This window comes from Gastrolobium bilobum, unplaced genomic scaffold (genome assembly GCF_033153095.1).
Source record: "Gastrolobium bilobum isolate Gb01-03AN ecotype WA unplaced genomic scaffold, APGP_CSIRO_Gbil_v1 utg2182, whole genome shotgun sequence".
NCBI lineage: Eukaryota > Viridiplantae > Streptophyta > Magnoliopsida > Fabales > Fabaceae > Gastrolobium > Gastrolobium bilobum.
In genome coordinates this window covers 6,721-77,357 of record NW_026899651.1, presented here as the reverse complement: position 1 = coordinate 77,357, position 70,637 = coordinate 6,721, and the positions used below count along the sequence as shown (strand labels likewise).

General features: G+C 35.4%; 7 protein-coding genes and 1 pseudogene across 8 annotated transcripts; 5 read left to right on the top strand and 3 right to left on the bottom strand.

Annotated features, from left to right (window-relative positions):
- Positions 1–11,946: 11,946 nt before the first annotated feature.
- On the top strand, positions 11,947–21,377 carry LOC133292228 (uncharacterized). The gene is made up of 13 exons (XM_061490619.1): positions 11,947–13,043; positions 13,122–13,278; positions 13,724–13,836; positions 13,957–14,058; positions 14,721–14,790; positions 15,276–15,331; positions 15,962–16,012; positions 16,330–16,434; positions 16,558–16,602; positions 18,865–18,964; positions 19,787–19,989; positions 20,601–20,687; positions 20,999–21,377. Exons 1-13 carry the CDS (start codon positions 12,096–12,098, stop codon positions 21,161–21,163), a joined length of 2,202 nt encoding a protein of 733 aa, XP_061346603.1. The 5' UTR covers positions 11,947–12,095; the 3' UTR covers positions 21,164–21,377.
- A 464-nt stretch (positions 21,378–21,841) lies between these two features.
- LOC133292207 (pectate lyase-like) lies at positions 21,842–23,515 on the bottom strand (annotated as a pseudogene).
- A 1,582-nt stretch (positions 23,516–25,097) lies between these two features.
- On the top strand, positions 25,098–26,293 carry LOC133292293 (22.0 kDa heat shock protein-like). The gene is made up of 2 exons (XM_061490694.1): positions 25,098–25,344; positions 25,659–26,293. Exons 1-2 carry the CDS (start codon positions 25,209–25,211, stop codon positions 26,156–26,158), a joined length of 636 nt encoding a protein of 211 aa, XP_061346678.1. The 5' UTR covers positions 25,098–25,208; the 3' UTR covers positions 26,159–26,293.
- A 2,609-nt stretch (positions 26,294–28,902) lies between these two features.
- On the top strand, positions 28,903–32,445 carry LOC133292206 (protein QUIRKY). The gene has a single exon (XM_061490584.1). It carries the CDS (start codon positions 29,093–29,095, stop codon positions 32,093–32,095), a length of 3,003 nt encoding a protein of 1,000 aa, XP_061346568.1. The 5' UTR covers positions 28,903–29,092; the 3' UTR covers positions 32,096–32,445.
- Positions 32,446–36,276: 3,831 nt separating this feature from the next.
- Positions 36,277–38,711, top strand: LOC133292278 (mitochondrial outer membrane protein porin 1-like). Its single transcript, XM_061490678.1, has 5 exons — positions 36,277–36,372; positions 36,475–36,561; positions 37,694–37,755; positions 37,869–38,098; positions 38,271–38,711. The coding sequence occupies exons 1-5, from the start codon at positions 36,324–36,326 to the stop codon at positions 38,569–38,571; spliced, it is 729 nt and encodes a 242-aa protein (XP_061346662.1). The 5' UTR covers positions 36,277–36,323; the 3' UTR covers positions 38,572–38,711.
- A 465-nt stretch (positions 38,712–39,176) lies between these two features.
- Positions 39,177–43,158, bottom strand: LOC133292212 (hypersensitive-induced reaction 1 protein). 2 transcript variants are annotated; one of them, XM_061490591.1, is made up of 7 exons: positions 43,051–43,153; positions 42,901–42,974; positions 41,171–41,369; positions 40,754–40,874; positions 40,566–40,657; positions 40,394–40,490; positions 39,177–39,971 (listed from the first exon to the last, which is right to left on the bottom strand). In XM_061490591.1, exons 3-7 carry the CDS (start codon positions 41,357–41,359, stop codon positions 39,616–39,618), a joined length of 855 nt encoding a protein of 284 aa, XP_061346575.1. In that variant the 5' UTR covers positions 41,360–41,369; positions 42,901–42,974; positions 43,051–43,153; the 3' UTR covers positions 39,177–39,615. The 2 variants fall into 2 exon arrangements, with proteins under 2 accessions (XP_061346575.1, XP_061346576.1); XM_061490592.1 differs by lacking the exon at positions 42,901–42,974 and having other exon boundaries at positions 43,051–43,158.
- A 1,584-nt stretch (positions 43,159–44,742) lies between these two features.
- Positions 44,743–47,995, bottom strand: LOC133292247 (protein NRT1/ PTR FAMILY 4.6-like). Its single transcript, XM_061490643.1, has 4 exons — positions 47,893–47,995; positions 47,451–47,668; positions 45,792–46,232; positions 44,743–45,705 (listed from the first exon to the last, which is right to left on the bottom strand). Exons 1-4 carry the CDS (start codon positions 47,915–47,917, stop codon positions 44,743–44,745), a joined length of 1,647 nt encoding a protein of 548 aa, XP_061346627.1. The 5' UTR covers positions 47,918–47,995.
- Positions 47,996–62,367: 14,372 nt separating this feature from the next.
- Positions 62,368–64,746, top strand: LOC133292235 (homeobox-leucine zipper protein HAT5-like). The gene is made up of 3 exons (XM_061490626.1): positions 62,368–62,851; positions 62,963–63,366; positions 63,896–64,746. The coding sequence occupies exons 1-3, from the start codon at positions 62,710–62,712 to the stop codon at positions 64,343–64,345; spliced, it is 996 nt and encodes a 331-aa protein (XP_061346610.1). The 5' UTR covers positions 62,368–62,709; the 3' UTR covers positions 64,346–64,746.
- The last annotated feature ends 5,891 nt before the right edge of the window (positions 64,747–70,637 follow it).

Sequence of the window (70,637 nt, the reverse complement as noted above, 5' to 3'; positions counted from 1 at the left end):
TTGGAGGATTTCAGTTTGCGAATTTCTCAGAATCTCTTGCAATCCAAAATCTTCAACCCTTTCCTTTTTTTAAGGTACGTTCTTCTACGCTACCTTGCTCCCCATTTCACTTCAACCCATGATGTTCTGGTTTGGTCAGCTATGCTTGTTTTCCTGCTATGCATGTTTACTTATCTGATCATTCACCACTGGAATGCTTGCTTGCTTTTCGTATGAATTTTTCTTCCTTCGCATGTGATTGTTTACTTTTTACCGTTCCTCTAACTCAAGCTCTTCAGAAATATGAGTGGGGGGAATCTCAACGGTCAAGGGAGGTCCACCTGCCCTCAAACTTTGGCCGTAGTGATGAAATTATGGCGGAAAAGGAAGAATGGGCTGCCCAAGAGGAAGAAATGTTCATCCAAAGCTTTGGGGCTTGAGTTGCCCATGTTTGTGCTTTCTCCACCGTTGCGGGTGACTACCGCCACCGAAAAATATGTGATTCTATCACTGTTCACCGCGATGTAGCATTTCAGTGGGACAGCCGTGAGTTCTCGGTGAATCTGATAGGATTGCCGATGGCCAACTTGGAGATTATTCTGGGCATGGATTGGTTGTCTAGAAACTGTGCACTGATTGATTGTTGTGCAAAGCGCGTGGTGATGTCTCCGTGTGATTCCACAGCTAGTTCCTCGCCGTATATTTCGTTGCTGCAGGCTAGGAAGGCCTTGAGAGCAGGGGCATTTGGTTATGTCATGTTGGGAGGTTTGGTGAGTGGGACACAGGAGGATATCACTGGCATTCCTGTGGTGGGGGAGTTCCTCGAGGTGTTTCCTGAGGAGATTCCTGAGTTTCCGCCACAGCGGGAGATAGAGTTCTCCATTGATTTGTTGCCTGGTGTGGGGCCTATTTCTTTAGCTCTATATCGGATGTCGCCACCAGAGTTGGCTGAGCTGAAGAAGCGTATTGAGGATCTTTCAGCGAAAGATTTCATCCGGCCGAGTGTGTCTCCTTGGGGAGCACCGGTCATCTTTGTGAAGAAGAAGGACGGGACAATGCGATTGTGCACCGACTACCGGCAGTTGAATAAGGTGACGATCAAGAAGAAGTATTCCTTTCCTCGGATTGATGATCTGTTGGATCAGCTCAGGGACGCTTGTGTGTATTCCAAGATTGATCTCCGGTCCGGATACCATCAGATTCGGGTGAAGCCGGAGGACGTCCCTAAGATCGCGTTTCGTTCGAGATACGGTCACTTTGAGTATTTGGTGATCCCGTTTGGACTCACCAATGCGCCGGCAGTGTTCATGGATTACATGAACAGGATTTTCCAGCCGTATCTGGATCAATTTGTGATTGTCTTTATTGATGACATTCTGATTTACTCCAAGACTGAGGAGGAGCATGCGAAGCATCTGAGGATTGTTCTGCAAGTGCTGAAGGAGAAAAAGCTTTATGATAAGCCTTCTAAGTGTGAGTTTTGGCTCAAATCAGTCAAGTTTCTGGGGCATGTGATTTCAGCGGATGGAGTTGCAGTGGATCCCAACAAGATTGAGGCCGTGTTGGATTGGGATAGGCCCGAGACAGTTACGGAGGTGAGGAGCTTCTTAGGTTTGACAGGTTACTATCGGAGGTTCATCAAGGGTTTCTCCACGATGGTTCTCCCTTTGACTCGCCTTACCCGAAAGGAGACTCCATTTGTGTGGACTCACGAGTGTGAGGCGTGCTTTCAGGAGTTGAAGGAGAGATTGACTACTTCACCTGTGTTAGTCCTTCCTGATCCTGAGGAGCAGTTTGAGCTTTACTGTGATGCTTCTGGAAATGGGCTGGGCTGTGTGTTGATGTAGTCTGGTAGAGCTGTTGCTTTTGCTTCGAGGCAATTGAAGCCTCATGAGGAGAAATACCCTACTCATGATTTGGAGTTGGCTATGATTGTGTTTGCTTTCAAGATTTGGCTGTGATTGTGTTTGCTTTCAAGATTTGGAGGCATTACCTGTTCGGTATGCAGTTTGCGGTGTTCAGTGACCACAAGAGCTTGAAATATCTGTTTGATCAGAAGGAGCTGAACATGAGGCAGAGGAGATGGATGGAATTTTTGAAGGACTACGACTTTGAGTTGAAGTACCATCCTGGCAAGGCCAATGTGGTAGCTGATGCTTTGAGTCGGAAATCCGTGAGTCTATCCAGTTTGACTATGGGTGACTTCGACATCATAGAGAAGTTTCGAGACTTGAAGGTGACTTCCTTGTTTGGGGGTGCACTTCTCGAGATGGAGACTGTGAGAGTCAAGAATGAGCTTATCGAGAAGATTCACGAGGCGCAAGTGCAGAGAGAGTGTCTCGACTACGTGAAGAACCAATACGGTGTGTATTCGAATAAGGATGGACTTCTGTTGTTTCATAAGCGTGTTGTGATTCCTCGAGGTCCTTTGATCGAAGACGTTATGGCGGAGGCCCATAAGGGACAGTTTACTGTTCATCCTGGTGCTACAAAGATGTACCAAGACCTGAAGAGGAATTTCTGGTGGCCAGGAATGAAGGTGAGCTTCACTACTGAGCAGTTGGCCAAACTGTATGTTCGCGAGATCGTGAGGCTTCACGGGGTGCTCAAGAGTATCATCAGTGATAGGGACCTGAAGTTCACATCTCGGTTCTGGGAGGCGCTGCATGGAGCTTTTGGTACTCAGTTGAGATTGATGGACAGACTGAGTGGACTATCCAGACCTTGGAGGACATGTTGCGAGCTTGCACGTTGGAGCAGGGCTCGACATGGGATAGGTACTTTCCATTGGTGGAGTTTTCGTATAACAACAGCTTCCATGCTAGCCTGGGCATGGCACCCTACGAGGCGTTGTATGGTAGGAGGTGTAGGACTTCTACCTGCTGGTCTGAGGTTGGAGATGGTGAGTTTTTTGGCTTGGACTTTGTCCAAGATACCACTCTGCAGATCCAGATGATCAGGGAAAGGCTGAAGCAGGCGCAGAATCGCCAGAAGAGTTACTACGATGTCAAGCATCGTCCACTGGAGTTTAGTGAGGGTGAGCACGTGTTTTTGAGACTTTCACCTGTCACCGGTGTTGGACGGGAACTCGGAGTGAGGAAGCTGAGCCCGCGGTTTATTGGGCCATACCAGATTCTTGGTAGAGTAGGACCTGTTGCCTACCGGCTTGCCTTGCCTCCGAACTTGGCCAACATCCACGACGTGTTTCACATGTCTCAACTTCACAAGTATGTAGCGGATCCTTCGCACGTGGTGCAACCTGATGATGTGGAGGTTCGAGAGAACTTGAAAACTCTCGTCGGACCACTCAAGATTCTCGATCATGGCGAGAAGCAGCTGAGGAGCAAGATCATTCCAATGGTCAAAGTGCAATGGTCAGGAAGGACTCCTGAGGAGTGTACCTGGGAGCGAGAGGACGAGCTTCTCCGGTAGTATCCTGATTTTCGAGACAGGTATATTTTGATTTTGAGGACAAAATCCTAAAAAGGTGGGGTGAATGTAAGAACCTGCACCGTTAATTAAGGAAATTAATCAGTTAATTATGAGTTTAATGAGATAATTCCATAATTGACCATAATTATTATTAGGCTCTAATAATTATAGTAAGTGGGTAATAATGCTGAAAGTCGCTTTTCTGACGAAAAGTGCAGGTACCGGTTCTGCTAGTCGGTATAAATGTGTACCGAAAAAGTATCCTGGAAAATTATAATAAGTGCATGATAATTTCTAGAATAATATATAGGACTTGTAAAACGAGTTTTAAGTTAAAATAATGACAACTGGTGCCAGAAATTGATACTGGCTATGAAAAGCGCGTACCGAAAAGGTGCTCCGAAAAATATAAGAAAAATATGATAATTCTTGTAAAATTGAGTAGGTTAAGAATCCTGAGTTTGGGATTAAAATTCTAAGCGTAGCAATTAAAGTTAATATTGTGCGTTTATGATTTAAGTGACTATATATACTAAAGTATGGCCCAAAACTCTAGGCCATACATTTCTCCTACGTGAGTTTGCTGAAGGTGTGACACCAGCCACCCTACCACCTCCTTCTCCTTCCATTTGAGACATCAAGAGACCTCATTTTCTCTTGGGTTCTTCATGAAAACTTTATGAATGAGTGCATTCTAGCCTTGGGAAGTAAAAAATGGTTGTTTTCTGAGTTCTTGCTACTGCCTTGGTGAGGATAGGTGCTGACTTTGAGTTTATGGAGGGTGTGGTCCTTTGGCTTGGCATTTGTGGTGCCAAGGAGTCATTTTTGGTGCAAGAACCAACCTTTGGTGTGGCATTTTTCGTGCTCCATGCAAGTCAGTATATTTGGAGCTGTTTCGTGAGCTCCAAGAGCCTTCCATTTCTGAGTTTGAAGCTTCGGTGAGTTGCCTAACCTTGATCATGAGTTTAAATGGTTTAAAGGTGATGTCTTTGCATGTAAATAGGTTAAGCAAGTAACCAACTGATATGTGGACCTAAAACAGATTTAAAATGCATGCTTTGACTTTTTCAAGTGTTGAAAATGGTACCTTGGATGGATATCTTCGCGAATGCAGAAGCTGCTGTCTGTCGCGAAATATCCGGATATGTGTATCCGGATATTGATATCCGGATATGGTATCAGGATATGGGGTCTTTGATATCCGAATATGGATATCCGGATGTAATATCCGGATATTGATATCCGGATATGTCCCTGATGAATATCCGGATATTCTGAGATTTCGAAGAACAGTAGCTGTATTGTTCATACAGTATGCTATTGGGGGGGTTTGTGGACCCTAGATTGATGAAGTTGAACTTCTGTAATAATCGAACTAAGTCAGAATCAATGGATTAAGGGCTTATGACTTGGTGAGAAGCCTTAAGACGTAAAACGTAAGAAAGGCGTTGTCTTTATGATGTATGCTTGTAGTGCATGTTTATTGATTTATTATTGGTCCATATCAGATTGTGATTCTGCTGTGTTTGGACTTTGAGGATTGGTTGGACTCTTGGCTTAAAGTGTTAGCTTGCAAGGTAAGCTTTCGTGTCCTCAGTTTAGCCAAGTTGTGGTTCCACCATGCCCCACGAGGGTATGGTTATATGCATGTTGTGTTACATGCTTTGGATATTTTGAAATGCTTTTGAGCTAGTATGTGCAATGACTTATAATATGTATGTGTTGTTTCCACTTAGTCGGTAAGCCTGAGTATGTAGCGTCATACAAGATGGTGAGCCCGTGGGTGGGTGCAAGTAGCGTCTTGCATATTGTGTGGGTAATAGACGTATTCCTGCATTTCTCTGATCAGTAGAATAGTATTGACACACATGACATGATTATCTGCTGCATTGCACTATTTTAGAAATGATATTGTTGAACTGCTTTTGAACTTATATTGCACATGTAAGTGAGTTTGGGGTGGAAGATCCTTGAGGATCCCTTGTCTTACTGAGATTTCTTGTTTAGAGATCTCACCCCACGTTTGGGAAATGCTTATTTCAGGTTCAGGTAGTATGGGGACTGACGCCTCTGGCGGCAGGAGGCCAGAGCTTAGTTGATGTTTAGTGCTGTTCATATTATGCTGGCATGACTGGATTGGATGTTGTTTATGTTTTCTGTCATTTATGATTATTGAGTTGAGACTTATGTTGGGCTTTGTTGCCTTATTTGGGTGAACATGGGAGTTGTCCATGCCACTATGCTGATAGTACTTTGGGGTTGAGTTGTATAAACTGCTAGTTGGTCCGGTCTATGTGTGGTAGTTCCGTGACTAGAGACATACTTATGTTATTTAATTAATGAGGTATTTCAGTTAGCTGTTTATTGAAATATATATACATGGGATGTTTTGAAAATGGTTAAGTAATCAAGTTGGTAATGATTAATGACATCATAATTGAAAAGAAAAAGATATTCCGCATTTTTAATTAAGCGCAACTGAATACGTTAACATAATAACATTACCAGATATATACAGGGTGTTACATCGAGCTCCAAGTATTTCTTAGAGCGTGTGTTGAACTCAACTAAGGTATGGGGTGGCTCTTTGTATATCGACTTAGTTAGCCGAGATGTCTCGTGCAATCCAGCTATTACTAAATGTAAGTGAACATTTTCAGATAATCCGGGTACCTGCAAGGTAGCCAATTTGAACCGATCCAGGTACTTTTGCAGTGTCTCACCGGGTTGCTGCTTAATCTTTCCCAGTGCGAATTCTGACTTTGGCTGCTTCTTACTGGTGGCAAAGTTGAGCAAAAACCGTCCACCAAATTTCTCGAAGGATCTGATAGATCTTGCTGGTAATGATGAGAACCATGCCTGGGCCGGACCGGTTAACGTGGTTGCAAAAAGCCTCGTGATCAAGGGCTCCTCTATCCCCTTGATATACATAGTCGTGTCAAAGGCATCCAAATGTACCTGAGGGTCCTGCGTTCCGTCATATTTGATCAGCCCAGATAAATTCAAATTTTCCGGGTATGAAGCTTCCACAATCTCATCCGCGAAAGGACTATCGTTATATTGCCCCCTATTGTACTTCCTCCGATATAACCCGAACACGTCATCCAGGTTCCAGACTGCTGGTCCTTGACGGTGGGGGTGGGGGATCTTCGTACCTCATCCCGTATACCTCGGATTTCATCATGCCGTGGTTGTTGGTGAGGACCCGGGTTGACAACAGTTTGTATAGGTCGGCCAACGTTGGTTCTTGTTGGATGACAAAGTTTTTCCTGGTTGTTCTGCTGTGGATTTGCAATCCTTAGATCTGTCATGACCTGCGTGATGGCTCGTGCGGGGTCTGGGTTGGTAACCCGCCATAGCCGAGCTTCTAGTTCCCTGATCTGTCTTGCATCTGCACGCCGCTGAAGCTCATTTCGTTGTTCCATCTCCTCCATCCTTCGAAGAACTGCTGCAACGACCAACTCCGTTACCCGTGGATCGAGGGTTACCACATTTGGCTATTCGATGGGTTGCAACCCTTGCACGTATGGTGTATCTGGATTGACCGCCGGAGTTGATGCCGAATCTGAGTGCACATCACTAACATGCACAACATCTGGATTCGGGATCTGTGGTATCTGATGATCCTGTTCTTCTGGATCTTCCCTAATGGGAGGCGGAACCTGGAGGCTTCCAGGATTTGACGTTGAGGGTTGATGAAAACCACTCCTCGTAGCCCTCACCATCTCCTTAAACGGCTTTCTAGAACATTTTGTTACGGGGAAATCTTCCCCACAGACGGCGCCAATGTTCTGCCTGAGGCAGATGTGTCCAATTGAGATTGAAGGATCGGTCTTGGATTAGAGTGCTTCTCTCTAGATACCTATGAATTAGGTACCTTGGGGACAACAAATCACGGCACACTATTTGACGGCCTCAGCCTAAGGGGTGTGTGTGTGCACTGTTGTGATTGCATAAAAATAGGGTAAGAGAGATCAGTCATACCTGTGGTCTTTAGTTCCTATTTATAGTGCTTACCTGTGGTCTCGCGCGGTCTGGGCTAGCTGCGATTATGGGCCTTCCTCTGGTCCATAACAACTCACTTGATTTTTGTTTTGCTCTGTGATTTTGTTTGTCTCTGTGATTTTTGTTTAGCTCCACGATGTTTGTTTAGACTGAATAAATGTGTATGGAAATGAGAAATGTTTAGCTCTGTGATTTTTGTTTTCTTGGGACATTGTTGGTAAGGATACAAGACATTGAGGTTCTGGAAACATTTCTTAAAGGTGGAAGTACTGTGTTGTTCCATTCCTTTAAGAGTAGTTTTGTAAAATGATATACATGGCCAGCAATATTTTACAATCAACCAATTATATTATCAGGAAAATTGACCCAACATTCTCATGAAAATTTTGACCTACCAAACAGCTTGTTGGTAATATTCTCGGGAAATTTACTTTTTCAGCATATTCCTGAGAATAGTGATTCCCGAATAAGTAGCATTTTGACCTATGAAACAATATTTTGACCCAATGAATAATAATTTGGTGTGAACCTGATTCAAGGTTGATACGGTAGCTTGTAAGTATTAGGAACTTTGGGACTTTAAATAAGATGATATTTCGGGTTGGAGATGATATGGCATAAGTTGGACACATTAACTGGAAGTTTGGAACCATATGGGATGAGTAATTGCAAGACATTCCAATGCTGAATGTTTGCATTAGGAAGATGAATACACATAGTTCTTTGTCTCTATATTTGTAATGCTGAATGTTTGCATTAGGAAGATGAATACACATAGTTCTTTGTCTCTATATTTGTAATGTGCGTCATGACCTTCCTGTAGGTTAAATTGATCACCTTTGTACAACGGTTTGTTGATGTCTTCTGATTGGTTCATTTGCGTGATTTGTACAACTGATTTCTGATTTCGGGATACCTATGGTGAGTTACATGGACTTAGATGGAAATCTGACCATGTCATTTAATCATTGGTGGGATGAGATGATAACCAATTTTTAGCTACAAAAGGAATTCTGTGGGATAACGCATTTCTTTTTTGACAAATGTAGTTCTCCTTTCAATGGAGTAAAAAAATTTATGCAGCAACCGATTTTCACTATGTACCTCCGAGGTTACATAGTAAAAATATTAAAGCTGCAAAAAATTTCTCTCTCCTCAGAAGTTGTCTGTTAACATGGAGAGAGAGAGAAAAAAAAATGATTTTCATATTTTCACTGTGTACCCCGGAACTCCATAGTAAAAATCGTTTGTTGCATAAAATTTCTTCTCCATTGAAAGAAGAAAATTTGAACCCTTCTTATTTTTGGACAATATATCTTGATGAGCCTTTGTCTCATTTCGATAAACTTATAATGGTATTTGCAACTCATATTATTGGTGCAGATAAAATATCAAAAAGCTTAATGTTCTCTGATGAATTATTTTAGGGTTATATTTCTCGTGTTATAGGAGAAGAATTGTCTTATATAATAAACACAAAACATAAGTGAGGTCTATATATAAAGAGGATAGAGAAAAAAACATGTGGGGCCCACTTGTGTTTTATGTCCATATAAGATACAATTTTCTCCCTTTAGCAGGAAAAATATATAACCCATTATTTTATTAGATGAATTATAGTAAAGTTTTTCAAGTACTTTGAGTTGAGTTTGATCTAGTTCCAATCAACTACAATACCGTGATAAGAAGGCAAAGTAGAACAACCTAAACAAATATAAAAAATCTGTTCACTTATAAATAAATAAATAAAAATTGTAGGTTGCACAACTAGTCTATGAGTATACATAAGCAATTGATATAAAAACCAAGCAAACAATAGAGTATTATTGTAATCTATGATGCACGGACACGAGACACGATACGACACGACACGCTGATACGTTAATTCTAAAAAATGTCATATTTCGACACGTTGGGACACGTTTTAATATTAAATAAAATTTGCGATATATATAATATAATTTATATTTAATACATATAAGAGTCCATAATAAGTCATATAACCAATCAAATATTTAAATTTCATAACATAAATATAAATATAAATAAATTTCCGCACTTTGTTAATTTTTCATGTTAAATTTCATAACAGAAAAAAATTAATTTATAAATTATTTCTTTTATATTTAGTTAACAAAATAAATTTAAGATTTAAAAAAAAAAACATGTCCGAACGTTGACCGCGTGTCCGAAAAAATTGACCGCGTGTCGGACGCGTGTCAGAATGTGTCTGTGTCCGACACACAAATTTTTCTTCAAGGAGCGTGTCCGTGCTTTGAAGATTGTAATCACCACTTCAATATCTCAAATTATAACTAGCATAAATAAAAATGAATTTCCATCTCAAATTTTTGAATTAAACTAGCGAAAATTTGAAAGAGCCCCCATGATAACAAGTTAACAACACAAGACACTCATTCGGTGAATTTCATGAGTACCACTAACAGTGGCGGAGCCAGGCTCAAATTTGAGCTCGGGCCAAAAATTTATACGTGTATTTATTTATTTTTAGTTTTAATTAGTTCATATCATAATATAATATATATATATATATATTTGGTATGCTTATCATAATATATTTAAATGGGGAAATGATCTGTTTACAAATTTTTTTAAATTTTTTTTGCAAATTATACTATATACTTCCGGAAAACATAGTGTAACTTTTTTGGGAGTACATAGTGTAGTTTGTAAACAATTTTTTTTTTAAATATAACCCTCCCCATTTAAATTATATTAAATACATATAAGCAGGCAGTACTAAGAAGAATTATAATTTTTTTTATACAAATAGAAATTGAACACATAATCTAATATAACTTACCCAAATCTCTTACCAAAAATATTTTAAGGTTTAGATAGGGCCAAATTATAAATTTTAGTCCGGGCCAAATTATAATTTTAATCCGGACTAAATTATAATTAATTATATAACTATACATAATAAGTATAATTTGTTAAAATTTAGCCCGAGACGAGGCCACACCCGAAAGGTATGTGGCTCCGCCACTGACCACTAAATCATTTGGATTTTTGACCAGTTCTCTATTTATTGATACCCACATGACATTCAAATAATAATAAAGAATGAGAATTACTTTTCTTATGTTACATAAAAATATTATTGTTATCAAAAAAAAAAAAAAAATATTATTATCTCCTACACTCACATTTTTCAAATGGGTTCTACAAGATTTTTTTTCTCTCACCTTCAACTTTTTTTTCTCTCCTAATTATTGTTTGAGCATAAGATAATACTTCTCTTATACAACATAAGAGAAATATTACCCATAAAGAATATGCTGAAAAGCGTGTGTTATTAGCATTTTTCAATGGAAAAAGTGTTTGTCTTTTTAAATAACACAACTTATATTCTTTCACTCTCATAAAGAGATGAGACCCACACCTTTATATTTTTCTGTCCACACTTTCTCATCCTTTATCTATCTCATTTTCTCACTTAAAATGACACAATTTTATATTTTTTAAAATAATACACATTTTTCTCCTTTTCAATATAACAATTGATTTTGTTGGCGGGCTTTGACCCATTTTTTACTAATGCGTTATTAGTTTTTAAGGGCTGATTACATGTTAGGCTGGGTTAAGACAAAATTAAAAAAGTAAACTAATTAAATTTAATCAAGTCGAGTGGATAAAATAATTTGATTCTGCTGACTTTTTTTATTTTATTTTTTAAACAAAATTTATTAAAATATAGTCATTTTATATGAAGATTTTAAAAAATCTAATCAAAATAATATTTTTATATTAAATATATGAGCAGAGTTACATTTACAAAACTTTTATCTGAGTAAATACCTTTTTGGGTCTCTAACAAAAAATATGATTTCCACTTTAGTCCCTCACAAAAATAAATTAATCTCGAGGTACCTAAGAAATTTAAAATGGACCCATTTTAGTCCTTTTGAGGGACTAATGTAGGTATTTTTGAATTTATGAGGGACCACAATTTCAACTAAATGAGTCCACTTTGAATTTCATACGAACCTCGATAGTACTTTTTTTTATAAAGGACTAAAAAAGGATCGTATTTTTGGTGAAGGATCCAAAAAAATATTTACTCTGTTATCAAAAAAATAAAATAAAAAATTTACTCTTTTTGTTTACAAACATTTACAAATTATAATATATACGTACGCATAGTATATATTATAATTTGTAAAAATTTATATAAAAAATAATTTATAAATACAATCTATCCTTAAATATTTATGATATTTGGATTGGAAAAAGGAAAACCGATCCTCAAATCCATTGAAGGTGGGCATTATTGTCAGGTCTCAACCCAGAGTTATATTTGAGTAAGAGTAATTGTGCAATGTTATAGAGATTCGTTTTACGTGCCGTAATTTGTTTTTGCTTCAAAAAATATAAGTCCCACAAAATATTATGTGTGTAGAAAACTTTCTTATGTGATATGAAATGATAAATGTAAAACCTATTTTTATATCGATTTTGGTCGAATTATTGGGATCATTATGTGAAACCACATTCATAAATGATAATCAACCGTAGAGCTTGGACCGTTAAAACTCCACCATAATATTCATTATCTGGTTCACTGTTATTCCGGTCTGGTTCTGGTGGTCGTCGTAGTTGAAAATCACATAGAGAAGAGCTAGGGTTCCAAGAAAATCAATCGGTGAATCTCCGTAATGGATCGTCAATGGCGTCCTAGTCCAAGACCAGTGTGCCCTACTTGCTCAATCTCACACTTGCCCTTTTGTCCTCCTCCTCCACCCACCACCTATTACCCCCAACCATTCCAAGGGGATCACTCCTTTCACACGCGCCCTTTCCCTTTTCCTAATTGGCAACCCTATCAGCAACAACCTAACGGCAGTTACCTCGCCGACGGCGACAGAAACTTCAAGAGACCCAGAATCGACGATGACCTAAACCCTCCTCCTATCAATTTCTCCGACGACGAGCGTAGATTGAAGTTGATTCGGGATCACGGCGTTGCCCTTGCTAACCCACCTCAACCTCAAGACCTTCATCACAGTTATGTTGGACCCGTGCGGCCCAATCAAAACGGGTTTCGTTCAGATTCAGGACACGATGCCTTTCAGAATGGTCAACTCAAAACTTCTTCGTACCCTTACCATGGTTATGGAACCAGTAGTTTAGACCCATTGCAGCGTGTTCCTGACGTTTATCATGCTCACACTCCTCATAGGGAGATGAATGTACCTTACGAGCAGATACAACAACCCCATGATTTTGGTCCCTTTGCAAATGCGCATGAGGAAGGAAATCAGACCCAACATAAGTTGAATGGAAGAGTGGTTCATTATCCCTACCCTTACCCTACCAGTGGCAGCAACAGTTTTTCTGAGAGTATGGGTCAAATGGAGGCTTCAATGTTCTTCAGGGGCCAGCCTCCTCTTCCTTCTTCGCCGCCACCCCCTCTTCCCATGGATCCACCCATCAATCAATCTTCTTCACAGTTAAATACTTACTTTTCTCCACCCAAGAAATCACATTCTCTTTTTCCTGTTCCCATGAGTTCCTCTGCCGTGACTCCTGAAGCTCACCCTGTACCCCAGCAATATTTTCACAGTAAACCCCTTCCAGAATTTTCCGCTGGCTTTCCTCCAGAGGTATGCTTGTTAGATTTGTAATTTTGAGTCATTGCACTTTTCTCTGCATTTTTATATTTTCTTGTGAATTTTGAGCAGGAACATTTGAAGCAGTACTTGGGAGATGGCCAACCTTTTTCACTAAACCAATTTTCTGCTGAGAAACCTAAATTTATTGATGCTTCCCACTTATTTCGGCACCCACATCGAGCTTCCCGTCCTGATCATTTTGTGGTCATCTTTCGAGGTCTTCCAGGTGTGCTTTCTGTTGGTGTTTCTTTAATTGTTTATTATTTGCCATTGCTGGTTTAGAGTTCTTGAAAATCTGTTTTGTTAATGAATTGTTATTTTTATGCAAGTTGACTCTGTTTGAAGCTTGTTTACTAGGACATAGGCCATTTGTTTGTTTATATAAAGTGATTAGGATTAGTGTGGACTTTGGAAACAAATTCATCAATGGTATGCATGCAATTACAAGTTTTGGATTTTGTGTAAGGTGAAAGATGTCAGTGATTTCCAAAGTATTTGTGTTGCTCATCTTGAAGAAACACCTGCTTTTGTGTTTTCTTGGTCTTCGATTATGAGAAGACTTTTATGATTCTTTTGTTTGCGCTAGCAACAGCAATTTCTTGCCCATTTTGCGTGTGGTTTGATGATTTCTTTCTACTGAAAACTTTGTTGTATGTTTGTGTCCTTTTCAGGTAGTGGTAAGAGTTACTTAGCAAAGATGTTGCGTAATCTTGAGGTTGAAAATGGTGGCGATGCTCCACGAATTCATTCTATGGATGATTATTTTATGACTGAGGTTGAAAAGGTTCATGCTCTTGCTTTTTATTTTTGACTAAGCATTCTTATTCTGTCCTATATGTGGTTTTGATTAAATCCGTAAGTTCTGGTGGATGCTGTGTCAATAATTGTATTTCCTCTTGAGAAGGTTGAGGATAACGATGCATCAAAATCTTCAAGTTCAGGCCGAAACAAGAAGCCTGTAATGAAAAAGGTCATGGAGTATTGTTATGAACCTGAAATGGAGGAGGTAACTGTTACATATACTAGGCTATTTCATTTTTCCATGTGTTATTTCATCTAGATCCAAATGTCTACTGTCATTTGTTTAGAATTGCAGTACTAGATTTGTGTTTCCATGCAATTTTTCTGCTTAAAAATGAGTTATGGAAATGGCTGGAGAAAGAGAGAGAGGGAGAGCATTATAGGATTGAATGTGGCAAGTTTATTGTTTATCTTAGGACCTTTTTTTCGTTGAAAGATTTGAGCGAGGGAAGACTTCATGTTAACATGTACTATATGGGTTTGAGGTTTTTCTGTGTCCACAATTTTTTTAAATGCGTTTCGAATTTTTGTGACTGGGGACGTAGGGGAGTTGGACAGTGGAAGCTAATTTTTGTGACGCAGAGTGTTTGGGAGCTGGCTTACATGTTATATGGTTGTAAACTGGGAATTTGGCCATGGTAGCCTGGTTGCTAGGAATTTCTTTCTTTCCTTTATTTTGGATATTTGTCATCCATAAATATGTTTGTGCATGAGAAATATTGGAAAATTCCAATGTTGTATGCTCTATGTTCTACTCATGTATGCAATACGTTTGCTTCAAGTTCTTTGTTAATGCCGGTTAACTTGATATGCACTTAATTACTAGATCTGCTTATGCTTTTCTTTTTTATGTCCCCGCTATGGCAGGCTTATCGGTCAAGCATGTTGAAAGCATTCAAAAAAACGGTTGAGGAGGGAGTTTTCACATTCATTATCGGTATGCATCACAAAAAATATGTTAAAATATTCTTAAAACAGATGATTTCCAGGGTTTTAGCATAATTTGAGGTCATAGTTTTGCCCTGGATGGAGAATCTTGCATTTCGTCTTGAGTTCCATACTCATTATGTGATAATGTCTGTTGATTTGTTCTTGATATAATTGCAGAAGTACTGGTTCAGAGACTTAATCTCCTCTGGTAGATGTTTTGCGTGAAATTAACTAAATCATTGTTTATTCAGGAAACCAAAAGAAAAATTGTTTTCTTAGGTAAATTATAGTAGCTTAAGCATAGAAGTCAGAGATAGTGGTTGAGGGCTCTATGCTGTCTTGTTATAGAATAATAGGGGTTCAATGATGTAGTTTCGTTTTAGATTAAGTGGTGATGCAGTGCCCATGCACTGCCTATTTGTTCACTAACTACAGATGCAGTTTTGTTCGGCAATTGACTCTTTTCTTGGTGGTATTTGTGCCTCGTCTTAGTGGATGACCGCAATCTGCGGGTAGCTGATTTTGCTCAATTTTGGGCAACTGCAAAGGTATACCCTTAATTCTTTTTTCCTCGCAACCTCTGCCATGTGTGCTCAAGACGACTCAATATCTTTGTAATACTCTCTCCATTTGCCCTCAGAAATAGGTGCAGACATATGTTTCACGTCCCTTCTTTTTACCTAGTTTTGTAAAACTATTCATACATGGTTTCTTATCATATTTTATATGGAAAAGTAGAAAACAAAGTTTAGAGGTTAAGAGGTAATTTAACATTTAGTATTAATAATTGGAAATAACTAAGCTGAACCATTGAATATCCTCTATATTTTCTTATGCTTCGTGGTTGTTTGTCTTGTTTAACATGAAACTTTGTATATCCCATGTTATACACAAGTCTGTTAACGATAATGGATATCAAAGTGTTAACTTTAAGTGGGGAGGTCATTGCTACTTCCTGTACCATTTGCTTTATGTGAAATGAGCTGTATCCTGCTGAAGTTCCAGCCTTCTTATGTTGATTTCATTTGAAATGCATGCACAAATACTTGTGGCCTCTACTGTTATACTGATTAATACTTATTTCATGCCCTAATAAATCTATGAATTAAAGAACAGGTACATGAGATCTGTTTGTCCAATATGTTTCCTTTACTCATGGATATTCCTCTTCCTTTCAGAGATCGGGGTACGAAGTTTACATTTTAGAAGCTACTTACAAGGACCCTGTGGTGCGTTAATTGGTTCTTTGACCAAGCAACATTCAGTATTATCATTTTGTTTTTCTTTTAGCTTCACAGCCAGCTGATAATATTATAGTTCCTTACAAAAGTAAATATAACTTTCTTAATTGGCAATCTAAAATTTTCTAATGCATGATTATGTTAGAACTTTTCCATCTTTCTTTTCTGTTGCCCTTTCAGAATATGGGATTAGTTCTTTGGATATTGGATTTTTAGTTTTTGCTTGTTTTGATGCTGAATGATACTCCTTATCTGAGCAAATGTTCTTTTACTGTTATGTGGGTTTCATATTTTTCTTTATTCAGGGTTGTGCGGCAAGGAATGTCCATGGATTTACACAAGAAGACATAGAAAAGATGGCTGGGCAATGGGAAGAAGCTCCATCATTGTATCTGAAGCTTGATGTGAAGGTTTGCTATAAATTTGGTATTGTTTGGGTGAAAGTGCTGGCATTATTAGGCCAAAATAGAATAACTTGTATGGATTTAATGGCTTCTTGTAACTTAATTGTGTATCTTTTACTGAATTGACAGTCATTATTTCATGGAGATGATCTGAAGGAAAGCAGAATTAAGGAGGTGATGGAAGCTTTTGCATATATTTATCTTTTGAGATTTTATATGCCTTTTGAGTGTTAGGGACCAGCTTTAACATGGTCTTTTGTTTTTGGAGTGGGGGCTAAAGATGAAATTTTATAGGGAGAAAAGGGGAGAGGCCCAACTAAGGGAGGATAATATATCCTGCAAAACAAATTGAGAGAAAACATAGAGCTAAAGTGTCTGCAAAATTCAAGAAAGTGGTCCAACCTCCCGGTAAATCAGAATTAGCAACCCCCCTCTAAGCTGCCTCGATCAGAACAACAAACAGAAGCTATAAACACAATCCTTTAAAGATGCCATTGAGGATATGGGCATTATCCTCTAACCAAATACAATAGAGAAGTGCTTACACTTCTCGCAGACACCAAAATTTGATTTCTTTGTTCTTGCCAAAGACTTTAAATTGTTTCAAGATAAATTGTTTCAAAATGTAAGGACACACCCAATGTTACCGATATTTTCAAAAAGTAAAATAAAATTCTAAAGCAAAATACCCACTGAATAACTTAAAAATAAATGAGCTTCTGCTTTTCAGCTAAGTCTACCCAACACGCATACAAGGTTAAAGAGCTGTGTGAGGATTATGTAGATGCAACATGTCTTTTTAGTTTATTCTATTGAATGATGCTGTCTGAACTAAATATTAGACTTGGAAGAGATTTTTAGATTTCCCAATGGACTTGTCAAGAAGAAACCTCTCCGTAGTAGAAGGAGAATAATATAGCTGCACTATCTGGCGGATGCATGACTCTGAATAGTTACTAGAAGTGTTTTGAAAATCTGGACTGGTCGGTTGAACCATTAACTGGTCCAGGTGCCTCCCTAGTTGACCTTCATAAATTATTTTGATCAAAATCTGTGTTTGACCATGCATCCTGGCTGGTTTTTGGATGAACTGATCAACCAGAGCTAGATTTTGTGGTTGGGTTGTGTCGGGTCAATTTTGTGATAGAAAAGTGTTATGTTGAACTCAGCACCTTGCATGTGGATGACCCTTGCTGGGCATTCAGCAAGCATGCTTCTCTGTGTAATGGTTGTAAACAATTATTTTATTTCCTAGCATTCTAGTGACCATGGATTATATAGTAACTAATAAAATATTTTTGTTACTATTATATACTATTATATAACAACTTAACATGGTTCAAGGTATAAAATGAATGTCACATGTATTCATGGTTACTTAAAAATATGTTCAAAAAATTCGGGTTTATTTTTATTTTATTTTATTTTTTATGTTAAGGGGGGCGAACCGAAGCAGTGATAAAGCCTTTCTTTCATGATTGAAAGGTCATGGATTCGAGTCCAGGAAACAGCCTCTTTGCAATTATGCAAGGGTAAGGCTGTGTACAAGGATTGCCTCCACCCCACACTCGCTAGTCGGGTTTAACCGGGAGTGGTTTTTTCACCGACCACAATTAATTTGGGATAAAGGTGTTGTTGATGTTGATGTATGTTATTACTATTTACCATTCAGAAGGGGAGCCTTATTGTTGCCATGTGACCTGGAGGTCATAGGTTCAAATCTTGTAATCGGCCTCCTGTCGATACAAGGTAAGACAGCTTACTATTGACCCGCACAATGGGTTTGAGCCTTCCTTTAACTCTTAGCGAGAGATTTATAGCACCAGGTTGTCCGTTTATTATTATTTATCATCCAAAAATATTGGTAAGTTAATATACATCTTATAGAATTTTGGGTCCTCTGTCATATATGTTTTGTCAAACATGTATGTTTTTTCTGTAGTTTTGAATTGAATGATATGTGTAGTTGCCATTTGAATTACAAAACCATATAATATTGCTGGAGATAATTTATTTATTTCTTTTAATACTCCTCTTGATAAAGTTCAATAATCTGTCTGGTTTTCGGGATATTGATTATTGGTTCATCTATCTTAAGTTTCTCTGTCCTGATGTGTGGGCCGATAATTTTGTAATAGGAAAACAAAAGGAAAACCAATTGTTTAGGTGTCACTGGGTTTATTTGTGATTTTTTATTTGATCATCTGGCTATAGTAATGACTAGAATTGTTTTAATTTGTAGTATAACATATGGTTGGCGACTTGCTATCATGTTAGATATGGGATATGTTCTGGTCAAATACCGTTTGGCTGTTTATTTGATTTTATCACTGGAGATGCTGGAATATTTTAAAATGAGAAATTCAGTCTGTTTAATATACGAATTCTTGAGGTGGTGTCCCTGTTATGACTGGTTTCATATGACATATATTCCAGGTAGACATGGATATGGAAGATGATGTTAGCGATGCTTTACCTGCAGTGCAAGGAAGCGAAGATGAGAAAGTTGTTGACCCTCCTGTCAGGGATGATGCAAGTAGTGTGCTTTAACCCATTATTGTTTGTATGGCTGTATTTTTTATATGCTGCTAAAGTCATTTTTTTGGGTGCATCTGATCAGTGATGCCCAACCGATATGTAATTGGGTATCTTATTTTTCTTTATAATATTGGGGTGAGATCGGGCTGGCATAAGGTTATAAACGAGGCGCTTAACCTGGTTTAAGTTAGAAAAATAAGTAATCAGGATAATGTGGGAGTATATCTTGATATCTTATTATTCTCCCCTCCCCTCCCCTTACTCATGTTAATCCTTTTTCATCCCTTTATCTTTGTCTCTAGAACATGACAAAGTCATTATACTTTAGGGAGTAACGTACAATTTATACTGACTATTGACATGATAATTAAGGAAATTAAGACCTTTTTTTTTATTTTTTTCCCTTTTTGAATGAAGTAATCTATTTAGCTTTAATTCCTTGTGCTTTTGTCACTTGTTGTCCTTGGAGTGGTTTTTTATATGGGATTTATGGAGTGTTTCACTTCTTCGAATGCATATTCACCATACTCCTACTAGTGTTGCATATATTTTTTATATTGTAAGAGCTTTACCTTCTTGTTTTGAGTTAGCTCAGTTTCAAGTTATGCCCTTAGTAATGTGTTAAATTATGTTGTAATAAAGTATCAACCCTTCCCTCCCTTTAATTGTATTCAATATCTCGATTTCTATGTTGTCAATGAAAATGCATTCATTTTCAACTTTTTGTAGAAATTCAATGTTGCTTGGTACTTTTCATGCTATGCACTATCATCCCTGGATTATAATTTGATCAAAGTTTTCGGAGCCCTTTGAAATTTAGGTTCCTTAAAGGATGGGAAGAGATGGGATGCTGAAGGGGAACATCCAACGGAAGTCAGAGAATTGGGTAAAAGCAAATGGTCAGAAGATTTTGGTGAAGATGACATTGAAAAAACTGAAGGTATGAAGGGCAATATTAATGCTCTGTCTGGGTTAATTCATCAATATGGCAAGGAACGAAAAACTGTACATTGGGGTGATCAGGTATGATATGTGTTTGTTGCCACTGCCTGATAGCTTAGGAAGTATTATTTGAAGCCTGTTTCATTCTTGGTAGCAAAAGTTGAATTCTCGTTTAAATTCTTTTTGGGTTACATAGAAGGTCTTGTAAAGGGGGAAGGGAAAGGGAAAGGGGATGGTGTAGGGATTGAACCCATGACATCAAGTACACAATGGTAAAGACGGTGGTCAGTGCCATGTGATCTGAGCTGTCAGCTCATTGGTCTCTCTCTCTCTCTTTTTTTTTTTAATTCTAACAAATATATATTTCTAGGTGCATTTTTTCCATACTTTATGTACTTTTTTTTTTCTGTTTTTGTTTTTTTCCTCTTGCTTGCTTGAGGCCGTGAGGGTACTGAAATATAAGAAAAGGGATACTGAAATATAGAAAAAGGGAAATGAGTTAAACCGTTGTAGTTAAGTGTATTGCAATTACCTCACCCAAAAAAAAAAAGTGTATTACAATTATAGGTTTGTTGTTTATTGAACAGGGCTACAACAAAAACAGCGGTACAACCTGCTTTTTTGGCTTTCATTATAGGCATTTTCTTAATCTCAGCACCCCCGTCCCCCTTTCTTTGCAATTATCTTTTCAGGTTGGCAAGACAGGGTTTTCAATAGGCGCTGCAAGGAAGGTAAATGCTTTGTCTTTAGTGATTGGACCTGGTGCTGGATACAACCTGGTTAGTTGTTTGATACTTTGATTTCACGTTTCTTAAATTCAGGACCAAGATTTACTATTATTTAGTTGTCCTTTTTTTTTTGAGTTAATTATGCTAATCACATATGTGAGCGAGATGTTTGGTTTTAAGGTTGTGCTTCTTTTCTTTTCCATTTTTTGCGGAAGATATCTGTAGTGTGTTTAGCATTCTATTTACTAATTTTTGACCAAGTTGAAATCTTCTTTTGTTTTTCTACAAGGATGAAAAATCTAGTTCACTTTTTCATGGGGAAGATACCTTTATTAAACTATTTGTATTGTATTTATGTACAGAAGTCAAATCCATTACCTGAAGAGGAGAGTCCAACCCGTAATAATGTGGAGCCAAAGAAGCACAGCATATTTGAAGAACGAATCCGGGCCGAACGTGAATCTTTCAAAGCTGTTTTTGACAGGAGACGACAACGGATTGGTGGGCTTGATGTGGAGGAGGAGTGATTCAGAATTTTGGTTTACTTAATGTGATTCATACGGATAGATTGAATTCATTCCTTCATGTATTGGACTAGTTTATGTAAAAGAAGAAAGTTGAATTGTTTGGTTCGCTGTAAAATGAACATGATGTTCCCAGCCTCAGTTTTTTGTGAATGATGTAAAATTTTATTCGAAGATTGATATGAAATGTATATACCTGATATGATAAGGTGAAGTCCGCGTCTAAGTGAGGGTTTTCTTTCTTCCCACTTATATCGATATGTTATTTTGTATTTATAGATATTGAAAATATTTTTCTGATAAACAGACATCTGAAATGAAAATACACTCATGTTGCTATCCCTACATAAAGTGGAACATTCCTTGGAAATCGAGCACTCCTGCGTGATGATGATTTTATAAATACGAATCTACGGTGGAATTGATCTGTACCCATGCTTTCTGAGTAGTTGCTTGCCCTTTTACTTTATATTTACATCTCAGGTCCTCACTATTCTTTTGTCCCTTGATTTCTCAAATTATGATCAAGGGGAAAAGAAAAGGGAACAAAAAAAAAGGGGAAAGAAAGTGAGAGAAATACCACAGAAGTACGAGACTAAAGGCTTCGGGTCTGATGTCTGGCTTAATCAGACATAACCTCGGTCAGCCTCTGTTCCAGTGTTAAGTAGCTATATTTTGTTGTCAGCATGGTTTGTTTACTACACATTTTAGAGCATCTGCAAAGCGAGTGAGACTTGCTGCATATGTCCCAGGCTTTGCAGTGATGTCTGTCTTGGGAAAATTTGTGACCTTTTTCCCAGACTCAGTAAAGAAGGCTCCATTCATCAGTAAGTCACCCTCTGATCTCCAATCCCATGTTCTCCACACACTTTCTGATGCATTATCCCTCTTTGTCACCTAAATTATGAAGCACAATAGTGTCATATTTTTGTCATTCACAATTTGAAGAATTAGCAGGCACAATAACTTGTTAGAATATATTATTTTGACCATTAGTGAAAGGCATTGAGAATTCAGTGGGATAAAGTCATAGAAGAAAGATTAACTTAACTTTTGCCTTCATACCTCTTTTGCACTTGGGTTCGAAGGAGCAATAAATCGGTTGCCCTGGCTGATGATGGTGGGATTTTGGCTACCACCAATGGCATACATAAGCCAATGAGTGTAGTCATTGTTGACAACATGAAAGAAACCCCATCTGCACCTTGGCATCCTCTGCACCAGTCCTTGTCCAAAATGGTTGAAAGCAAGAGTTATTTGCATGACTTTATCCCCTGAGGAGCCATCACTCGCACCAGTAACATAACCTGCATGACAAAATAAATTCATATAACCAAAATAATTCTTCAAAGGTAGGAAGTAGAAGTGATGTTAATTACATCATTATGGTGTGTCATATGGCAGTTGGAGATGGTAATGGCTGTAGATCCCTCGATGGCATCAATGAGGCCATCATCGCAATTTGACAAAGAAATATGATCTATCCAAACATTAGTAGCTCCATACAATGAAATTCCATCACCATCACTCAGCGTGCGATATCTATCCATAGTGATTCACCGAGTCCCTGATTAGGCCACCACCACCTTTTTTAATATCATGGATATGCAGCCCATGAATGATAATGTTTTTCACAAACTGCAACGTAATTTGGGCACCATTGCTAATATGAACGGAGGCACCACGTGCATCTATTGTCTTATTATCAGTTAGTAGAAGCTCTGCACTCAGTTTGATGATCATATCACGAGCAAAAATGATCCATAGTGACTCGTTTTGAATGGCTGCATGTCTCAAAAGTCCCTGGTTTTGGGGTTCAGATGGATCAGTCACAACATAAATTTGACCATCTTTGCCTCCAGTGGTGCCGTGCCGTGACCAAAACCAATAACACAATCTGCTAGCTTCTTGCGGTTCTTTTCCCAATTTGGATCACATCTCCAGCAACTGTCAATGGGATTTTTGTGGCCATGCATGCACCACTGTATTTGGTGGATAAACCCCTTCTTGTGCCATTATAAAATTTATTAGTATCTTTCAGATTACATCATCAATGTTGTTGCATTATATTCTAACAAGCAAATGAAAGCTTGAGCTTGAACTCAATCATGAGCAATTTTTTTTTTTTTTTATATGATGGTGTAGAAAACAGACATACTTGTTGACGTGGTTATTGAAATCAACAGTTTCTTTCTCAGGGTTTGGCATGAAAGCTTGGAGTGCAGCTTTTTTGGCTTCCTGAGATCGCTTCTGCCAGACTTGGTCAAAGTGAGCTATGTTAGCCTTGAGGGTAGGGGATACAGCAAGATAATAAAATACACAAAAGAAGAGCAATCTAAGCTTATTAGCTTCCATTCCATTCCATCATTTTTTTTTTTTTTTTCTCCTGAAGTTCTTAGTGCCTTGCTTTTCTTTTATTAATTATATATTTAGCATTTTTAAGTTTTCTTCACTGACTTTGTGCTAGTCCCTATGTACGCGGTATTATTAGATTTTCTTAGCGTTATATCTCTCTCTGTGTGTAAATAAATATACATATGGAACAATACCAATTACCAACAGAAGCGGATGCGTAGATTCCGCTCCATATGCTACTATATATTCTCGGGATATTGCAAGCCTTTGTACAACATGGTTAAAATCGAGATTTTAAGTAAAATTGAGAAAGAATTAAAAAATCGTAAAACATAAATTTGTAAGGTAAAAAAATCATAAAAAATAATAAAAATATAAAAATGTTTGAAATATTGGTAAAATCATTTTGATAAAAAAAAAAATCATAAAAACATAAAATCGTAATGATAAATCGAAATTTTAACAACTATACTCTTAGATACGGTAGGAATTAAAAAGTTCAAATCCTTTAAAGATGGGGAAGATATATGCATTAACTATAACTCTAAATGAAGGGAAAATACAAAAATGAAGCATTGAGGAAAGAGAGCAGAGCCTTTCATTTGGACGGCTTGTTTTGTCTGTTTGCTTGAATATGTCGGGCTCGGGCAATTATTTGTATCTATGAAATTGAATTTAACATATTTTTTATATAACAATTAGTAGTTTGCACTACCAATTGACACAAATCAATACATAATATCTATCGGGACGGATCCTCTCATGTATTAATTAACATGATTATGTCATATTAAAAAACTAGATTAATAGTGATAAAGGAAAAGAGAGAAAAAAATATAAAAATGGATAATTACAAAATCATCACCATTAATTCATTTTTATATGGTTAAGATTCCTCCACAATGACATAGTCATATTAATTAAAATACAAGGATGTATTTCCAATATCTATTAGTAATTTGCACTTGTAGGATATGTAAAAGCAAATGAACAAGTTAAGGGTTAAATCGTCACGAACTTAGCTTGCTGCTATATAAGCACATAAGAATCTCTTTTCATTATTTAATTAAATACTTATTAATCCTTATAGTGTACTAAGTAGAGCAAACTATATAAATCTCCAAACTAAAGCTAACAATGTGTATCTTTTATAAAAAATATTTCGTTTAGGTATAATCAACAGATGATTATATAGGGAGGATATTTAAAAATGAAGAAATGTTTTTTATTTTTAAGAAAAAAAAAAAAAATACTTTACGTGGTCACCTTAAGATAAGAATAACCCAAAAAAAAAAATACTAAATCATGAAATATTGGTTCCAAAGACTCCGCCGAAAGAGGGGGTGCCTGGCATGGAAATAAGCAAAGAAAGGAATAGTCTGCTTTTGCACACGTTACAAAACTACACAGGTCGCCACCACATAAACTTTCACGTTCCTGCAGCTCAAGTTTGGAATAAGAATGTTCAAGCAAGGAAAGCAAGCCATGCCATAGAACTTGACCATCAGGGAAACATGGAAACCGGAGCACGCAATTATATAGCTCATCTAATCTAACGTTGTCCTATTATAGAAGCAAATATAAAGCTTCCGTAGGTTGCATACAAATTGTGCAAATTATAGCACATTTAACATTTCTTCTATACCAATTTCTTGCAATATTGAGGTTCATATCAGTTGTTAGTTCATCCTCAATGGCCACCAGTCCTAGAGTTACTGCAAGGGTTGGAGTAAGAACAAGCGCGCAAACTCCGGTTGTTGAAGAGATCGTACCTAATTCTGGATGGACAGAGGATTCTGCTGGCCATTATCTTCTAGTTGATCTTCCTGGTATTGCATTAAACACATAATTGACTTTCTGAACAGAGAAGAATAAGAATATGCAAATAAACTGAGAAGAATAAACCCCGTAGAGAGATCAATGCTTAGTTATATATATTTTGGCTTGCTTCTTTGATTCCTCTGAGAATCATCTAGCTGAAAAAATCTGTCTGCGTTTAAGGTGTTTGTGTGCCATTTATTTACCCAAGAATCATTTAGTTAGTATAACATTCACATGGACTTCTTGTACAGTTCTTAGCAAGGATTGATGTCATGAAAACAAGAATAACTCATGAAACTTTTTTTTCATCCTGTTTCTTCAGAATTCAGTAAGGAAGAGGTGAAGCTTCAGGTTGATAGCAATGGCCGTATAATTGTAACAGGAGAAAGGCAAGCAAATGAGCGGAAGCGTGTTCATTTTCAGCTGACATTTCCGGTACCAGTGGATTCAGATATGGATAAGATAGAAGGAAAATTTGATGGTGGAATCCTTTACGTGACTGTCCCCAAGAGAAATGCAAAAGAGAACAAAGAAAGTGAGACTGAGAAAGCTGAGAATGGTAGTGCTGTAAGAGCAAAAGAAAATGATAGCCATGAACCCAATACTGAAAATGAGGGGAGAGATCCCAGTCTACATGACAACCATACAGAGCAGGAAGAAAAAAGAAATGAAAATGCGCAAGGAACCATGTTAAGAAGTGCCATGTTAAGAAGTGCACTTGAGGTTTTGAGGAAAAACAAAGGAATTGTTATAACAGCTGTAGTAGCCTTTTCCTTGGGGCTTTTAGTATCTCATCAGTTTCAATCCTCAACAGCACCATAAGTCCTTTGGCCTGCATCCATAAATGTATGTCCCCCCCACTTCAGGTCAAGTGCCTCTTATATGTATATATAGAATAAAGTATCATGTAGATATTCAACCAAAAATAATTATATCTCTGCTTTCTCCTTCTTTCTTTCTAATCTTAATATCTGCATGCATAATTTGATTTGATTTGGCATGTCATAAATACTTTATCACGTGAGATGAATAGAGTGATTGAAGAGAACTTAAAAGAGGGCTAATTGGGATAGGTTCCTGCCTGTTGCACCTTTGTATTCTCCATCTCTAATGGAATATGAGATGGATAATATATTAAAGACTCAGAGTCAGAAGTCTTACCCTCATGATCATAAACTTGTGGATCTAAGAGATAAAAAATTGCTTAAATTGTCCTTGTCATAGAGCATACATAATTTTATCCTCAGTTTATGGCAATCTAATCAAAGTCAAGTACTTATCTTTTCAGTTTTAATCTAAACAAAGTATTTTAAAGCGAACCAAATTTCTTCTTCTTTGCATTCCCGGGGAGAATCGAAAGAAAGAGAGAGGTGATGCATATTACATACAGCAGGTGCATCTGATCAAGGCAGTCTTGAAAGAGATACTAATCATAAGGTCATCTTCCTAAAAAAACCTTCTTCCAAGTTCTTTCTTTTTCAAATGCTTAGTTCTTCTCTCTAACTTCTATCTCTCTAACTTCTATCCAACAATCTTATGTCTGCTTCTATCCTGTCACGAAACCGCCAAAAATAAAGCTACAAGCCAGATGACATCACCTCTTCTTTTTCAAGACCTCCTTTGCATATGATTCTTTAAACCACAGTGTTCTTCCCTGACCTCATCCAGTAACTTGATCCAAATTATGCAGAATCGGAAAAGCAACATATCAAAATTTACTTTTGATCCTACAGGATCAGATTCCACAAGTAGTCCACCAATTTAAAAAGCGCAAAAAACAGCATAATGCTGATGCGGGAAAGAGAAGCTTATTCGGCATCTGTACCATGAAGTTGTGAGCTAATGGTCCTAACTTCTATGTGTTTGGGTAATTTTGGCCTTTTGGATGATGTTGATTTTGCAAAATTAATTTTGATTAGAAGTGAAATTGAAGTGAAGTGATTCATATTCCTGTTTTTCTTTCAAGATATATTAATGTATAAACCTCCCAAAACATTTTCAAATTTCTTATTCAAAGGTAGAAGAAGGATAAGAAAGAACTATACAACACAATGCATCGTTGGCTAATTCCGAAATGCTGAAAATAGAAGAGCTTGTTGAACACAGTTGGGATATCATATAATGGAATTGTATCTCTCTAGGAGCTTCCGGAACACTAGATAGTATAACCAATAGACAATAGTTGCTTGAAATATAAAGGGAAAGGTACTTGGAGTTTTGAGATTTAGATGTTGACAAGTGAGGCATGAGAAAGAATAAGGGAACCAAAGGGGCGGGTTAAAGGTGATGCTTTGTCTTCGAACTTTATTCAAAACGTAGGTGCTTTTTGACAAAAAGGAAGGGCCCATGGGTGGGACACAGAATCATGTGCCTTCCTGCTGAGGCTTTTAGCTTTCGTCGATAATTTGATTCAGTTATAGACTACAAGTCCTAGATATGGCCATTTTTGTACTCATCTCAATCTCAAGTTCACTTCCTCTTACATAAAATATTTCATTGTTAAATATTATAGATAAATTAATAAGTTTTGTTTATCAAAACAATAACGCAAACTAGAGATCTAAAGTTGTAGGAAACAGCGTGCAAAAGTAAAGTTTCTCTACTGGTCTCTCCTACTTCTTGTTGAAGGGGAAGCGGAAGACCAAAAAGTGTTCCTGAAAATGATATTATGATACACAGAAGATATTAACAAATCCAAAATTCAATTTTTATTACAGAAAAAGATAACACTCTTCTCAAATCAAATCTTATAATCACAAAGTGGGAACAGTGACTAAAATGTCACTGTTCATCAATTTTTTTACCTAAATGTCATGCGAACAGTCTTATTTTTCAATCTGCCATGGGGACGAGTTTGTTACCCGGTGTAACGAACTCGATTTGCTGACGTGTCACATTTCTAGTGGACACCAAGTTCGCTACAAGGGGTAGAGAATTTGGTTTTAACCAAGTTCGCTACCCTATGTAGCAACCTTCATACTCTCTTTTTTTTAATTTGATATTTGTTATCCACTAGAAATGTGACACGTCAGCAAACTGAGTTCGCTACACCGGGTAACAAACTTGCCCCCGTGACAAATTAAAAAATAACACTGTTCGTATAGCAATTAAATAAAAAAATTGGTGAACACTAACACTTGACAAAGTGCACATGTGCATTTAGCACTTGAAGTCTTAAAACATACAATTCAGAATAAGGACTTTTTGTTTATGACTAGGACATTAGTGCAACACAGTGAAAGAGAAAGAGAAAGAGATAGAGAGAAATAAGAATGGAAAACAGGAAAAGTGAGGTGCTCAGTCATAGCCACAACAAGCGATTGAAATAAGCAACATAATAATAAACAAATATAAATTTATTCTTAAAAAAAATAATTAAGAAAAAGGGTGAGGTGGATAACGAACTCGCAGTGGAGGGAATTTGAAAAGCTGGAAAGAAATCCTTCGCGAGAGAGCATGGAATCTAATCTGCCCACTGTCATCACAACAAACTTCAAAAGCCATCCCAACAGAAAAATAAAATAAATAAAAAAGCAACCCACAAACAACACATTCACACAAAACGAACCTTTCTTTCTTTGTTATTTTTTTATTTCTCTGCTCAACGCACATCACATTCACCGCTATCAAAGGGGCACTGTGCTTGTCCAAAAAATCCCACATTCCTCGCTCGCTGTAGCTGCAATTCTAAGCTCAACGGAAAAAACAAATCAAAACGAAACAAGAAACTTGCAAAAGCCCAACCAAGATGAGAACATGACGACGCCGTTTCAGCAGCAACCACAAACCGTGAGAAGACTGGTGGTTGAAGTAGTCGACGCGCGCAACCTCCTCCCCAAAGATGGACAGGGAAGCTCCAGCGCTTACGTCGTTGCGGACTTCGACGGGCAGAGGAAACGAACCACCACCCGGTTCAAGGACCTGAACCCGGTCTGGAACGAGTCCCTTGAGTTCATCGTTTCCGACCCAGATAACATGGAGTACGAAGAGCTTGACATCGAGGTCTACAACGACAAGAAGTACGGCAACGGAAGCGGCAGAAAGAACCACTTCCTCGGCAGGGTCAAGCTCTACGGAACACAATTCTCCAAGAGAGGAGAAGAAGCTCTCGTTTACTTCACACTGGAGAAGAAGAGCGTGTTCAGTTGGATAAGAGGCGAAATTGGCCTCAAAATTTATTACTACGATGAGTTGATGGTTGAGGATCAAGGGCCACCGCCGCCGACGCCACCTCCGCAAAAGGAGGAGGGTCAAGAGCAAGAGCATAACCACCCACCGGAGGGTCCAGGACATATTGAGCATTGCGTTCCTCCTCCTTCGCCCTGTGTTGTGATTATGGAACCATCTCCGCCGCCGGTGGTTCAAGTTCAGCAGGATCATCCGCCGTTGCCGGAAATGTGTGATCCTCCGGCACCGGAAATGCAGTACCATCCGGAGATGAGGAAAATGCAGGCCAACAGAGGGGAGAGAGTGAGGATTTTGAAGAGGCCTAGCGGTGATTACTCTCCGAAAGATATTCCCAGCAAGCGTGCCGGCGTTGAATCTGAGAGGGTTCATCCTTTCGATCTGGTTGAGCCCATGCAGTATCTGTTCGTGAGAATCGTGAAAGCTCGCGGGCTTGCTCCTAACGATAGCCCTTTCGTGAAGGTTCGAACGTCCAGTCACTATGTGAGATCAAAGCCTGCGAGTTACCGTCCCAACGAGCCCAACGACTCGCCGGAGTGGAACCAGGTTTTTGCGCTGGGTCACAACAAGAACGATGCAAGTGGAGCTACACTGGAGATTTCGGTTTGGGAATCCCAAACGGAGCATTTTCTCGGCGGCGTTTGCTTCGATCTTTCCGACGTGCCTGTGCGAGACCCTCCAGACAGCCCCTTGGCGCCGCAATGGTACCGCCTCGAAGGAGGCGCCGCCGATGGAAGAGTTTCCGGCGATATTCAGCTCTCCGTGTGGATCGGCACGCAATCCGACGACGCCTTCCCGGAAGCATGGAGCTCCGATGCACCGTACGTGGCACACACGCGCTCTAAGGTTTACCAGTCACCGAAGCTATGGTACTTGCGCGTGACGATAATCGAAGCTCAAGACCTTAACATCACTCCGAATTTGCCGCCGTTGACAGCGCCCGAAATACGAGCGAAGGTGCAATTAGGGTTCCAATCGCAGCGAACAAGGCGAGGGTCGATGAACCACCGCAGCTTATCATTTCACTGGAACGAGGACCTTCTCTTCGTCGCCGGGGAGCCTCTAGAAGATTCCGTCATCCTTCTGATGGAAGATCGCACGACCAAGGAAGCGGTGCTCCTAGGCCACGTGGTGATTCCTCTGAGCTCAGTCGAGCAACGAATTGACGAACGACACGTGGTAGCTAAATGGTTCCCTCTGGAGGGCGGGTCCTACTGCGGCCGAATCCACCTGCGCCTCTGCCTGGAGGGCGGTTATCACGTGCTGGACGAAGCGGCGCACGTGTGCAGCGACTTCCGCCCCACGGCGAAACAATTGTGGAAACCAGCCATCGGAATTTTGGAACTGGGCATCCTCGGCGCTCGCGGCCTCCTCCCTATGAAATCCAAAGGCGGTGGAAAGACCAACACAGATGCTTACTGTGTTGCCAAATATGGTAAAAAGTGGGTCCGAACACGCACAGTAACAGACAGCTTCGATCCACGCTGGAACGAGCAGTACACGTGGCAGGTCTACGACCCCTGTACGGTCTTGACCATTGGAGTATTTGACAACTGGCGCATGTTCGCTGACGTGGCAGATGACCAACCCGATTGTCGTGTTGGTAAAGTACGCATACGTGTCTCCACTTTGGAGAGTAACAAGGTATACACCAATTCATATCCACTGCTAATGCTAATGCGAACCGGGTTGAAGAAGATGGGTGAAATCGAGTTGGCGGTTCGGTTCGCGTGTCCCTCGTTGTTGCTGGACACGTCAGCGGTTTATGGCCAGCCTCTGCTTCCACGAATGCATTATCTCCGCCCTCTCGGGGTGGCACAGCAGGAGGCTCTGCGCGGCGCTGCCACGAAGATGGTGGCACAGTGGCTGGCGCGGTCGGAGCCGCCGTTGGGACACGAGGTGGTTCGTTACATGTTGGATGCGGACTCACACGCTTGGAGCATGAGAAAGAGCAAGGCCAATTGGTTCAGAATTGTGGCGGTGTTGGCTTGGGCTGTAGGATTGGCAAAGTGGTTAGATGAAATCAGAAGGTGGAAGAATCCCATGACCACTGTACTGTTACATATTCTCTATTTAGTTCTTGTTTGGTATCCGGATTTGATTGTCCCCACTGGGTTCTTATACGTGGTTATGATTGGGATATGGTATTACCGGTTTAGACCCAAGATACCGGCTGGAATGGATACTCGGTTGTCGCAGGCCGAAGCAGTTGACCCGGATGAGTTAGATGAAGAATTTGATACAATGCCAAGTTCAAAGCCACCCGATGTAATTCGGGTTCGGTATGACAGGTTAAGGATGTTGGCTGCACGAGTTCAAACGGTGTTGGGTGATTTTGCAACACAGGGAGAAAGGGTTCAAGCTTTGGTGAGTTGGAGAGATCCCAGGGCCACCAAGTTGTTCATAGGAATATGTCTTGCAATCACTATAATATTGTATTCGGTGCCGCCAAAAATGGTGGCTGTGGCCTTAGGATTTTATTACCTGCGCCACCCAATGTTTCGGAATCCTATGCCGTCGGCCAGCTTGAATTTTTTCCGGCGACTTCCCAGCTTAACTGATCGTTTGATGTAGATTATTCAAATTCAAAGACTAGGTTTTTCTCTTCTTTTTTTTTGTTTTATATATATTTTTTTAAGTGATAATTCTTTAGGGATGAAAATATATTTTGCTCTATTATGGGAGAATAGGGATGATGGTGATGAATCAGTTTGGATGAGGAAAGGAACAAACAGTTGTTTTAGTGTTTGAAAAAGCTGTCATGAATAACATTGTAAGGAGTGAAAAAAGGACGGGAAAGTGGGTAGTTGTCATAATGTTCTTTTGTTGTAATCAAATTGATTGACAGTGGGTACTGCTCAAAACTCGAAATAAGAGAAAGGTGGAACGTAGGGGGTGAAGGTGGGAGGCAAGAGACAACAAACATGGTGGGAGAAATTTTGGGTACTGGCTCTTCCGTTGTGGGGAGACTTTTCTGCCAACATGTTTGGGTAGGCATGTTTTCTTACATTTAAAATTGGTTTAAAAAATACATTACGTCAACACGTCCTTAAATGTTTGTTTCTCTATGTTGTGCAATTTCAATTAGCTAGTTCTTGATTATGGAGTTGTATGACTTTCACTGTTATTACTTTATTTTGGCCTTTACCTAGTATGCGGTTTACAAAAAGAGCCCAAAAAAAGCACTTTATAGTGACATTGAAGGGAGGGTTAATTAATGCTGATTTTTAACACTTGCTAAAAAATGTCTTCTGCAACTTGAATCATATATGTCTTTTCTTTATTTGTGTGGAGATCGATCATATTAAAAGAAACTTTACAACGTTGCTAGGAAGTTGGGATTGCAAATTAGGAACTTTTTAAGACACCAAACTTACGTAATGTTTCCACAGACACGCACGAAAAAAGTGGGGGAGTGACCATTGCAAAAACTGGAGTAAGGAACAAATTTTAGATGTTGCGGATCTACCCACAACTTATCCAAAAAGAATTTTTTTTTGAGATTTAAATAAAAATACAAATTAAAAGATAAATTTAAATTAGATAAAACTTTTCACATTAAAAAAAAAAAAAAAAAGAGTACGACTTCGGTATTTTCGTTACACCAAATAAATTTTCGGTGGGAAGGTATGGTGATTGGCATGGGATGACTGTTTAATCTGAACGTACCTGCAGGGGGCACAAAAAAAGTGAATGCACAGTCACGTGACAACTGCAGTCGATCAGAAAATTCAAACGGAAGGTCTGCTTTCAGCAAGTTTTGAGGCATAAACATCGAAAAAATATTGACTTGATCAAATGATAGTAATTAAACAGGTGAGAGAATCTGTTTGATATTTTTCAATATTACTTTTGAAATAAATTTAAAATTTTAATTTTGAACTTTTAAATTAGTCTATAAAAAATTTATAGAATTATCGGAAGAATAATTTTTAAAAGAAAATAATAATATTATTATTATTATTGACTTAAGGTAGCCACTGCATGGAGTGGCTGACTAATTTAATTGGGTGACAAATTTCCAGAAGCACGTACCCCTCTCAATGTATGAACCCAGTGCTTGATAAAACTAAAACTCACTGTGATGTCACAAGCAATTTTTATGACAAGTATTCCACAACAGACATGTTAATGAGTGCGCCAAACGTGTAAAAAATGTGAGGCTCATATTGTTTACGGCAAATCCATTTGTCCTGCATGAGTAAGGAATAGTTTTCCTGCACACGGAGAATTATGGTGAGAAGTGAAATTACTTAAAAGAAAAAAGAAAAAAGAAAGAAAAATAAAAGAGTGGGAGGATTTTCAATGTATCAATAGAAAAAATTGTTCCTATTCGTGTAACATTATAGTTGCATTCCCCATTTTTTATAACTAGTACTCTCTCTCTGCGTAATATTACTTTAATCCCCTAAAAATAATTAAATTTGTAAAGTAATCTTATTTTTTCTTTTTTCCTTACTTTCCTTTTCTATTCTTTTCTCTCGAAATTTCCATCCAATTCTTCTTCATCTTCTCATCTTTTTAACTACATTGCATTTTTAATTATGAGAACCCTACAGAGAAAATCTAATTCATTTTATCTTTTACTTTTGGCTTTTCATATTTTAGTCTAAAAGCCACTGTTAACTTGGCTTTCTCTGTAGGTAGTATCAAGGTGGTTTCAGGTGGTAACTGGTGTGACAATGCATGGGGTGGCTAGTGGCTAGTGTCAAGGTGGTTGATTGGTGCATGTGGGCCACGTAGTTAAAATTTTAATTTATCATTACGATTTTATATTTTTATTTTTTTTTAATCAAAATGATTTTATTAAAATTCTAATTGTTTTTACATTTTTATAATTTTATATTTTATGATTTTTTTTTTATCCTTTTTGATTGAGTTCACGTAAAATCTCAATTTTAATTAGTATGGATTTTGCAAGGGCTAGTTGTTAGTTATGTTGTACGAAGGACACATCAATGGTGTGCCAGCTATCATTCCCACGACAAATGTAAGAGGCCAAGTTCAAGCATCTAAATAGTATACTCATTCAAACATAAATGCTCTCCTATTCCAACCTTCTCTCGGAGCCTTCCGTAGCACAATGTGTATGTTTTGCTATTCTGTATAAATATCATATTCTATTATTGACTCTAGTGTAATATTTATTTTACGTATAATTCCATTTAGACACTAGGACATCATAGAGAAAAATGACTCATAAAGATGTCACAATAATTTGAATGAGTGGATATCCGATGATAGTGTAATATTTAAGACTTGTTTAAGCATTTTTAAGGTAACACCCCGAGGGCAAAGACTGTGGCCTCTTACTGATACAAAATTTTCATTTGTTTAGTTCCTTTCTTTCTCTCCATCGTTTACTCTCTCACTTTAATTGAGCTCCTCCCTTTCGGTTTTGTTATGACGCCTTATTAGTTTTATATTGAATTTTTAATGAGAAAAATGTTTTTTTATATTATATAAGATAATTTTATCTCATATAATACTATAAAATTATCTAATGCAATAAGCTTGCTAAATTTTCATTTACCCACTTCCTAGATAAACGCGCTAGTCTTGAGTTGTTTTTGGGGCTACTTCAGTTCTATTATCTAATAGGAGCTTCTTTGGTTTTTTTTTTTTTTTTTTAAACTGGAAATTATTTTTAACCTAAAGTTAAAAATAAATAAATTAAAAGCTGCTTGGTTATTACCTAACTTTTTTTTTTCATTTAAAAAAAACACAATTCAAGAAAAATTAATAAATTAATTTTGACTTTTTTTTATTATAAAAAAACTAACTTTTCCTTACAAAAGTTTTTATTTAAATTATTTGGCTCAGTTTCGGCTTATAAAAAGAAAAGAAAAACTTAAAAATAAGAGGATTGAAAAAGAGGCACTAGGACTGTTAAAATGATCCGCTGACGTCTGTTTGGAAATAGGATTTCTTTCCAAACAAAATGACACACTTTTCTAAAGTCGTTTACTTATTTTCATTTGTAGCTCGGTCTCTCGAGTCTCGGTGTTTATTTTTTGTTTTAAATATTTTAATCGGTTCATTGATTCACAACTAATCCGATTCGGGGTGGGTCAAGATTAAAACTTTAAACCGGCCCCTTCCAAAAGTAGTACTGAGAAAATTCGAACATATGCTCTCACCCCCACCTGCTTAACTCCGATGCGCCAACTGAACTACCACTATTTGATAGTCTCTGTGTTTATTTGTGTTGAGGTAAGCTGGCCATTAATTGATCCTAGTACGACGGCCACTACCAGTCGTTAAATTTTTTGGTAAGAAAAAATTAAATAATAATGATTTTAGTACATTTGTTAAACAATGACAAAATGAACAAGATGAAATGTTTCAAAAAATGTAACAAATCTCTAATAATTGGTGTATGCTTAAGTGTAAAGCAATAATGATAGTATTACAAAAAAAAGATTATGGTTCGATTCCCTCCCCTTTCAAATGAAAAATATGACAACGTATTTATGCACACAAGGGAATTTACAAGAGCCAGCGTCCAGGGATAGTCTACAAATGTCAAGTAGTATCAGTGTTTGTTTATGGCTAGCTTAAGTTCTACTCTCTCTATTTGTCACCATCCTAAGTTATCATCTTTAAGAGTACGAAATAATAGCTACAATTGGTTCATGGAAATTTCGTTTTATACAGATTTCAATCAAGTGAATCATTTTGTACAAGAGGAAACTTCCTTTGCCCTTCTTTTCCACCCAATAAATTCCCATCATGCCAACAATTCTCAAAAAGGTGAAACACAAAACAAATTTTTTGATTTCTAAGCATTCATCTTAGCAAAATGCGCACTTGTCCTGGGTTATATTTTGATATTGGGAAAAAGGCCAGAGGTTTTATCTTTATAATTTTTCATCAGAATGAAGTCTAATCTGGTATCTTAAAGCTGTCTTCCCAGTACAATTCTGACACAATTTTTTTTACTTTTGTATTAGATGTTCTTCACAAGGACTATGCTCAACAATCACCAGTTCACTTTCACTACCAACTCATGGACTGGAATTTAGACCTCTCTTGTCAAGGTAATGTTTAACCCTTTTCTTCTTTTTACTTCTGTTTTGAAACAAGTTCTTTTTCTTTGAATTATATCGTGTTTTAGTCCTTAATTTTTTCAAACTTTTTTCTATCTCTGCTAAGGATAAACGTCAAATAAGTTTGAATGATTCAAATACTAAATCATACACATAATTTAAATCAAGGTCCAAATTGCAAGTAAGTTACATTTTCAATGATAAAAATACCATCTTACTCCATAACAAATACCATTTAGTGCTTGTACTCACATGCAAAGTTTTCTGCAATCTTCAATTTCTTTTCATCTTTTTGGTAAATTTTCAGTCCTCATTTCATTTGATGACATCTAATGTGCACTGAGGAAACTAGTAGTAGTCAGTACCTCATATAGTCATATAGTTTTGGTATGCCATCTTTGGCGTAGAAATATATTGCACCAGTTAGTCCTAAAAAATGTCCACAACATATGAGAGCTGTACCGTTAGAAACTATAAGCCCACTATGTTCCCTTTGGGGATAATGTCACTGTATGGATGATACCCCTAGCTGAAGTAAAGACCAGGCTAGGAGGTATTGTTCCAAGGATGAAGCAAGTTAATAACAATGGTATTGGGTGTGTGAGTCTGTGACTTAATTTAAATGGGCACAATAACGATACATAAGATACCTTCATGGTGTGCCCAAGGGGGCTATTTATAGAGAAAGTGGTGTGCACTTGGTTGGTGAGGAGGGGGTCAACCCTCCTTGAGATTCACTTTCATGATGGCAGTGTTAGGCGTGACAGGCGTTGCTGTTGTAGCAGCGCTGCGCCTTCTGTTGCCCGGCGGTGTCAGCGTAGGGCAAAGGAGCAGTTTCCTTTTACGAAGCCTGTGACGGTCGTCTTTAAGGGTTGAGGTCCCAAGATGGGACGTTTTGGTGCTTCCCTTTGGAAGCGTCACACCATTGGGGGATGGGAGGATCTATGTCAGCCCTCAGGGCTGACGTGGGTTGGAGCCTGGGGTTGGGCTTGGGACCTTGGGCCGGCAATTATTGGGCCATCCGGAACAAGAGCCACATGAATTTCTTAGAACCCTGAAAAAGCCATGGAATTGCATGCAGCATGTCTGACTTCAGTGCTTTTTGCTGCCGGATCTGTTACAGTAGAAGAAATTGTACCTGGATTTAGGAGCCTTTTCAATTGTACCATACCTGATTCCGGGAAGGTAAAACTACTTTTTACTTCCCTGTATACTCTTAGTATCGTCTTTAATCATTTTAAATTTTGATTGTTTTTAATTGCATCTAATTACTTTCCTGAATCACAATGAATTCATAGGTGGAACTACAGTACTTGAATAACTACACTGGGATCACTGGATGCATTGGATTATTAGGAAACCCAGAAAGAGGAGGATATGACCCAGTTGCAAACTTCTCGGGCCTCATAGGAACAAGCATTCTGTCCCTGGGAGCCAATGTTGCTTTTGACATATCCTCAAGGACAATCAGCAAACTGAATGCTGGTTTAAGCTTCAATAGTGCCTTCCTTATTGCTTCCTTGACCTTGTGAGATATATCCTACAAGTTGAGACTAAATTTACTATGAATGTATAGGAACATCAATTCGTGAACTCTACACTAAACTTGAGAATTTAATCATTACTGCTTGGTGTTCTCCTCCTATTTCTTTCTTCAAGCCTGAAATGATTGTGTCATGATGAAGTTTGGTGTCATGCAGGCATGATAGGTTTGACACTCTGAAAGCCTCATGTTATCATGAAGTGAACCCCCTAACCAAGACTGCCATTGCAGCAGAGGTGAAGCATAGCTTGTCAATGAAGGAGACTGGTGTCACCATTGGTGCTCAACATGCATTTTTTCCGCAAACGGTTGTAAAGGCTCGACTTGACACCTCTGGCAAGGTTGGTGCTCTTATTCAACAAGGGTTCTGGCAGAGATTTTTTGTAACTATGGCTGGAGAAATGGATTTTGGGACAAATGAGCTTCCCAAGGTTGGAGTCTCCATGGCTTTAAGATAAGATTTCATCTCCAATTGAGAGGGTGTTGGATGTATGGAGACTTTCAAGAGGTGATGCAAACAGGATGAAACTTTCATTTTTCTGTCATCGATTCTCTTCAATATTCAAGAACCATATGAGTACCATGTCTAGTTCTAGTCATACACAATTTTCATGAATAAAATTATTGTTGTATTAGTAATAGATATCTATTTATCATTTTTACCTATTTAAGTTTAAACTGACTCCTGCTTATTCATATAAAAGTAGTCTCTGAAACAAATAGGTTTAGAATTAGTTTCTTTTCTTAGACGAAGTGGTAGCTGCCATGTTACTTCCATTCTTTACTTCGTTTTGGATAACTCTATTCGTAAAGGAGGAAAGCTGGCTTATATTTTCTTAGTAAAAGATGAACACTCAAACCTTCTGATTCCGAGGGAAAATATTGTAACATAACTTCCTTGATAAATTTGTAATTTAATGGAGACAGAGTTCTCGTGCAAAGATGTACGGTGAAGAAAGCAGAGTTCTTGATTTAACAATTATCATGAAGCACTCTCAAACCGAATATAAAAACTTTCTTATATGCAACTTTCACAATCTAGAAAACTTGTATATAGAGGACAGTTGATAGTTTAGTCATGCATCATTCTCAATGTAGAAAACTCATATCCACATTAATAATTTACAGACTGAAAGTATAAAACAAAAAAAGTAAGTCCTTAAATTAGCCCTCCAAATATTAACATGTAACCATATCAATTCTCCAAATATTTTTTTAACCAAATTAGTCCCTTAAAGATACAAAATAGTTATCAAATTTTTTAATGTCCCCATTTTAATCCTTTGTAAGGAACGAATGTAATGACCTTTTAAATTTTTTAAGGACTAATTTGGTAACAAAAATCCTAGGAGGACTAATGTAATTTGGTAGTCTTTGGAGGACTAATTAGGAGTATACTCAAACAAAATCATAAAACACACTGCACAGAAATAATTCCACAGGCATTATAGCTTCACCATACTCCCTTGCAAACCAGATACAAGATCTAGGTGGAGTATAAACTACTGATGAGAAGCCTGAAGAAGTCCATCACGAATTTGGGCAGCTACATCGCGAACAGCCCCAGGTCCATGTGGGATGAATACAGCAGAAGACTTGGAGGCAGCACCAATTTCTTTCATAGTGTCAAAATACTGAGTGACAAGGACCATGTCCATGACATCTTTTGCAGTGGTCCCTGGTACATTAACTGAGAATCCAAGAACGCTATCTCTCAAGCCATCCACAATGGCTTGACGTTGGCGAGCTATACCCAGCCCAGAGAGATATTTAGACTCAGCCTCACCCTCAGCTCGCTTAATTTGCAAGATCTTCTCTGCCTCTGCCTTCTCATTGGCTGCCACCCTCAATCTAGCAGCTGATCAAAGACAGAAAAATGGAGAGATTACCAATCCCCCTCCCATATAGCACTCGGCAGAGGAACAAGGTAAACTAAAAACTAGCAACAATTTGAGTCCAAAATTACACTTCATGCAAAAATCATACAAGATTGAGTTGATATAATGATAAAAATGGTAACGTCTAAAGAATAATTTCTGCAACAAAATTAGATTTAGGATCTAATACTTAATAATAAGAGCTTGTATATTACAACTAGCCCTTCATAGATTTCCATGCATGTACCACGGAGAAAAAGGAAGATATTACTAAAAAATCATGGACTACCTTTGGGGAGTAAAATAAATTAGAGGCGGAAACTGAACATTCAAGTACTACTCATATAGCATACCAGCATATTGTGCGGACACCTCGTTGTCTAGCAAAAAAAAAAAAACGTACCAGCATTGATTTCATTCATAGCCCGCTTCACACGCTCATCTGGCTCTATATCAACAATCAGTGTTTGAACAATTTCATATCCATAAGCTGACATAGCCTGTTAAGAGAACAAAGCATCAGATTCAAATTGACCTGAATCCATAGTTCACCTTATCACTATTTAAAAAAAAACCTTCTCAAGTTCTACTTCCACAGCTTTGGCAATTTCATTTTTCTGCTCAAAAGCATCATCCAAGTTGAGTTTTGGAACACTTGCCCTGATTACTGCAATGAGAATTGAAATTTCACCTTAGCTTATAATTCATGCTTAAACCACTTATTACATTTTTCTGTACTGTTAAGCATTGTTTCGGTCTATACCATCAAAAACATAGGCCTGAATTTGAGTCCTTGTGTTGCTAAGTTTGTAAAAAGCATCATTAGCCTTGTCTGCTAGGGCACGGAATTGAATAGAAGCAACAACGTTGACAAAGACATTATCCTGTGAGCAAATAAACATTAAAACCAATCAACTGTAATTCCATGGAAAAATACAAGAAACATGTACAGAGTATCATGTTATACATAAATAGATAGTACTGAAAGCAGCCAGTACTTGTGAAAGAGACAATCATTGTTAAGAAAACATAAGGAATTGAAACAACAAAACACGAGGATGACAACCATTTACATTTGATAAAGAATGTCCTAGCCAAAAAGAAAGTATTCATTGGGATTGATAAGCGTGAAATGACATGGAAGATTTGGTTATAATCGAAATGTCAGACAATAACAAACCTTTGTCTTGGTCTCACATCGAATATCCAATTGCTGTAGACGAAGAGAAAGATGACCAGCAACTTTATTTCCAAGGAAAAATGGCATGAAATGGCATCCCGGTTCAAGCACCTCCTCAAAACGTCCAAATCTTTCTTTTATAGCCACCGTTGATTGGTCAACTTGCACGCAACAGAAGAGATTCCCCATTTGGTTTTAACTGCAATACTTCAAAATATATCAGCATATAATCAACTCTACAAGTTATAAGATACTAGTATGAGGATGATAATTATAGCACGTAAGAATGGAATACAAGAAATTTGAAGGATTTTGACCAAACACCCACAAAAAAAAAAAAAAAACACTACATACAGACAGAAGGTCTTCAGAGAATCCAGCTAACTGCAAATTATTTAACACATTCCAATTGTAAAACCAACAGTAAAATCTATTAATACACATTGGGTCACAGTCCACAACTTGAGAGAAATCAATGTTCATGCCAATGAAGTCCTACAAGCCTCTACTATAGTAATTTTTTTTTTTTTGTTTAACTGATGTTTGAATGCACAAGAAGTGAAGCACATTAAGGGTGAAGATGAAAAAGTTTTGGGAACTAGGCATAACGTCAAGGAAAAAGACTGAGTGAGTTATTCCTATAGGCTATTCGAGGAAGGGCATGCAACATGAATAGAGTTGGAGAGTTTAACCATTGGAAAGGACGATCAAAATTATACTTTATTACTGCAGAATATGATAAGTTGAAGTAAAGAAAGCACTAGCAAAGATGGACAATGGTAAAGCAATTGGACCGGACAATAAAACCTAGCTGCCATTTTCTGTCACCGACAGTAGTCTCAAAATTATTGTAACTGGGAAAAAGCTAGACTAGTACTCATTTGAAAGAAACAAGAAAAAGTTGAAAAAACAAAGGCAACTGTTAACCGGGGGAAGAATACAAATGGGCAAATCAAAGGAATTGTCAGAAAGTCTTGCCAAATATATAAATTGACCCCATAAAAGATTACTGAACAATATGGAACTCTACACCACCAGTTACGAAACCATGTAGTAAGATCATATCATCATTATATATACTATCACCTGCACTAGCTAGTATCCACAAATGGAAATTTTTGCATAGACGCTAGAGAACAAGAGGGATGGTAACTCTAAAAATGTAACATTAAATCAATGCAGTTATGTTTGTATAAAAGAATTCACCCCAACTCTCTAAGTGATAAAGGCACCACAAGCAAACAGATAGAGAGACAGGAAAAGCTACAAGATACAAGTAATAAAACACAGAGAAGATCAGAATGACACCTCAAACTAACAGAAAGGCTTTAAAAAGCAAAGCAGAATTGGAAGGTAGAGAGCTCTTCACAATTAACATAAATTATAAAGTAAGTAGCGAATCAACCCTCAAGAGTAGACAAATAGGTGCTATTCTTTATATTAATCATCACCAAAAATTATGACCCATTTGTTTTATAACCGTATATTCCGTTGGGATATACATATACAACAATATATTGTCTGTCAGAATTGCAAGCTAGCTGGCATGAAAAACCTCGTCGAGGTGATTCTAGTCAGTCATCTTAGTTGTCATATACTGATACAATACAACCTAGAAGAATATAAATTGCATTGCATTGGTTTAATATATATGCCATGCCGTACACAATGCAATACAAAGTCCAAGCATAATAATATATAATTAATTAGCCAAATGGATAAACTCTAACAGCCATTGCAGGTAAAGGACAAAACGTTTGAGTCGCTGGAATTCCGATCATGCATTTACTACGCAGAGTTCCATCTAAACAAAACAAAAACAAAAATTGTAGAGCTGAAATTGAATTGAAGTGCTGAGGGAAATATGAAGTATTTATTACCTGTTGTTTAGTTTTGCTCAATCAATCGTCCCTCCCAAAACAACGCAAGAACTGTATGTACTATTCAGATGACTAAACAAAACACGACTTCAAAACCAAAAAGTCACCAGGAACCGGACTAAAAACCGTGGGCACACAGATAAAATAAATAAATAAAGAGAATAAGAGATTGACCTAAATGACCTTTCTTCATTTTGGGTGTGAGAAAGAGCATACAGAATATTTTAATAAAATTTATGATTTAAAAAGAAATTACAATTTTTAAAATATTTTGTATTTTTTTTTAAATCTCAAAATGATATTATTTTGAAATTGCTAATATTTTTTTCATAAATATAATTTATATGAAAAGTCAAGTGTTAATATGGTGGGTACAGATTTACACACAAACTTTATTATTTGATGATAAAATTAAAATTGTTGAAAATAAATAAATATAAAATTTTACTCCTAAATCTCATTGGTTAAAACCGGACTCCAAAACTCTATCATGCTTTTGTTTCTTGATTGGTCCAATAAGTTTCGTATCACACAATCCCCAAGCATCAATGTCATCGCAGGGAACATATTTCACGAAATCCTTCCCAATTGGCAAATGCTAAACATCACAAATAGTTTTTGCGAAAGAGTAGTTTTAACGACACGTTAAGCCGTTTGATATTACGTCATGTTTTTTTTTTTTTTAAGTTGATTTAGTGAATATTTGTATTTTTAAAATTTTAAAATAATAATTAATGTATTGTTTGTTTTTCAAAATAACAAGCAATTTGAGATAAACAATACTTTTAAAGTCACAATTATTTTGAAATAGGGAATATAATACGAGGAAGGATATACTTACTACAAAAAAAGTTTACTATCTTTACAACCAACCTAATCACCGTTGATTTCCGTCAATCTAACAGTTATAATTTATGGGAATTAATAAATGCTACCCAATAATTTTTAATAAATTATAACCGTTAGATTGACGGAAATCAACGGTGATTAGATTAGTTGTAAACTTTTTTGGTGGTAAGTATATCATTCTCCATATAATATTATGAAAAATATTAATCTCTTCATATTGCAAGTTTGCAACCTTTATGAATTATAAATCTGTCATAGCCCGCACATGACATGACTTCAAAATTCAAATATCACATGTCTGGAGAAAGGGAGTGTTCTTTGTTCCTCTATCACACCATAACTAATTGCAAATTTTCATTCCAATTAAGGTGGTTATCAAGTATATGTAAAAATTTCCTCTACAATCAACATACTTTATTATTTATGAAATTTATCTGAACTTATATTTCTCTTAATTACTCAAGAGGAAGACATCCACTGATCAATATACATTTATCAATGGTCTCTCTTTTAAGCAAGATGATTGGAAAATAAAAGTACGAATAGTAAATCATCCTGGATGAGTAGCAATTTGATTTTGACGATATCATTATATTTATAATTGGCAATGGATTATTTTAAAATTAAAATGTGGTATACTACACACTGATTAAAATTAATAAACGTTATAGTAGACTGGAAGATAACTGTATGAATATTGGTCCATGCATGTGGCTTATAGTACAAGTAACAGAGGATGGAGAAAGGGTGAGTCTCTATCTCTCACTATTTGGGATGGGAACACAACTCAGATACAAGAAATGTTTATGCATATATCTGTTATAGAATTCAGACCTAGCCTGTTTAATGTCTGTATTTATAGGAATTGGCCCAGAAGAGATAATGAATGAAGTTGAGTCCACTGAGCACACACATCAACCAGTAAAACCTCTCAAGGTGATAATGATTCAAGTTGGTACCCAAGAGCCATGGTGTGTGTCCGAAAGCTCCAGTGACCTTATTGATGATGGACACAAGAACAGTGCTGAGGAAGTATCCCATAGCCAGTGAGGCCCAGGAAAGTGCTGTGGCTAAAGACCTCATGCTCCATGGTGCCTCCGTGAAGAAGAACTCCATCATACCAGCCAAAGTGAAAAGATCAGCTGAACCAAGGAACAAGTATTGTATAGCCACCCATAGGAATGTTATGGGAAGAGGTTTTGCTGAGTCTAACAAACCATATTTAGCAGCTGTTTTCTTTCTCTTTGTTTCTACCAAAGCTGCCACAGTCATTGCCACAATAGAGAGAAATAGTCCTGTCCCTATTCGTTGTAGATGTGTTATACCCATCTCAGTTTTTGTTATTTTTCTAGCGAATGGAACAATAACATGGTTGTAAACTGGGGCAAGGATCATGATGAAGAGGACAGGGAAAACAGGTAGAGAAGCTGGTGGGACCTTGAAGGAACCAAGCATGGTATCCATAGTGGATGATTGTTGGACTGAGAAGGTAGATAGCTGAGCAAGGCAACAGTTTAGCATTATGGTGGACATGAATATGGGAAGTATCCTTAATACAATCTTGACCTCTTCTACTTCCTTCACTGTGCATTTTAACATTGGGTGAAGTGGTTCCATCACTGCTTTGTTTAGGCATTTAAGGCTTTCTGTTAGAGTTTGACCTTGCATCATGATCTCTTCTCTAGTGTTGTTACTTTCTTGTCCATCACCTATTTCAGTTGTATAGGATGGACTTGTGGCCATGCTCCGGATAGCATTGGTTGAATTCCTGGCTTTACAGTTGTTGCAAATTGCTGCAACAAGAACCTGTCAGCAAATGTAACATATAAGCTTATTTGACTAGTCAACTTGCCATATCTTTGAGTAGCTGCTACTACTTATTTTAAGTATACCTTGATCATGGTTGTGATGGGGCTTCCTGCTGGAATCTTGGTCCTGTATCTCTGTGAACCAAGAAGAAAAACTGGAATAGAGATCAATATTGATGCAGTTGAGACACCTAAACCCCACTGCCATCCCTTGTTGTCTTCAATCCATACCACAAAAGTTACTGCAATCAATGCACCACATGCTAGGCTGAAGACAAAGTAATTGAAAAATGAAGATCTCTTCTTCCTTCCCTCTGGGGTAGTCTCATCAAACTGCTCAGCCCCATGAGGAGGAAGTGAACCTTTTATTCCCCCCACACCCAGTGCCACCAGATACAGGCCTGCAAATAGCATAACCACACCCCCACCATGAACTTTCTGGCATAGACTGTTGGTGTTTCCCATAACGCAGTTTGGTGATTTGAGTGATGGTATGTGAGCTTGTACTGTGAGAATTAATAGACCCTGTTTCCACCAGGTAGTTTGATGTTTAAAATATATGATCTCACATGGAAATTATAATCTTGATAACAGAAAGAAAATGTTTCTATTATCCTGTAGAATGTGCTTCAAATGTTTGAGAATTTGATTGAACTCGACATATTTGATAAACCCATGCTTCTTTGGTTAAGTTGTTAGATTTGTTGTTTGTTTGATAAATCATCATATCATATGATGACAGCTATTTTATAAATTGGCTTAATCAGAGGTTCATTTGTTTCACTGTTTTACACTGAGGACTAGTGAGATTGTGACTCAGAGAATCTAGTTATGTCAAGGTTAAGCACGATTGGATCTTCCTTCCAGCCAGAACATGAATACCAACTAGTTATTTTTTTTTTTGGTACACTACATTAATTACCTGCTTGGGACGAGTCGGTCCACTGTGTATCCCTACAAACTTTAATTCTTTGAACTGACTATGGATCTAATCCCGAATAGGGGCTTACTTCTCTTTGCCCTTTCTTCAAAGATGTATTTAGTGGGAATTGAATCCAAATTCTCTCTCCACTTACTCAATTTATATTGTCAACTGAGCTATACTCGCTGGGTTACCGACGAGTTCTCTGTACTGGCATCTAATCATAACGATGATGCTTCTTTTGTCTTTCTTCACCTCTGTCATTTTTATTTTATTTTTGAGTATGGTTGAGGATTGAAAAAGGGCACTATACTATATGGAAGTCTATGAAAATCTTAAAACCATATATTTACGATTTCATTGGTTGATTCATTCTTCTAGAATTAATTATTCATCCGTCCTATGGTAATTACCTACCTAGAACTACAATCTATGGGGATAAACAATATGTAAAAGGTATTCATTCCACATATGATGCCTATGATTATAAATTATGTTGTAATGTGTGGTAGCAATCCTAAACTTGTAAGTCTTGAATCTTTTTCCTGCAAAACTAATATACTAACTTAAACACAAGAAAAGTAGAAGCTTAGAGCCCGTCTGATTCTGTTCTTGTTTTTTTTTTTTTTTTTAATTGATTCTAAGAAATATTTTGTTGAAAAAAAAATATTTATATAAAAAAAAAATATTTGATGAAATTTGTTTTGAGAATAAGTTTTAAATGTTTAAAAGTAAGATTACAAAATCCATGAAAACAAAAAAGTTTAATTTTGTATTTTAGTTGTTGAAAACATAAAAATATGTTCAACGTAGGAACTTACCATGAATTCTATCACAGCACTTATTAGATAGATTGAATAAGTGCTGAAAAAGGCATCTGCCAGAAATCCACCAAGAATAGCAAGTAGGAAGGCTGTTCCCATGAAGTTGGTGACAATGTTGGCAGAGCTAGATGGTGTAAAGTGCATAATCTTGGACATGTATAAAACAAGGTTGCTTGCATTGGCAAGATATGCCAGGTTTTCCAATACCTCCACAGCTGTGGTTTGCAATGTTTGAAAAACAGAAACATGTTATGTATGCATAAACATATCTAGCTTACCACAAAAAAATGTAGAAATTTGTGAAAAAAAAATGATTTTTAAAAAATATAACCAAAAGAATTATTTGTAGCTGAAAGATCTGTTGGTTTGCAATTACCTGATATCACATTGTGGTTAGAAAATCAGAGAAACATAAAAAATGTGCTAAGAGTGTACTTACCTAAAACAAAGGAGGCAGCAAGCATGCCACCATGATGTCCTTTAATGGCTGGTCTGTTCCTCCAATCAACATAGCCTTCCCATACTTGCACCTGTGCTTCATCCTACAACAGTTTTCTTGGTGGCGTTAAAACAAACCAATCAAAGTAGTAGTATAGTAGAAACTAAGATATAGAATAAAAGAACAGTGGAAATTATGTAGTAAAATTTTACCATCTCTAACTGCTATTGATCCTGTATTTATGTTGCTCTTTAATTTGGTTGGAGTGCGGATTGTGAAGTGATGCTGGTGGCAGAATACTTGATCAAGAGCGCTTTCTATATCATATTGGAAGTGATAAACAGGATTGAATTTATAGCGGAGGAAATTGAATTTCTGATAGAAGAGGAAAGGTCTAGAGTATATGAAAGCAACCATTCATTCTCCTGAATCTTTTTACCTTACATTGTTGATGTTGACAGTTTCTACTGTTACCTCTGTCTTTCTTGGTTTTCTTTCATTTCTTCATGGAAGTGGGTGTTCTGGGAAAGAAGGCTTCTCTTGATTAAAGCATCATATCTATGATTAACATCATTTCCCATTAAAGCCCGACCGATGAGGGTAGGGTGAGGACAATCCTTGTACGCAACCTTATTCTTTTATAATTACAATGATGCTGTTTTTCAAGTAAACCGGTGACCTTTCGGTCACATAGAACAACTTTACCGCTGCTCCAACGTATCTATGATTAAAAGGAGTAAATTAAGAACTAATACTTTTCCACGTATGTTTGTTTGAATGTTCTCATTTCTTCTATATGTTTCTTGTTAATTTGGTTGCTCATAGATAAGATAAGGTTATGACTGCTAATGATGATCAATCCAATATAATTTAAAATTTTGAAACCTGAGTTGTTCAGCGATGATATGCATGTTGGGAGTTAAAGGTGGGGTTAGAAAATTGCATGAACAAACCATGCAGATATTTAGCAAGGCGTGGATATTAGGGCATCACAAGGTGTGAGACAAATTTAAAGAAGCAAGTGGGCAATATTATTGAAAAAGGTCATAATTGTATGATGTTGAGCATTGAAGGTAAAGTTAGAGAGAAGCTTTTCAAGCATGCCCCACACCACTCTTACTCCCACAAACACCCATTCGTCCTTAAAGTGTTCAGTCCACTGAGTGTTGAGCTGATCTTGACAGATGAAAGATTATTTGCTAACTTCAGTATCTCTTAACCATCTTATATTCACAGTCTTTCCTGACCAATATGAAAAAAGGGGACATGCATTTTTAAAATATAATCCTGAAAATTCTAAATGTTCGTATTCGGGTACGTAAATTTGATGGTGACTGTACCTATCAGGCCATTGAAGGGTTTGCAGGTCATGTGAATTTTGTCTCATTCAATTTCCTAAAGAGAGATTTCAAGTTGATGGGGACTGAAGTGTGGTTCTTCTCTCTTGGGTCATTTGAGCAGTAGTACCCATTTCTTTATATGGTATTCCTTGCTTTGCTGGTTAGGCATCTTAGTTTCCTTTATGGACCACCTTTGAGTCTCTCTCTTTTGTCCTCAACATAGAAATGTCCAGTGAATAAACGGTGATTTGATATTGGATCTAAAGGCGGTCTTGTGAGTCCTATCTATAAATTAGGTACCTTTGAAGGTAATAGATAACTGTACACCGAAAATAACAGTATTTGTCAAAAAGGATGGTGTGTATGCAGACAACATAACAATAGTAGGAAAATATTTTTAATATTACGGGAGTACTGAAGATTCATGGCATCATTTACTCAATTTGAAAAAAAATATATATATATATATATTTTACCATTCTACCCTTCCTTGTATGGTTATTTTCTCTAAGCATCACCTTTTTCTATTTTTAGTAAAGGAGTACATACTCCAATAATAGAGACAGTGTATTTATACATGTAAATTTCATCTCTTATTTATAAAATTTATACGTGAGTATTAAATTTTTATATCTTTACGGGCTCTTCTAAGGGCCCATGTCCAAATTCATAGCTGTCGTATTAGCCTAACATCATTGATTAATATTTTCTTTTATTTGTCTTAGTTTTTTCTTTCAATTATCCTTTCTTGTACCTTCTTAAATACGAGCCTCTTACATAGTTCGATAACACTCTATATCATAAAAATATGTGGATGTAGCTTTGCAGAGTAATGTGGATGGCTGATGCATATATGCGATCTCCAAGTTGTGTGTCTAGAAGACCCTCAGTCATGGGCCCAAGTGGCTCCTACCACCATTTACCCTCCCCCATATATTGGTACTACGTAATAATTCCTCTATGGTGAGATTGATCCCACTAAATAAAAGTTATATGGCCCTTATCCTTTGACCAAAGAAAACATGGGTTTCTACAGTAGAAGATAAAAGCACAAGGTGGCAAATGAATGGCATTTGACTGTTGTGTCTTCCTGTAGTTTTTTACATTTTAGCAGAAAAGTGGGTGCTAAAGAATATGTCCTATGAATCCAAGTCAGAGTGTAGTGAAGGCAGTGTCTTCTTGTGGATAAGTTGGTAAAAGAGATATTCATTGATTGACAGCTGAGTTGAGTGAAGGAATATATTTTATCTCGAAGTTTTATCCATAAGAATATACCCGTTATCAATTAGAATGATAATAACTCCAAACATCCAACAAAAGTTTCTTATTTAGGAGGAGTATTAAGTCTCAATCTTTTGTTGTGCTAAGGAACAGGAACCAATCTTTCCAATTGTATAAGTGAGGTTCTCTCTGATCAGAAGGCTGTTTACTTGGGAGCTGATACCCCACTTTATTGAAACCTCAGCATTAGGGTATATTCCTATCACCTTTCTTGTGCGTGACTAATTGTATTATTCTGTTTCCAATGTGGACTGAACTGATCTTGAACAGTGTGTTTTTCATTTGATGTTGTGACTGTGGATAATACTTCACTAGATATAATAGTTGAAGTCCACGGTGGCATCTTTTTCTACAACCTGCCATTTGTGTGTTTAGGAATAACAAAAGGTCTAGATGATGACTAACTAATTGGAGGTGCTAAACGAATCACGGTCTTTGAGGAACTTTTGTCTTGGCTCGTGAAGGTCTGAGCTTACATGTCCAAAATTGGTTGTTAGAACCGAGCTTGGACGTGTATAAAAGCTCATTTAATAAAAAGGTGTCAGGCTCTAATTGAAAAGCTCGGTCTTATAGCCTCTTAGGCTGACCTAGTATATTAATTTTTGTTTTTATTTTATATTTTTTATACTGCTTGTAATAGCTCTCTCTCTTCTCAATCCATTTCGCCTCATTTTATTGGTTAAACAGATTTTTTGAATGATTTTATTCTATATTATGTTGTATGGATATACATTGAATTTATGAATATTTATGTAATTACTAGTGTTGTTGATTGTATATTCTGTTTGGATAAATTTTTGTTGTCTTGTTTTTTTTAAGCAGATTAAACCAGACTTTTATTTTTTTGTAAATGAGTCAGGCCACAGGCCGATAATTATATTCATCATAACAGGTAACAGGCTTGATCAGGCTGACACATTTAAACACAGACTTAGCCTCTTAAAACCAAAGCTCGGCTTGACTCGATCCGTTAACACCCCTACTAACTAGCACGTTGCAAATTCGCTAGCGAATAATGTAAATTTTTTTTGTTAATCGTATATTTTGTTGAGTTGAAAATTATAAATAGTAAATTAGGTGGCAGAAAATATAAGATAGCTATTTATACCTAATTAGTATCGAACACATTAATGTTGGAATGGTATTCATTTTCAGCTTCACGTTATTTGTTTTAATTCTGATTTTCACTTCAATTTTCTTTTCATGTTTTCAACTTTTCACCCATAAAAAGAAGGGTTTGTTTTTTCTGATGTTACTTTAGATAACTTTATCTAATGTTATCAAAAAGACGTCGTTTTGGGACGGAAATCATGATATTTTTGTAATTTTAATTTATTTCAGGGTTATAATAGTTTTTATCACTCTAACTTTTTAATTTTTCAACCCCAAAATGACGTCGTTTCGATGAACATTAGATAAAGTTATCTAAAGTAACATCGGAAACTTTTTTCTCTAAAAAGAAATGAGTATTAATAGAAAGTTTTTTTTTTGGTAAGCTTTAATAGAAAGTTTTTATCTCGCTATTATTTGTATTGCCTTTCTATATTTTGGTAGAAATACATGGCATTTGCATATATACATATGGGGCTTGATTTTCTCATGTTAAATGAGAATTCAATTCTCATGTTGTAGAGATAAAAAGCATGTGGGACCCATGTGTTAGAAAAAATTATATGTAGGACCTATGTTAACATGGGAATCGAAGGGTGTGTAGAAAAATTTGAATTCTCATGTTGAATGAGAATTATAAAATCCTATACATATATATATTAATATATGGAAAATCATTTGTCATTTTATTTTTTTGTACATAAATCATTTGTCATTTTAAAGTACATAATTTTATATCATTTTTAAAGAAACTATGTTGTTGTGGTATGTATTTGGTGATTTTTTATATCTTCCCTCTTCCATAAAATTAGGAAAAAAGAGAAAGTGAATGAGAGAAAATGTAAAAAGATTACCAAATATACACTAAAATTGTGTAATTTCATTAAAAATGACACAAAGTTATATTTTTTAAAATGACAAATATTTTTTTTCATATATATGGATGTATATTTAAAAACTTGTCTATAAATATTTTTATTAATAATATGTTGTTAACCAATGAGAAAGGCTACTAACTATGCAACTACCTTTGTGTAAGTAGCAGCATTACTCCTAACACACGCTATTTCAAGTTTCAACCATTAGAAACTTATATGCCTGATTATGACATTGTCTTCAGCTTACATTTTCTTTTTTCTTTGCTTTTTGGGTATTGTTCGATTTATCAAATAGGAATTTTCTAGCGACAACTAAGGTAGACTGTGACGATGACAAACGAAAACAAATACAATTTTATTTAGGCTTTTCTTTAGTAGATAATTTTTTTTAGGCTTTGGTTGTTCTCCATTTTCATTATGGCACAGACTACATTAGTGTGATAAATCCTGTCTTGTATATAAACAATAATGGACTTGACTCTTGAGACCCATAAAGTCCATCTAGTACTACTGTTAGTCAGACAGTGTCCTAGTCCCATATTTGTACCGTTTTTGCTTCTGGGGCCAGCAATTTGAAAGGTGTGGGTTGAATCATGGAACGTGCATCTAGAATTTTCCATTGTGGTAGTGGCACCAGAACAAGCAGCACTCTCTTTCAGTTTTTTTTTTTTTTAGTAGCGTAGCGTTGATCCACCTTTATAGTGATCAAACCGCCAAAAAGGTTTTGCACACAAAAATACTTACAAATATTTTTTTATTCATTGACCTTAAGTTATTTACTAATTAGAATTTGAAGTTGTGTGAAAAATGTCAAAACATATGGCAGGGAACCAGTGACTGAAATAGCAGCCAAATACCAATGGTAATTTGGAGAATCCCATCATAACTAAAAAAGGCAATTCATCGTTGCTAGACTATAAGCTAGATAGACCAAGGAGCTCGAAGAACCAAGGTGAGAAGCTATGTAGCGCCGATACTGACACAGGACACGGGATATGATATGACACGACACTCTGACACGTTAATTCTAAAAAATGTCAGATTTCGACATGTTAGGACACGTTTTGATATTAAATATAATTTTTAATTTATGTAATATATATTATATTTAATACTCAATAATTTAACAAAAAAATGAAGTTAAACTTATAATACTTATTCATTTTGTAAAGAAACATAAAATATCCCAAATATTTATATTAAACTCAATAAAATAGTAATAGTAATCCAACAAATTTAATAAATTGAACTAAAAGAGCAACGCAACGCAACCTTTGAAACTTTTTTTGAGTCTGTACAACGCGTGTTGGAGTGTCGCGGAGTGTCAGAGTGTCGGAGAGTGTCAGACACGACACGTCAAAATTTTTGAAGTGTCAGTACTTCATAAGTGGAAAGTACCTGTACTGGAAGATTCTGTAAATATTGGTTCACTCACTAAATGGCTTTCAGTTTGGTACTTTGGAAGATTAAGCACGTTCAAGTGACCCGTACTTCCAAACCCAATTCGAATATGAATTACGAAGAAATTATAGAATTGATGCTCGTTACGAGGATGGATTGATTAGAGCATATATTGATATTATAGAAGTAGATATTCATTTATTAAAAATAGGAAAAAAAATAAAATTTAGGTGACATCAATTATAAAAAAATTGTTAAACTACGTTAAGTCACTTGTATTATTTTTTTAAAATTTTTAATGATATACTGAATTTTTAATATTATACGAACACTGAAAATATTTTCGATTAAGGAATATGCGATGTATAAAAAATATTTCCTCCATTTTTTCTTATTTGTTTCTTTTTGTGAAAAAATTTGTTATTTATTTTTATTTAACACTTTTAATTATTAATAAAATATTTGTCATTTTTTAAATTTTACCCCTTATATTAATACGTTGATGATAATACTAATAGAGTGATAAATATTTTGAATGTATTAATAAAAGATAATTTAGTCAAATATTATTTTTGCTTATGGTAAAAATTATTTAATATTTTTCGTACTTCTTATATAACTTTAAAAAGATATATTAAAAAAAAGGCTTTGAATAGGTTTTCCATCTCCCGCGGATAGAAAAACATGGTAGGGTCCATTATATTTAAAAAAAAAATTAAACAATTTTTTTTAGTCACCCACAAGAGAAAACACTTCTCCAGGATAAGTGTTTTTCCCTTAAAAAAAAAGAGAAATACTATTCTTATTTTACATGAGGTAGTTATCTCTTTTTTTCTCACTTCGAAAATCGTGTCCCTTCTTTTTTCTTTTTCTTTTTTGCTTTTAAATAGCGGGCCCTACTTGGAATCTCTATGTAACATGAGAGAACTACTCTCATGTTACATGAGAGTAATACTACCCTAAAAAAATACATAAAGAGTAAGAAACAATCAAACAATTGTTGTTTTTTTTTCTTAATAGTGCATCGAGAAAGACTAGGAGGTGATTTAATAAAGGATTTGATGTTTATCATATTATAAGAGATAATTTTATCTCTTACACATACATAAAATTGTGTGGGACATGTGAAGAAAAGAAAAAAAAAATATGGGTCATATACTTTTATGTGTATGTAAGAGATAATCTTATCTCCTATAATATGAGAGACGTTAAACTAATTAATGAAAGATAATGACTATCTCACGTGTTTGAAAAGATGTTTGGGAGTTGAATTGAGAGTAGAACAAAGATGTGGCATCCACCAAATGATGGCAGCTCAGTTGACGCATGGGAGCTGAGCAGGTGTGAGAGATAGCATGTGTTCGATCCTTCCTAGTACCATCTTTGGGAGGGGTTTAAAGCATTAATCTTGGATCTGTGTTGCGACTTCGGCAAGTGCACGGGTCGTAAAAGTAATAAAGTGTATTGAGTACGATATCGTTCCCACGATGATTAGAATTTCAATCACTAATTCACTATTTACGCTTAAGTTGGACAATCAATCAAGAGAGTTGAACGAAATTTGATCACGAATATTGTATGAAAACCAAACTAAATAACAAAGCAAGGAGGTAAAATTTGGACTACTTGTCAATCAAGAAACGCAGTTAGGGATTTGACTTCCTCCAATTTTTCTTTTATGTTCTAAATTAAAACCTTAATTAATCATCCTTTTTATATTGCCCATCAATTTCCCTAAATTAATTAAAACTCAATCGCTTGGCATTCTAACCATTTACTCCCTTAAGAGAATCTTAATTCCTTTGTGTTCCTCAAAAGGATTTAAGCATTAATATCAAGAATCATAAAAATGGCACAATTCATATGTTTATTCTAAGAGTCATACAAATTAATGATAAATGAGTCAAACTAAATTAATATACCAACATCCTTATTATCATATACGAATCCTAATTAACTCTACAAGAACAATTCATAGAGGGCATTAAGCAAAGACACATGCATTCAATATAAAAAGGGAAAGTTACATTAAAGATTAATTCAGAAACATAAAGATTCGATTTGGTTCCATCTAGCTCTAACTATAAAAAAAATCTAGCTTAATATGATGAAATTAAGAACACAAAAAAATAAGAAAGCTTCACAAAACTCCATTGATGTGATGGCGCGGTGAATCTTCAAGGTTTCTAACGTAATCTCCACTCCAACCCGTCTCCGGCTCTAAAAGCATGAAAAACTCACTCCTCCGATGAAAACTACTCCTCTGGTGTCAAGTTATGTCAAAGTCTCATGAAGAAGAGCTTAAATAAGTGTAGGAATCTTTGTTTTAGGTGAAAACCACGTAATGGGCCTTAATTGGGTTGCTATTGGGCGTTAACCGGGCTGGAACGCGATAAAATGTGCTATTTTGACAACAAAAATATGGTTTCATATTTTGCCATAACTTGCGCTATACTCGTCCAATTGATATGATCTTGCTCTCGTTAGAAAGATGAAAGAGATCTACAACTTCTATGAAAACACGATATTCAAATCCATCATCTTGGATACAAAACTTGGCCGAAAGACAGCTTTAGGGAGATTTTCACTAAATGGTTGCTCCTTATTTATCACTTTAAGTCCTTCAGGCTTAATCATTGCTCCAATGCTCTAATTCAACTCAATTGTCCTACAAAACAAGTAAAAATCATTCACATAAGTCAATAATTCAAACTCCATGCTTTTTAGCCAAATAACTCTAAGTTTTCATCATTTTGACTAAATATAATAGTGATTTTAGTCCTTAAAAAATGATAAACTATGGGTTTATCAACCTGCCCTGAATAGAATTGTCTCCCGTGAAAAATATATATGGTTTATCCAAACAAAAATGTGAGGCATCCTTTAGCTTTATAGTTTCAACAATTGTTTAACACCACAAATTATTATTATTATTGTGTGTGTATTGTGTTTGGCTATGAATTGCGTGTATTTTGGTGGGAATTTGTGACTTTTCATGTCCCGGAGTTTGAGCAATTTGAATTGTATAACGTATTCAATATTTTGATATAGTAGCTTTAAAAAAAAAATTGATATAGTGATAACAAGGTTAGTAATAGTAATTATGTAAGAATGATATTTACTTTATAATTTGATTTTAATAAAACTTTTTAATTTGTTCTAGCACTATAAATTAAGTTTAATATTTCTTCTGTAAATTGGAGATAATTTTATCTCCTACGCATATAAAGTTGATAGAGTTCATTTTCTCTCTTCTCATTAAAGAACTCATTCACTTTTATGTACCTATAAAAAATAAAATTAACTCCACTTATAAGAAAAATTTTAAACCTCTATAAATTATGGGGATTAAATTTCTCCTGTTACATAAAGAAATCTAATCTCCAACTAACCCATTACAAACGAGAAGAAAGAAAAATATGGAGTGAGAGAAAATTAATGGTGGAGCCAACATGTAATTTTGAGTCAATAGGAAATGGTCTTGTCATTCCTGCAACATAAGCAAATTCCCCCCCATAAATTATTGATGTAACTTAGTTAAATTTAACAAAGACAAATTTTTAATTAAGCCTTATATTTCAACATAGTTTCATTAATAATTTGTGTGGTTTACGAAAAAATAACATTATTGTTTTTGGTAAACAAAAATAATATCAGTAGTGTGTGATTTCTTTCTTGATAGATTTATTGTTTATTATTGAATTTGGAAATGTTCTTAGACTTTTATTTTAATTTTTAATATATATTTAAAAAAGTTGGGATACACTAAGAAAGTAAGACAAACAGAAAAAGAAGCAAAATATGCTAGCTATAGTACATATGTGGAATTCGTCCTCCCACATCATCATTTTGAAAGAGAATATTAGAAAATAATATAAATTATTAACAAAATTCTCATATAATATATTAAAGTTTTGGGTTGAAATAATTTTTTATATGGTATCAGAGCTTTAATGACCATAAAATCACAAGTTCGACCACTTTATAATGAAATTAAAATAAGTACAAGATAAACAAAAAATTGAACCTGTATAATACCCACTCTTAAAGCCCAAATGCCTCTTGCGTAAAGGAGATATGTTAAAAAATAATACAAACTGTTGAAAGGCCCTCACCCAACACTTGAAAATTTTGGGTTAAAATAATTCTTCACATACACCACGAGGAGCATCCCAGGTCTTCATTTCCCAGCTTTGGTTAAAAAAATAACTTCTCTTCTTACATTCCAATGCTACTTTCTTTTCTTTTTATCTGCTACTCTTTGTTAATAAGAGCATGAGCCATAGCGAACAAAACTTTGATGTATAAGATGTATACAATTAAATATAATTTTTTTCCAAAATGAGAAAAAATTTCAATGCAGCGGGAATACAAATTTTCAAAAGTGGTAAAAAAAATCAAATATGAAAAAAATATACCCAATTAAATACATTTAATGCACCAAAGTTTTGTTCCCACGGAGTCACGGAATGAGATTCTTTTTTATGGATTACTGAGGAATTTTGTTGGGCCAACTTATGTTGACTTACTAAGCCTTGATACATTTAGTCTTTACAAACCAAATAAGTGACACTGCATGAGTCAAGTTGTGCCTTTCTTAATGTTTCTAATGGCAGCCCAAAGCGATTTATTCTCCTTCATCTTGTTTAGAGATTCACATGTTCAAAAATGAAATAAGAATCAAAAGTCTTTGGTGATGACTGATGAATACTAAAACGAAAATAAAGGTGTATATATGAAGAGTTAAAACAATATTTTACTCTTGATTAGATAAGTATTGCAGTATATAGTAATGAAATTGAAGTGAATGGTGGATCCACGGGCCGTGAAGGTGGCCCAACAAGACGTGTTGAAGTGTAGACGATAGTGATGGAAGCGGAAACAGAGGAGAGCAGGTGAGGAAAAGGTCAGCGTAGAAGAAGAAAAGTATTTTCGTACAATATGTCATTGTATTCCATATTTGTTTATTTACAGAGAGATACAAAATAAATAATTTAGTTTATCCAACACTTTAATATTTTGGGTTGAAATGGTTCTTATCACAGTATCAGAGAAGGTCACAAGTTCGATTCTCGCTTAAAAAAAGCATAAGATTTACTAAAAAATGAACTTGTGTCATACCAGGTGATGTGTCATCTAACACATTAAAGTTTTGGCTTGAAATGGTTCTTGTAATATACTTCTCCTTTCTACCTCTAAAGTCATGTTAATTAAAATAAATCTTTCTTTTGATTTTGTTTTTGTCCATTTCCTCTCGCCTAAGAAAGCGACTGATTACACACACAATTCAGGAATTCTTCGTTTTACGGCTTCATTGTTATATATATTAACAATTTCGTAGTTTTGGGATAAGTTAAGCTTCATATCATATAATTACCACCACTTCAACTTATTATGAACTTACATATTTATTTTATTTGGCATAGTAATTTTTTATTTGATTCACATAATTATTTCTCTTAAAAGCATATAAAACAAAGTCAACATTAATAATACTTTAGGAGATACCACTAACTAATTGTGATACAATGTTCTGAATAACAAAATTTTCTTGCAATAAAAGAGAAAGTAGAAAAGAGAATATAGTCTATCAAAAAAAAAAAAAAAAGAGAATATAAAATAGGAAAGGAAAATTCTCTCGAACAAGGGATGGAGGAAGCTGCTTCTGAAATCACTTCATATAAAAAAAAAATTATTGATTTCGCAGTAACAACAAACAGAAGATTACGGTCATATAAAATCAATATTAGTGTATTGTTATTTTCTTAGTAACTAATCCAAGTCCTCACGAAAGAATGCCATTTGTTTGTCCGCCATGTCCCTTTACGTTGTTGTTGCTGTTGTTTTCTTGCTTATCTTTATCACTTATAGTCTTATACATGGTTTTTCTTGCTTACTTTCCTTTTCCAAATTTTGATTGTGCTCTTTTATAATATATTTCATTCATGTCTCATTTGATGGTCTTTCCATGGGATGACTTAATTAGCGAGTAACTTTCTACTAGCACAAAAGAAATCACTGCCTCATGCTAAATTAAGTTAATCTTTAACTTCGACTAAATAGTTAAATTAATTTTTAAAGATATTATGTAGATTTGTAAAGAACTAATTCATTCTACCAAAAAAAAAAAAAACAACTAGTTCAACTAAAAAGTTTAAACTTGTAAGTGATGGGCTTTCAATGATTTTATATTACATTTCTCTAATAAGATTATAAAGATAAAATTTATTTTTGAGGTTGTTGAATATTTATTTTGTCTACCAAATTTTATCCCCATGTTAACTATGGAATGTTTAGTCAAAAAGTTGCGTTGCAATTTTTTTTTTTGTCAAAAATATTGAAGAAATCATTTTAATCAAAATATTTGACGGAAATATACTCCAATAAAAGTTTTTCGACGAAAAATAAATTTTGTCAAAATTTTTGTTAGATATCTTTTTTGACATATTTTTTTTCCATCAAAACTTTCGACGGATTTTTTTCCGTTAAAAATATTGAAGAAATCATTTTAGTTAAAAGTTTCCACGAAAAATAAATTATGTCAAAAATTTTATTAGTTATCTTTTTCGACATTTTTTTTTCTATTGAAATTTTTGACAAAAATATTTTTCGTTGAAATTTTTGACTAAAATATTTTTCGTCGAAATTTTTAACAAAATTCTTGTAGAAATTCCATTGCAAAATGTGACGGAACTTTTTGACGGAAGTATTTTTCATCAAAAATTTTTATGGAATTCATTAAATAAATATTTTATATTATAACTTTACTTTTTGATAGAAGAGTTATATTTTTTACGGATTATTTTCCATTGAAAATTTCACCCGAAAAATATGTTTTTGACAGAATTTTTATTGTTTGCAATAGTAAGTTTCCGTTGAAAATATGGTATTTTCTAGTAGTGGAGGGACAATAGTGTTTCTTGGTGGACGAATTTTGATCGCTCTTGGTGGTATGTAAGGGAGTAAGGACATATAAGTAATTTTTTATATTTACCTCCCATATCCCTCAAATTGGAAGAATTTTTATTTTAAGAATTTTGAAAGATTTTACAATAATCTTCAATTCCTTTTTTCCAATTTTTTAAAAACTCATAAATAAAAGAAAAGATCCTTCTCCTTCCTTCTCTTTTCCTCCTGAGAGTGACTCCCAAACACACCTTAGAGTAATTTCTACCTCATAAGACTAATGTAACAAATATTTTAAGGACTAACTTGACTATTCACTCTCTTACATTTTATAGTAAAAAATTTCACATAAAAATAAAAAAGTCAAAGGTAACCCTTTATCCTGTGATAACTTTTCCCTGGTCTCACGTTCCTTCTCCAAATTTCCAGTTGTAAATTCAGCTCCCTTACTATATTAAAAAATAAAAAAATAAAAAAAATCTCTTAATAAAAATATCGTTTGCTAAAAGGCCATCTGCAAATAAGGGTTGGCATAGTTGATTAATAAAATCTTTCGCCCATGTTAACAATGGCGGTTTGTGTTTAATTTTCAATTCTTTCTCTTTAGTTGGCTTTAAATCTTCATAAAAGTTGGTGGTGTTTGGAGATTTTGTAACGAGTGTGTCTCTCCTAATCTATGTTTTTTATTTGTAAATAGTAAGATTGTGGAATTTGTTGTAACAAAAATAAATTCTGAAAAATAAAGAAAGGATTTGATGTTTGTCATTTTAAATGACATAAGTTATATCATTTTAGGAGATAGATAGACACAGAAAAGTGAAAATCATGAGAGAGAGAAAGTGTGTGGTTTTTTTAAATTTTAAAATTTAAATAAAAAAATTTTCTGTCTATCTCTCATTTAAAATGACATAACTTTATGTTATTTAAAATGACAAACACTCTTTCCATAAACAAATATCTAGAGAAGAGAAAGAGATTCAAACTCGAAACCAAATTAATAGGTCTGTTAGATCATAGAAAAATTCTTTCATGTGTAATTAATATAAGGGATTTGTATTTGTCATTCAACATGACACAACAAATTTTCCTACACATAACATTTTGTGGGGTCCATACTTTTTGAAAAAAAAGAAAAAATTACTGCACGCAAAACGAATCTATATAACATTACACAATCAATTTTACGTAATTCTTATAAAACGTTAATATAATCATGTTATTTGAAACAATCATAATCATATAAAGCTGAATCGATAATCACGAGTCTATAAAGATGATTCACGTATATTAATTAAAATATGTGAGAGCCATTTCACTCCGAACATGTGTTATTATCTTAAAAAACACAAAAATAATAATAAGTGAAAACCTTTCTCTCGTATTCACGTGGTCTCATCTACCCATTCATATGAGAGAATAATATCAGAAGCAATGGTTGGTAAGAAATACCAACTAAACCCATTAACATTACATCACATAGTGATACACTGAAAGGGCATCATTGTAAGAAGACATTCCAATACCAGTTAAACAAGTTTATTATAAACCCAAGGGAGTCTCTTCTTCTCAGAAATCCAAAGAGAAATAGAGCCACTGGTTCTCTGTGTGCATCTCTGTATTTCTCTCTGTCTCTTTGTCAGTGTCTGTATCCATCTCTTAATTTCTTGATTAATCTCTCTTTCAATAGAGGTGTTAGAATTGGCTCTCCCTTATTCATCTTCTTCTGAGTGATGGGTATGCCCTGCCGCTGTTCCCACACCTCCCACATCACCGAGATCATTATCACCAGCTTCTTTCGCCATAAATCTTAGAAACTGAATTCGAATCAATTCAAGCTCAACCTTTAACCTGCTTTGATGACTACTTAACTAGTTGGTCGGAGTTTTAATTAGCTTCGTGACATGGCGGGTGGGAGGGTCTTCACCACTTCTCATGCTAATATTTCCAACATGAATAATAATTGTTTGCTTCAGAATCAAACTGGTCGTGCCACTTCTGAACCTCTTGATTCTCTTTTCCTTTCTACTTCTGCTCCTTTCCTCGGTCAGTATACTCTCTCTTTTCAATTTTTCTTATAACTAATTCTGTTTACTCTGCTGATCAATGGATTTTTTGAGTCTTGTAATTAACTAGTAGATGATGTTTTTTGTTCAGGTTCAAGATCCATGGTGAGTTTTGAAGATGTTCAAGGAGGGAAGCGGTGTAATAATAATAGGTCTTTCTTCCAAGCGTTTGAAATGGATGAAAATGGTGATGATGGGATGGACGAATTATACTTTCATCAAGCGGAGAAGAAGCGGCGTCTCTCAGCTGAACAAGTTCAGTTTCTTGAGAAAAGCTTCGATGAGGAGAACAAGCTCGAACCCGAGAGGAAAACCAAGCTAGCCAAGGACCTTGGTTTGCAGCCACGACAAGTTGCTATTTGGTTTCAGAACCGCCGAGCAAGGTGGAAGACAAAACAGCTTGAGAAGGATTATGAAGAACTGCATGATAACTATGAGAGTCTTAAGACCAACTATGACAACCTCCTCAAGGAGACAGACAAGTTAAAAGCTGAGGTAAATTAATTAATGGGTTTATCATCTATCATTTAACATGACCACAAAAATTTTCCTACACACACAACATTTTGTGGGGCCCGCAGCAAAAAAAAAATAAATTTCGGCACGCAAAACGAATCTCTATAACATAACACAATCACTTTTCCTACAACATAACTCTTATAAAACCCTTAATTAATTAATGCCACTTCTTCATCTATGTTGAATTCTATATTAACACACAACTCGTAGCATATAGTTTTTTTTTTTGTTGATTTGATTCTTTACATAATGATATTAAAGTTTTGGTGTCACAGATTCAATCCTTATCGTTTCTATTTAATTAATAATTAATTAAGTCTTGTGAAATTTCTTAGCACGTATTGATGAGTCCGTGTATTATCCATTTTTCAAATTTAGTAGCTTCTCATGTGAGTGATATGTCAGAGATATATAAAATCATTATTCTATATTCATCTATCCATCAATTTAAATCTTTGGGTTGAATTGATTCTTTATATGGCGTGTGATCTTTCTTTCAATTCAGGTAGCGAACCTCACTGAAAAGGTGATTGCAAGAGAGAAACAAGGGGGGAACTTTAAACAGGGTGAAAGTGAAACAAACGAATTGCAGGAAGCACCCCAAAAGCCTTTACTTGATTCAGTTTCGGAGGGTGAAGGATCCAAAGTCTCTGTTGGGGGTTGTAAACAGGAAGATATTAGTTCAGCAAGGAGTGACATTTTGGATTCTGATAGCCCTCATTACACGGATGGTGTTCACTCTGCAGTGTTAGAGCCAGGTGATTCTTCTTATGTATTTGAACATGATCAATCAGACCAATCACAGGATGAAGAAGACAACTTGAGCGAGACCCTTTTGCCTTCATACATCTTTGCAAAACTTGAAGATGTGGATTACTCCGACCAGCCAGAAAGTTCGTGTAATTTTGGATTTCCGGAGGAAGATCATCATGCCCTTTGGGAATGGTCTTTCTGACTTTTCTTCCCTATATATAAGACATGTGTGAATGTGTGTGTGTCTCTTCCATGTATGTTTAGTATTTGCCATTTTTGTTAAGACTTTAAAAATGGGTGATTGCTTGTGTGCGTAATCACTAATATGTCTGAGCAATGGCACCCTCTACCCGAAATGGCTATGGCTTTATTAGGATTGAAATTGGCGGTTTTCGCCCCCACTTTGTTTCATTGTAATGAAACTTTTGGTTCACATGTAATTAAATAATGTACTCTAGTTGAGAATGTAATTCTGGATTTAATTTCACAATGAACTTCAAATAGGAAACTAGATGAAACGGGGGGAAAAAAGAAAAGAAAAGAGAGATCATGGATTGCATGGCATGCGAGGTCAATTACTGAACCTGGTAGAGTGGCAAAGGTTGATACCTTGTAGTTACTATAATTGTTCTTTACTTGGGTCTTATGGACTTGTGGGTCCCTGTTGTTTCGATTGGTAAGCAGCACTGCATGACAAAATTGACTTTCTCCTGGATTTCCTAGTTGGATATAGGAAAAAAAAAAAAATTAATACTTTTTAATAAATTAATTATGCATTTATTACAGTTTTAAAAATAATTACACATTTATTGTACAATGCGACGCCCTTTTGGGCATCACATAAGACGCCCCCTTCACGCGTCACACCCTAAGGGGAGACGCCTCAATGGGGCGTCACACTTGAGCCCTATATATACCTCCATTTTTACCATTTTACTTCTCACTCTTACCATTTCACCTCTCTCTAACCACGGATTGTGCTCCCGACCGAACGCGGAAATTTTCGTAGCAAAGCTCTGCCAACTTAGGTAAATTCGTAATACTTGCTATGTATACGTTTAAATTGCGGTGCTACCTTGCGAACATGTTAAGATTTATCCTATATTAGAGACTTAGAACATAAGGATAGTCACTTAGAAATTTTGTACCATGCTATGAATGTTGTAATGATTTAGTAATTTTTTGTTACATAGTTATTATTATTAATATTTAATTATGCATTGGGGTTTAGCGTATTAATTAGTGATTTAAAAAATAGTGATAGTGACTTCATAAATTGTGTATGATGTTATTAATGCGAGAGTGTATTAATAATTTTGTAGTCACTTAGGCGTTATTATTAGTACATATTTATGAAATTAACATAATACTTAGGGTTATGTATTATGTTAGTATGATTTAATTTGTATCCGAAGTTTTATTATTATTTAATTACAAATAAATTACTGTACTACGTATTAATATTATTACATTAATTACGATTGTAGTAAAAACGGAGGGTTTATGCTTAATACTTTTTATAATAAATTAGGGCATTGCTTAATTAATTTGTACATAAAATGTGTTGTTACATGTCATTAATTTCAAATGGTGATTCATCTCCATTTGGACATTTTTTTGTTGCAAATTCGTGGTTCACAAATAACTTGTCACCCAGTTGCCACAGATCTTGTATTGAACCCGATCCTGAAACTGTACCATCAGTGCATGATTCTTGTTCTCTCCGATAACTCCAATCAATGTACGAATAATACGGAATTCCATCCCTAGAAGGAATAACAACTTCGTCACCTGCATCTGATAATTAAAACTTTTTAATACAAACTTCCTAAATCAGGTATCAAATCAAGTATATACAAATTATATCAATTACCTTCATGATGATTTCCTAATGGGGCAGACGCAACGTCATGCAATTGCGGCTTTTGCGCGACCACTGCTTCAAGGTATACTGGGATTTGAGACGCACCCTTCTCATCACCTTCATCTCCTTCTGAAGCACTAGCATCCTCCGCCAGAAGACGTTCTTCCATTGCGATATTTTCATCATCGTCGTCGTCATCTTCGTCATGCATTTCCCAGGTCGGATCATTTTCATCTCCCTCAAAATGTTACCAACTAGAGACGCATGAGCGACAGACGTTGATGGAAGACGGGGAGAATTTAAATCAACTGACCTCACCGGTAATGGAACATTCTCCGTTGTGGCGATGTCGACATACAACTCCAGAAAATTTGTCCTTGACTGGTTGAAAAATTCTTCCATTGTCATCTCCACCTCTTCATCGTCAACCACTTACAAACTAATGTATTTGTCACATTGCCATAACCTTGTCGTGATCTGAGTGATACATTGGTTGCCTTGAAGACTTAGCTTTTGCCGAATTCTTTGATGCAGTTCACCAATGGTTGCGTTGCGTTGAATACGTGTCGGCCTTTTTTCACCTTCAAACATGACACATCGTTGACCTTCTACCTTCCTTCCATTGTAATATAACAACACAACACGAACAGAATTAAGATGTGAACTCATTCTTAAATAGAATTAGAAATAAAATGAAAATACTAAATTAAAGATAAGGGATATATGATGTCAGAATTGTTGGTAGAGAAGAGATATGAAGAGTGAGAGAAGAGGTGTGAAAAGTGAATAGAGTGGTAGGGGAATATGTAGGGCCGCACTTGTGACGCTCCAATTGGGCGTCACATGTGACGCCACATTGAGGCTTCTCTCCTTAGGGTGTGACGCCTCAAAGGGGCGTCACATTGTGCAATAAATGTGTAAATTTTTCAAAAACTGTAATAAATGCATAAATACTTTATTAAAAAGCATTAAATTAATTTTTTGCCGTTGGATTTAATGTGTCTGCCGGAAAACAATTTTCCTACCTCCTTTTATTAGTGATTCATTGATATTTCATAATGTTTAATGTTTATCAAAATGATTTAAATATTAATTAAATAAATTAATAAAGTAAAAATTCATTTTAATGAATAATTAATTAAAATATTAATGTAATTTGATACGAAAATTCATAAAACATATGTTCATAAAAGTAAAATACGTATAGAAATTATACTAATCTCAATAAAAAGCATGGATTGGACAACTCTTGAGCTCTTGAATGGATGAGAATCACGGAATTCTTGCTGAAAATTTTGCGCCAGTGGTATATCAAAAAGATTTTTAAGTACCTTAGCATTTTAGTACATTTCTTTAAGCCAATGGATATTTTTTTATGGATTTAATGTTTTTAGAGTACATGTACATAATTTATCTACATTTGTTCCTAAAATAACGTTGTTTTGAGTTAAAAAATTTAAAAATTATAACGAAGAAGACTATTATAACTTTAAAATAAATTGTAATTACAAAAATTATTTTCGCTTCAAAACAACATCGTTTTGAACTTGATGTAAATAAATAATCTACATTGACGGTGGAAAAAGAGAATTTTTTTTTTCCAGTTATTTTTTTAATGAGATGAATAAAAATCATATATAAGTAAAAAAAACTCATATTTTCTTAAGCTCTATTTTTTAAAAAGATCCATAAATTTAAGATGCCTTTAATTCTATCAAAGTATGTCTGAAAAGGAGTGATAGAAAATAGAAATTGAAATTATTGGCAAAAGAGAACTGTTTACAACAAAATCAAAATAAAAATAACAAGAAATTATTTGAGGTTTTAATGTTTCTACAATTAATATAGATAACTTATTTATATTCATTCTAAAAAAGATATTATTTTGGATTGAAAAATTAAAAAAAAATAAAATGATAAAAATTATTATAATCTTAAAATAAATTATAATTACAAAATTATCTTAATTTTTATTTCAAAATAATATAGTTTATAATTCAATGCAAATAATTTATTTGCATTCACTGAAAGAAAAAGAAAAAAACCATTATTTGAAGTCAAAACTGGAAAATCGTCACGTTACTTCATTAGAAATATTATTTTCATATAGTACAATGAGAAAATTAGAATCATGAAAAAAAAATAGTACAATGTTCAAATATATTAAACAAAGCTATAAATCAAGGTTTTATAAATAAATAAAAAACTAAGAAAGAAATGTTATTGGCAAGATGATTAAAATTCTCTAAGCTTAATGTAAAAGATTAATATAACAATCTTTTATTCTTTTGTCTCTTGTATTCTCCCCAGTCTTTTTTTTTTTTTTTTTCGAGATCCCGTGCTTGTTTTTATTGTTAGGATTTCACATAAATTACACTTTTTTTCTTCTTTGTTTGAGGGTAATCCTAAATATATAACTATATTTTGTATTACTTGACTAAAGAATACCCGTATCTTTTAAAGAATGAAATGCCAAAAACAATCTCGATCAAAGTTACGGGGTCACTGATCATGATATAATTGATATTGATATTTACTGTCGTATTTGTACTAATACAGTAATACTCGTGCTTCGTGGCTGAGAATGCCAGTATTTTAGCGTCAACATGTTGTTCACTGCTGTGCTGGCGTTATTTATTAAAAGGAAGAAAGACACGTCATAAAATGTCATTTTAGAAGAGAGATAGACACAGAATAAATTTTTTTATTTAAATTTTAAATTAAAAAAAAATCATCCACTTTCTCTTTCCTATGATCTTCATTTTTTATGTCTATTTCTCTTTTAAAATAACATAACTTATGTCATTTAAAATGATAAACACGATACTTTTATTAAAATAGTATCAATTAAATTGAAGTTTCAAGGAAATTGCGTGAAGAAAGGTCCACTACCCATAAAGGTCCACTCACAAGAAGCCACTTGGCCTGCCTCCTCGAAACGCAAAGCGTCTTTTTCTCTGGATTTCCTACCAACCATGTCAACCCCACCTTAGAAGGGGCTTCACCAGATTTATACCACGTGTACGATCATGACGAAACCACGTTGCCATCAACGTACCCTTTTTTATTTTAACTCATTGTCTGGTCAAACAAAAAAAAAAAATGCAAAATCAAGATTGAAGAGAAACCACACCAAATGCCCACGCAAACTCCGTAGTGCTACATCATGCTGGGCCCAACTGAAGTTGACCTCTTCCGCAACGTGGCTTTTAATCAGCGATCATATGTAACCCCGCAATAAAAAATCTGTCATCATATCATATTTATTTGGATTTGGTGTTTGTTATTTAAATGAATAAATTATATCATTTTAAGAGAGAGATAGACACGAGGAATGAAAATCATGAGAGAGAAAGTGAATGGTTTTTGTTTTAATTTAAATTTTAAATAAAAATATAATTTTTGGTGTCTATCTTTCTCTTAAAATGACATAATTTTATATCATTTAAAATAGGGTTTGGTGTTTGTCATTTTAAATGACATAAGTTATGTCATTTTAGGAGAGAGAAGGAAATAGAAAAATGAAAATCATGAGAGAGAGAAAGTAGATGATTTTTTTAATTTAAAATTCAAATTTTCTGTGTTTTTATCTCTCTTAAAATAACATAACTTTCTGTTATTTAAAATGGCAAACACTTATCCCTTTAGAATAATAAACACTTTTCTCCATTTATAAATACTTTTCCACACCCTGAAGAATAGGACGATTAATAGTGTGAATTAGAAAATATATCTAATATAACAAAAGAAAATTTTATAAAATTTATAAAGTACTAAAATTCATTAAACATAATTTTGTTTGGAATAGGTTATATTTATAAATTTTTTATTTATAAATTATATTATGTATTTGTGAGAATGTATTTTTAACTGAGTCTGTTTTCAAAAATACAAACTTAAATTTGTATGAGTTTATAAATAAAAATTTTATAAATATAATATTTTAGAAAAGATACTCTTACGATTTTTTTGGATACAGATACTCATTTACTTTATCTAGTAGATGTTTCATTAAAAATTCATTAAATTTCATAGTGGATATTTTAAATAATTAGGTTTATGACACAAAGGCATACTACACTTTTTCTATAATGGTAAATGAAAACATTATTTATAAAAAAAATATTTGAAAAATATAATTTACTAAAATGGTGTGATACGCTAACATGTTCGTGTACATACGACATATCATGTGGCGTATGCATAATACCACTTGAAATTATGTGTCTTGTCGGAAAAAAATAATAATTAGTTCTGCTGTCAAGTGCCATATCTCCGTTGATAAGAAAGATGCTTGTCAAGATATTAGCATCTTTTGCTGTCACTTTAAAACATCAACTTTTTTTATTATAAATTCCAAACATTGTAAATGGATGATTGATTACATTGAAGACGGGTGTAATTATAGAAAATGCTGTAAATTGTAAAAAAAATTATGAATATTAGTAATGATTGACCTCTTCAATATGATATTAAAAAGCAGTCATCATATTTGTATTTTTTAATTAAAAATACAAGTCATCTATAAACTTTTTAATTATATTATCTACTAATTGATGTATATCAATTTGAACTCTAAAAAGTCTACAGCAGAGTACGGAATATCCACATATACTATGTTTGGTACAGT

Excerpts from the sequence above, each read along its gene's own strand:
- LOC133292206 (XM_061490584.1), top strand. The coding sequence starts at position 29,093 with ATGACGACGCCGTTTCAGCAGCAACCACAAACCGTGAGAAGACTGGTG.
- LOC133292278 (XM_061490678.1), top strand. The coding sequence starts at position 36,324 with ATGCGCACTTGTCCTGGGTTATATTTTGATATTGGGAAAAAGGCCAGA. Across the intron at positions 36,373-36,474 it reads TATTGGGAAAAAGGCCAGAG|ATGTTCTTCACAAGGACTAT; the intron begins GTTTTATCTTTA and ends CTTTTGTATTAG. Across the intron at positions 37,756-37,868 it reads CCATACCTGATTCCGGGAAG|GTGGAACTACAGTACTTGAA; the intron begins GTAAAACTACTT and ends ATGAATTCATAG.
- LOC133292212 (XM_061490592.1), bottom strand. The coding sequence starts at position 41,359 with ATGGGGAATCTCTTCTGTTGCGTGCAAGTTGACCAATCAACGGTGGCT. Across the intron at positions 40,875-41,170 it reads GATGTGAGACCAAGACAAAG|GATAATGTCTTTGTCAACGT; the intron begins GTTTGTTATTGT and ends ATTTGCTCACAG. Across the intron at positions 39,972-40,393 it reads TATGAATGAAATCAATGCTG|CTGCTAGATTGAGGGTGGCA; the intron begins GTACGTTTTTTT and ends GTCTTTGATCAG.
- LOC133292235 (XM_061490626.1), top strand. The coding sequence starts at position 62,710 with ATGGCGGGTGGGAGGGTCTTCACCACTTCTCATGCTAATATTTCCAAC. Across the intron at positions 62,852-62,962 it reads TACTTCTGCTCCTTTCCTCG|GTTCAAGATCCATGGTGAGT; the intron begins GTCAGTATACTC and ends TTTTTTGTTCAG. Across the intron at positions 63,367-63,895 it reads CAGACAAGTTAAAAGCTGAG|GTAGCGAACCTCACTGAAAA; the intron begins GTAAATTAATTA and ends CTTTCAATTCAG.
- LOC133292247 (XM_061490643.1), bottom strand. The coding sequence starts at position 47,917 with ATGCTTGCTGCCTCCTTTGTTTTAG. Across the intron at positions 47,669-47,892 it reads TGCTGCCTCCTTTGTTTTAG|CTGTGGAGGTATTGGAAAAC; the intron begins GTAAGTACACTC and ends TGCAAACCACAG. Across the intron at positions 45,706-45,791 it reads CCATCACAACCATGATCAAG|GTTCTTGTTGCAGCAATTTG; the intron begins GTATACTTAAAA and ends ATTTGCTGACAG.
- LOC133292228 (XM_061490619.1), top strand. The coding sequence starts at position 12,096 with ATGGATCGTCAATGGCGTCCTAGTCCAAGACCAGTGTGCCCTACTTGC. Across the intron at positions 14,059-14,720 it reads ATGAACCTGAAATGGAGGAG|GCTTATCGGTCAAGCATGTT; the intron begins GTAACTGTTACA and ends CCGCTATGGCAG. Across the intron at positions 16,435-16,557 it reads ATCTGAAGCTTGATGTGAAG|TCATTATTTCATGGAGATGA; the intron begins GTTTGCTATAAA and ends CTGAATTGACAG.
- LOC133292293 (XM_061490694.1), top strand. The coding sequence starts at position 25,209 with ATGGCCACCAGTCCTAGAGTTACTGCAAGGGTTGGAGTAAGAACAAGC. Across the intron at positions 25,345-25,658 it reads TCTTCTAGTTGATCTTCCTG|AATTCAGTAAGGAAGAGGTG; the intron begins GTATTGCATTAA and ends CTGTTTCTTCAG.